The 72,089-nt window shown below is 42.7% G+C and overlaps 4 protein-coding genes across 6 annotated transcripts in view; 3 read left to right on the top strand and 1 right to left on the bottom strand.

The window, feature by feature from the left end:
- Nucleotides 1-23,377: 23,377 nt before the first annotated feature.
- On the top strand, nt 23,378-26,773 carry LOC139388293 (ADP ribosylation factor like GTPase 3, like 1). 2 transcript variants are annotated; one of them, XM_071134882.1, is made up of 6 exons: nt 23,378-23,575; nt 23,802-23,945; nt 24,669-24,785; nt 25,051-25,101; nt 25,291-25,476; nt 26,182-26,773. In XM_071134882.1, the coding sequence occupies exons 1-6, from the start codon at nt 23,558-23,560 to the stop codon at nt 26,233-26,235; spliced, it is 570 nt and encodes a 189-aa protein (XP_070990983.1). In that variant the 5' UTR covers nt 23,378-23,557; the 3' UTR covers nt 26,236-26,773. The 2 variants fall into 2 exon arrangements, with proteins under 2 accessions (XP_070990983.1, XP_070990984.1); XM_071134883.1 differs by lacking the exon at nt 26,182-26,773 and adding an exon at nt 25,586-26,009.
- Nucleotides 26,774-28,700: 1,927 nt separating this feature from the next.
- Nucleotides 28,701-34,048, top strand: LOC139387840 (myozenin-3). Of its 2 annotated transcripts, XM_071134119.1 has the most exons (5): nt 28,701-28,967; nt 31,054-31,134; nt 31,894-32,229; nt 32,321-32,510; nt 33,400-34,048. In XM_071134119.1, the coding sequence occupies exons 2-5, from the start codon at nt 31,059-31,061 to the stop codon at nt 33,587-33,589; spliced, it is 792 nt and encodes a 263-aa protein (XP_070990220.1). In that variant the 5' UTR covers nt 28,701-28,967; nt 31,054-31,058; the 3' UTR covers nt 33,590-34,048. The 2 variants fall into 2 exon arrangements, with proteins under 2 accessions (XP_070990220.1, XP_070990221.1); XM_071134120.1 differs by lacking the exons at nt 28,701-28,967; nt 31,054-31,134 and adding an exon at nt 31,610-31,738 and having other exon boundaries at nt 33,400-33,827.
- LOC139387839 (pre-mRNA-splicing factor RBM22) lies at nt 33,966-43,712 on the bottom strand. Its single transcript, XM_071134118.1, has 11 exons — nt 43,621-43,712; nt 43,175-43,228; nt 42,358-42,387; nt 42,043-42,175; nt 41,790-41,890; nt 40,827-40,999; nt 40,411-40,611; nt 40,108-40,272; nt 39,802-39,911; nt 35,286-35,414; nt 33,966-35,118 (listed from the first exon to the last, which is right to left on the bottom strand). The coding sequence occupies exons 1-11, from the start codon at nt 43,672-43,674 to the stop codon at nt 34,976-34,978; spliced, it is 1,293 nt and encodes a 430-aa protein (XP_070990219.1). The 5' UTR covers nt 43,675-43,712; the 3' UTR covers nt 33,966-34,975.
- A 6,105-nt stretch (nt 43,713-49,817) lies between these two features.
- Nucleotides 49,818-72,089, top strand: part of LOC139388353 (bifunctional heparan sulfate N-deacetylase/N-sulfotransferase 1-like) — a 144,038-nt gene continuing 121,766 nt past the window's right edge. Inside the window, exon 1 of the mRNA XM_071134968.1 lies at nt 49,818-49,995. The gene's annotated coding sequence lies outside the window, so the exon portion shown is untranslated. The remainder of the gene's footprint in view (nt 49,996-72,089) is intronic.

Below are 72,089 nucleotides of genomic sequence, written 5' to 3'. Positions count from 1 at the left end.
CAAGGAGAACTCGGACGAAAACTTCAAAAAGATATATTCCAGGTCGAATAAACTGGTCAAACTAAGTAGAGAATCAATCTTCAGGATGTTATTTTCATATATATCCAATAACGTTCCAACCGGATCATACGTTTTCATTTGCAGCCAAATGGAACGATGGTGACATCAACAGACAAATGTGTCACAGGGAAATTGCATTCTGCCAAGACAGTGACTATTTCCCCTCCCATTCGGTCAAAGTTCACACCAGAGGCTCCATTCCACGTTCTACTGAATGAGGACATCTAGTGTAAGGCGTAGGAAGTGCTAACATATCCATATCTTATTTGGAAGGGAAGGGGCGATGACGTCAAATTTGACCCACTTTCAGAATTTCACTTCCTGTTTGGAAGATTGCCTGCCCTATGAGTTCTGTTATACTCACAGACATAATTCAAACAGTTTTAGAAACTTCAGAGTGTTTTTTTATCCAATAGTAATACTAATATGCATATATTAGCAATCTAGGACAGAGTAGGATGCAGTTCACTATGGGCACGCAATTCATCCAAAGTGAAAATACTGCCCCCCATCCCCAACAAGTTTGAACCTTTCTTTAGACAGATGTAAAATTATCTCAAAAAGACTAACCTGGTTGAATAAAGGTACAACAATAAAATAAAATAATGTTAGGCTCATGCCATAAACTAATTGCTAGATACCAGCTGATCATAGCACTAATGTCCAGTAGGTTCCCAAACCACTACCTTACCATCCATGTTATAGGTTTTTCTAACAGCAGGGTTTCTCAGCCTGGCGTTGGTGGGGACTATACCAACACTACAGAGGGAGCTAGTGTCCACCTCTACAACAGCTGATCTTCTCATCTAAACAACACACAGTCAGACCAAGCAGACCAAGCAGACAGGCATACAATCAGACAGTCATACCAAGCAGACCAAGAAGACAGACATACAATCAGACAGTCAGACCAAGCAGACCAAGCAGACAAACATACAGTCAGACAGTCAGACCAAGCAGACAGACATACAGTCAGATAGTCAGACCAAGCAGACCAAGCAGACAGACATACAGTCAGACAGTCAAACCAAGCTGACCAAGCAGACAGGCCGACAGTCAGACCAAGCAGACCAAGCAGACAGGCAGACAGTCAGACCAAGCAGACAGACAGACAGACAGACAGACAGACAGTCAGACCAAGTAAACAGACAGACAGACAGAGTAGACAGTCAGACAGAGTAGACAGACAGACAGACAGACAGACAGACAGACAGACAGACAGACCAAGTAGACAGACAGACAGTCAGACCAAGCAGACAGACAGACAGACAGACAGACAGACAGTCAGACCAAGTAAACAGACAGACAGACAGAGTAGACAGTCAGACAGAGTAGACAGACAGACAGACAGACAGACAGACAGACAGACAGACAGACAGACAGACAGAGTAGACAGACAGGCAGACAGAGTAGACAGACAGTCAGACAGAGTAGACAGACAGTCAGACAGAGTAGACAGACAGTCAGACAGAGCAGACAGACAGACAGACAGACAGACAGACAGACAGACAGACAGACAGACAGACAGACCAAGTAGACAGACAGAGCAGTGCTCCAGTACCACTCACCCTTGTGCCGCTGCTCTGCTTGGTACCTGGGAGGAATATTATGATCAAATATTCTCAAACTCAACAATGAAACTATACAGAACAATTTAGAGGTTTAGACTAAATATAAGAACAGCACAGCGAAATGTGTTGATGGACTTCAACATAGACAAACTAGAGAAGTTCCTGCTCTTTAAAACTAAAAGAGAAGTTGTCAAAAGCATTATTCTCTATTTGTTATACATTATAAATTAATTCCTTGGTCAGTAATGGTTGTGATACAGTCAGTTCAGTAGATGCAAAGTGATGGAAGAGCTACACTGGGGAGGGGTTGCACAGTCCACAACAACATAAATGTGACGAGACATTTGCTCAGGAGGAAACACTGTTTTGCTCACTGATGCACATAAGCAGAAGATAAAGAGAGTGTACATGAGAGTGTACATGAAACAAGTACAATGACATCTACAGTACTAGATGTAGAATCTTCATCAGAAGATGTATTTTACTTCTGAGAAAATATATTTCACTTATAAGAGAATTACATTTTAAAGTTGGCTATTTATCTGGTGTTTACATTGAAATCACATGGTAAAATGGTAATTACTAGCTTTGTTCCGGATATGTTTGTGCTCTTGCCAGCTCCATTGTTGTCAGTGTCAAGCCAAACATGACAATTAGTGACAGTGTGTTTGCTAGGTAATTACAGTGCCTTCAGAAAGTATTCATACCCCTTTCCCGTTTCCACATCTTGTTGTGTTACTGCCTGAATTTAAAATGTATTAAATTGAGATGTCGTGTCATTGATCAACACACAACACCCCATAATGTCAAAGTGGAATTACAGTACCAGTCATAAGTTTGGACACACCTACTCATTCACTGGTTTTTCTTTATTTGGACTATTTTCTACATTGGAGAACAATAGTGAAGACATCAAAACTATGAAATAACACATATGAAATCATGTAGTAACCAAAAAGCTGTTAAGCAAATGTGATTCGTCAAAGTAGCCAGCTTATTGCCTTGATGACAGCTTTGCACACTCTTGGCATTCTCTCAACCAGCTTCACCTGGAATGCTTTTCCAACAGTCTTGAAGGAGTTCCCACATATGCTAAGCACTTGTTGGCTGCTTTTCCTTCACTCTGCGGTCCAACTCATCCCATACCATCTCAATTGGGTTGAAGTCGGGTGATTGTGGAGGCCAGGATATCTGATGCAGCACTCCATCACTCTCCTTCTTGGTCAAATAGCCCTTACACAGCCTGAAGGTGTGTTGGGTCATTGTCCCGTTAAAAAACAAATGATAAGCGCAAACCAGATGGGAGGATGTATCGCTGCAGAATGCTGTGGTAGCCATGCAAATGAAGTGTTCCTTGAATTCTAAATAAATCACTGACAGTGTCACCAGCAAATCACCGCCACACCATCACACCTCCTCCTCCATGCTTCATGGTGGGAACCACACATGATCATCCGTTCACATACTCTGCGTCTCACAAAGATGCGGCGGCTGGAACTAAAAATCTCCAATTTGGACTCATCAGACCAAAGAACAGATTTCCACTGATCTTATGTTCATTGCTCGTGTTTCTATGCAGCAATTCAACCATGAAGGCCTGAATAACACAGTCTCCTCTGAACAGTTGACGTTGAGATGTGTTCTTTACTTGAACTCTGTGAAGCATTTATTTTGGGTGCAGTCTGGTGCAGTTGACTCTAATGAACTTATCCTCTGCAGCAGAGTTACCTCTGCTGCAGAGGATCCTAGGATCCTAGACACTCCTAGACAATACAAAAACTAAACAAACCACCCTCGTCACACCTCACCAAAAATAATAAAGAAAACAAAGATAACTAAGGTCAGGGCGTGACAACGTCAGCCATCTTCTTCGGCGCCAGCAGAGTTACCTCTGCTGGCGCCGAAGAAGATGGCTGACGTTGTCACGTCAGTGAGGTGTGACGAGGGTGGTTTGTTTAGTTTTTGTATTGTCTAGGAGTTTTTGTATGTCTAGAGGTTTTTGTATAGTCGATGGTTGCCTAGATTGGTTTTCAATCAGAGGCAGCTGTTTATCGTTGTCTCCGATTGGGGACCATATTTAGGTAGCCATATTCCTTGGGTATTTTGTGGGTTCTTATTCTATGTTCAGTTGCCAGTCTGCACTACTCATATTTGCTTCTCGGTTTGTTTGTTTGTTAGTTTTGTTCAGTGTTCGTTCTTTAATAAAGAAGTATGTACGCTTACAATGCGGCGCCTTGGTCTCCTCCATATGACGACCGTGACAGACATTTTACGTTCTCCCAACCAATTGTGCTATTTTGTTTGTTTTTTTGCATTTTGTGTAACTTATTGTGTACATAATGTTGCTGCTACCGTCGCTTATGACCGAAAATAATTCTGGACATCAGAACAGCGATTACTCACCGCGGACTGGAAAAAAACGTTTCCTTTAACGAGTCCGACAAGAAGGATATCCTGCTTTCACTGGAACAGGCCCAGATCCCCACCTTTTGTGTGAAGAAAAGACGCAGGAAAATGGGCCGCAGGTCAGGCATCCTTCTGAAGATCCGTAGGCGAGCGAGTAAACTCCCACTGCCATCCGTTCTTCTTGCTAACGTGCAATCATTGGATAATAAAATTGATGACCTACGATTAAGATCACCCTACCAACATCTTATGTTTCAGACCTATATCTATCCTACTCTGCCTTTCTAAGGTCTTTGAAAGCCAAGTTAACAAACAGATTACCGACCATTTCGAATCCCACCGTACCTTCTACGCTATGCAATCTGGTTTCAGAGCTGGTCATGGGTGCACCTCAGCCACGCTCAAGGTCCTAAACGATATCATAACTGCCATCGATAAGAGACATTACTGTGCAGCCATATTCATCGACCTGGCCAAGGCTTTCGACTATGTCAATCACCACATTCTTATCGCCAGACTCAACAGCTGGGCCAGACGGATTACCAGGACGTGTACTCAAACCATGCGCATACCAACTGGCAAGTGTCTTCACTGACATTTTCAACCTTTCCCTGACCGAGACTCCTATACCTACATGTTTCAAGTAGAACACCATTGTCCCCATGCCCAAGGAAGCGAAGATAACCTGCATAAATGATTACCGCCCCGTGGGACTCGCGTCAGTAGCCATGAAGTGCTTTGAAAGGCTGGTCATGGCTCACATCAACAGCATCCTCCCGGACACCCTAGACCCACTCCAATTCGCATACCGCCTCAACAGATCCACAGATGACGCTGTCTCAATTGTCCAAGTTCAACTTTTCCCCTGATGCCTTGAGATGGATGAAATCATACCTTGAAGGCAGAACTCAGTGTGTCAGAGTGAGCAATGAGCTGTCGCCCACTCGTAGCTATGATGTGGGCGTGCCCCAAGGGTCAATACTGGGGCCCCTCCTGTTCAGCCTGTACATTAATGATCTGCCTTCTGTCTGTACTGGGTCTGAAGTGACAAATGTATGCAGATGATACAGTGATATATGTGCATGCAAAGAGCAAACAACAAGCTGCACAAGAACTCACTACTGTAATGGTCCAGGTTACAAAGTGGCTCAGTGACTCGTGTTTGCATCTCAATGTGAAAAAAACTGTTTGCATGTTCTTCACAAAGAGGGCAACAGATGCTACTGAGCCAGATGTCTATGTGTCAGGGGAGAAGCTCCAGGTGGTATCCGATTTTAAGTACCTTGGCATCATACTTGATTCCAACCTCTCTTTTAAAAAGCATGGGAAAAAAGTAATTCAAATAACCAAATTCAACCTAGCTAATTTCCGATTTATACGAAATTGTTTGACTACAGAGGTAGCAAAACTGTACTTCGAAACTATGATACTCCCCCACTTAACATACTGCTTGACTAGTTGGGCCCAAGCTTGCTGTACAACATTAAAACCTATTCAGTCTGTCTACAAACAGGCTCTCAAAGTGCTTGACAGGAAGCCCAATAGCCATCATCATTGTCACATTCTTAGAAAGCATGAGCTCTTGAGTTGGGAAAATCTTGTGCAATACACCGACGCATGTCTTGTATTCAAGATCCTTAATGGCCTGGCTCCCCCTCCACTCAATATTTTTGTTAAACAGAAAACCCAGACATATGGCAGCAGATCCACAAGGTCTGCCATGAGAGGTGACTGTATAGTTCCCCTAAGGAAAAGCACCTTTAGTAAATCTGCATTCTCTGTGAGAGCTTCCCATGTCTGGAATACACTGCCATCAGACACACATAACTGCACCACATATCACACTTTCACAAAATGCTTGAAGACATGGCTAAAGGTCAATCAGATTTGTGAACATGGTCCCTAGCTGTGTGTTGCCGCTTTCCATGTTGTCTGTAGCTTGTGAGGTGTGGAAACACTTTGTTGCTTTTATGAATTTTGTCTTGTTGCTTTTTGTTTTATGTTGCTCTGTCTGTATGCTACGTCTTGCTTGTCCTATGTTGCTCTGTATGCTATGTCTTGCTTGTCCTATGTTGCTATGTCTTGCTTGTTCTATGCTGCTATTGTCTATATTGTAATTGTTTTTAATAATAACCTGCCCAGGGACTGCGGTTGAAAATTAGCCGGCTGGCTAAAACCGGCACTTTTACTGAAACGTTGATTAATGTGCACTGTCCCTGTAAAAATAAAAATAAACTCAAACTCAATCACACACCACACTGCCCTTTCTCACCTGGAAAAAAGGAACACCTATATGAGAATTCTGTTCATTGTCTGCAGCTCCAGCGTTCAACACCATAGCGCCCACGAAGCTCATCACTAAGCTAAGGACTCTGGGACTAAACACCTCCCTCTGCAACTGGATCATGGACTTCCTGACGGGCTGCCCCCAGATGGTAAGAGTAGGCAACAACACATCTGCACGCTGATCCTTAACACTGTGGCCCCTCAGTGGTGTGGACTTAGTCCCCCACTGTGTTCCCTGTTCACCCACGACTGCATGTCCAAACACGACTCCAACACCATCATTAAGTTTGCTGATGACACAACAGTGGTAGGCCTGGTCACTGACAACAATGAGACAGCCTATAGGGAGGAGATCAGACAACTGGCAGTGTGGTACCAGGACAACAACCTCTCCCTCAATGTGAGCAAGACTAAGGAGCTGATCTTGGACTACAGGAAAAGGCGGGCTGAACAGGCCCCCATTAACATTGACAGTGAAGCGGTTCGATAGTGTCAAGTTCCTTAGTGTCCACATCACCAACGAACTATCATGGTCCAAACACACCAAGACAGTTGTAAAGAGAGCACTACAAAACCTTTTCCCCTCAGGAGACTGAAAAGATTTGGCATGGGTCCCCAGATCCTCAAAAGGTTCTACAGCTGCACCATCGAGAGCATCCTGACCGGTTGCATCACTGCCTGGTATGGCAACTGCTCGGCATCTGACCGCAAGGCGCTACAGAGGGTAATGGGAACGGCGCAGTACATCACTGGGGCCAAGCTTCCTGCCATCCAGGACCTATATAATAGTCGGTGTCAGAGGAAAGCCCATAAAATTGTCAGACTCCAGTCACCCAAGTTATAGACTGTTTTCTCTGCTACCCCAAGGCAGTCCCGCGCCGCACAAACAGACACGGGAAACAATCACCCACAAAATACCCAAAGAACATGGCTGCCTAAATATGGTTCCCAATCAGAGACAACGATAAACACCTGCCTCTAATTGAGAACCAATCTAGGCAACCATAGACTAGAAAACACCTAGACCTAAACACCTAGACTAGAAAACACCCCATAAACATACAAAACCCCTAGACCAGACAAAACACATAAATCCCAAATGTCACACCCTGACCTAACCAAATTAATAAAGAAAACAAAGATAACTAAGGCCAGGGTGTGACACACTGTTGGTTAAGGGCTTGTAAGTAAGCATTTAAGTCTGTTGTATTTGGCGCATGTGACAAATAACATTTGATTTGATTTGAACTCTGGGTCTTCCTATCCTGTGGCGATCCTCATGAGAGACAGTTTCATCATTGATGGTTTTTGCAACTGCACTTGACGAAACGCTCCAAGTTCTTGAAATGTTCCGTATTGACTGACCTTCATGCCTTAAAGTAATGATGGACTGTCATTTCTCCTTGATTAGTTTAGCTGTTCTTGCCATAATATGGACTTGTTCTTTTACCAAATAGTGTTATCTTCAGTATAAAACCCCTACCTTGTCACAACACAACTGATTGACTCAAACGCATTAAGAAGGAAATAAATTCCACAAATTAGCTTTTAACAAGGCACACCTGTTAATTTAAATGCATTTCAGGTGACTACCTCATAAAGCTGGTTGAGAGAATACAACGTTTGTGCAAAGCTACTATCAAGGGTGGCTACTTTGAAGAATCTCAAATATAAAATATATTTTGATTTGTTTAACACTTGTTTGGTTACTTTCATAATTTTGATGTCTTCACTATTATTCAACAATGTAGAAATAGTAAAAAATAAAGTAAAACCCTTGAATGAGTATGTGTGTCCAAACTTTTGACTGGTACTGTATGTTTATAGAAGAAATGCTTACTAATTAATAAAACATGTAAAGCTAAAATGTCTTGAGTCAAGCAGTATTTAAGCCCATTGTTATGGCAAGCCTAAGTAAGTCCTGCAGTAAAGAATAGCTTAACAAGTCACATAATACGTTGGACTCTGTGCAATAATAGTGTTTAACATTATTATTATTTTTTTTTAATGACTACCTCATCTCTGTACCACACACATACAATTATCGACAAGGTCCATTAGTCGAGTAGTGAATTTCAAACACATATTCAACCACAAACACCAGGGAGGTTTTCCAATGCCTCGCAGAGAAGGGCACCGATTGGTAGATGGGTAAAAATAAAATAAAAAATGGACACTGAATATCCCTTTGAGCATGGTGAAGGAAATTACACTTTGGATGGTGTATCAATACACCCAGTCACTACAAAGATACATGAGTCCTTCCTAAATACTGTATGTTTCCGGAGAGGAAAGAAACCACTCAGGGATTTCACCAAGAGGTCAATGGTGACATTAAAACAGTTACAGAGTTTAATGGCTGTGATAGGAGAAGACTGAGGATGGATCAACAACATTGTAGTTACTTTACAACACTAACCTAAACGAAAGAGTGAAAAGAAGGGAGCTTGAACAGAATAAAAATATTCCACAAAATGCATCCTGTTTGCAAGAAGGTACTCAAGTAAAACTGCATAAAATGGGGAAAGAAATTAACTTTATGTCCTGAATAACAAGTGATGGAGTTTTTTTATGAAAAAAATTAATGGATTAGAGTTAAGCACAGACAAAATGCTAGAGGGAAACCTGGTTCAGTCTGCTTTCCAACAGACACTGGAAGACAAATTCCCCTTTTCAGCAGGACAATAACCTAAAACACAAGGCCGAATATACAGTGCAGTTGCTTACTGAGATGACATTGAATGTTCTTGAGTGGTATATTTACAGTTCTGGCTTAAATCAGCTTGAAAATCTATGGCAGTCTAGCAATGATCGACAAACAACTTGACAAAGCTTGAATCATTTTTTAAAGAATAATGTGCAAACATTGAGCAAAGCTCTTACAGATTCACCCATAAAGACTCACAGCTAATTACCACGAAGAACCCATTACCACAACAAAACACTAGCTGATTGAGCACCGTAAAGGATCAAGCCTTACAGAAAATTGTCATGGGAAATCATAGTGTTTTGGCATAATAGGAAAACGTGTATTGCAAAATATTGCACAAACTCCTTTGGGAAATAAATGCATAAGCTTGGTTGATTCAGCGTTAGTGTTACTTTTGAGCACAGGCAATCTCACTGTCTAAGTCTCTCTCCTAAAAATAAATACACACAAAAAAACACAACTTTGCAGCATACTAGCCTTTTACTCAGTCCAGTGTTAGCTTTTTCTTGTCCAGTGAGGTTAAGGCCGTGCTCATGCTCAGTGACTCTATGCTCCTACTCTGAAATAAAATGGAGCATGGAGAGAAAGCATCAGAGGGTAAACAGGTTATACAACGTCACAGTCCCCCAGAATGACTTACCATGACGTCCTGTGGTAGCAGATGTTGCTTCTGGAGCACCGGGGTCATTGCTTCCTGTAGAGTTCCATTGGACGTCATCACAACACCCACTGTCTTCCCTGTGGACACTATCTCCACCCTGAGAAATACTTTTTGTCTGGCTGTATTATTTATTTAATTACACGATAATAAAATTGTCTTCCCTATGACATGCCTTATGAGCTAACTCCCTCTGTGTCATTTTTCTAATTGATGAAGGCCATTGATGAAGGCCCAAAATGTCCAGCTTTTAATAGTGACAGGTTTTTTAATGTTGAGCAAGCATGGAGCCTTTTCCTTTTCAAGGATAAATAAAAGTCATGGAATATCAGGATGTGGTCACCCATGCAAAAGACACGCTGAGCTCCAGAAAAACCTGCTTTTCCTTCAGAGCTGAGCTGTCCTGGTCCAGAGAGAGGGGTTTCTGTGGAGGGACCAGAGAACAGAGAGAGAACAAACAGGACAGGTACATCAACAATAGAAACTCTTTTCCACCTAGGATGTTGCTAAGTGACAGATAGACACCATTTTGGGTTAAACCAATCGTTTCATACCAGGAGCTATTATGAACAATTCCATGTAGCGTTCATGTGTGTGTCATGTGTATGTAATGTGTGAGCTATGCCAAGATTTTCCTCTTGCAGGGCAATAAACGTGATTCTGATTCTTAGGTCGTCATTGTAAATAAGAATTTGTTCTTAACTGACTTGCCTGGTAAATAAAGGTTAAATAAAATATAAAACAATTCTGCTTGGGAGGTACATGCTTATTACACAGTTGGCCTCTGCCCTGCATGTAGGAGCCAACTCTGACTGAGGCTCAACTTGTCCTTGCCCTGCAGGTAGATGATGACATCCAAGAGGGGGAAGCCTTTCTTCTCATAGAACCCAGTCAGCATGGTGTGGATGGAATGTCCAGCACGGGCTGGAGCCAGGGAGGCAGTACCGTCAGGTAGGAACACACAGCAGTTCTCAGCCTGGCCCGCACGCCAACGCTCTCTCTCCAACTGCTGTGGGGAAAGGGGGCAAAAGTCACAAGTTAATTCAAAGGGAAATGTTGTCGGAACATATTTTATAATATAGTTAGAGCTTGGTGTGTGGTGTGCTTACCTCTACTGCATTGAGGAGAGACCCCGGCATTGCTCTGTAAGACTGCAGCATGGTCAGCAAGCTCCTCTAAGGGAATGGGGTGCATTATATTCAGCTGCAGGTACACTCTTAGAAAAAAAGGAGCTATTTGAATGCTAAAAGGGTTTTTCAGCTGTCCCCATAGGAGAACCCTTTGAAGAACCCTTTTTGGTTCCAGGTCAAACACTTTTGGATTCCATGTAGAACCCTTTCCACAGAGGGTTCTACCTGGAACCAAAAAGGGCTCTAAATAGAACCAAAAAGAGTTATCCTGTGGGGACAGCCGAATAACCCTTTTTTCAAATAATGTACAGTAGGTCACCGTACCAGAAACGTCATATACTGTACCATAAACTCTGAACCAATGCTATCCCCATTGTATTATACTGTACCTCCCCACGAGCACCTCTTTTCCTGAAGTTTGTCTCTGGTCAACTTGTTCTGTAGAGCTTTCATCTTCTTCTCTGCTCCCTCGTCCACATCCAAAGGAAGAGACTTTCCTGGTTTGACCTTTGGTTTCTAAGAACAATACGCAGTCATGAGTTGGTTTATGCACAAACATTATAGCCAAGCTTCACAATACTGTACAGTACCTTTTTGGGGTTTCTGGTCAGCCTTGTTCCTGTCACTGAGTGAGGCGCTGTCAGTCCCAGCAGTTTTCCTGGTTGCTGTGCTCTTCGAGCAGGGTCCCAGCTCAGGTAGAGGCCTGCCCTCCACATTGGTCAACATGCAGCTCTGGTAGAGCTGGGAGCGAACAAAGCGCGTGTAGCTGTCAAACTTCATCAGCTTGAAGGCCTGAAGTGAGAGAGAGACAGAGGAAAAGCCTCGTCAAGTCAGGCAGCACAACCATCTTTACTAAACTCAGTTTTCCATGACATTTCTTATTTGTACGACTGTGTTTCCCACAGCAATACATGGGCATGCTACTGTATGGGGAATAGAGGAATATTTCATGATTTTCTAGTGAGCCTTGGTACAGTAGATTATAGTGTCCTGAATGACTCAGTTGGTAGAGTAAGGCCCTTGCAACACCAGGATTGTGGGTTCGCTTCCCAGGGCCACCCATATGTAAAAACTGTATGCACGCATCACTGTAAGTCACTTTGGATAATCTGCTAAATGGAATTGTATTTTAATATACTTTATAATAATAAATAATAATATAAATGGTGGTGTACCTGTTTTGGGGTCTTGTGATACATGTCAAGGTGAGGGTTTCTCATGTCCCGCTCCTCAATGCGGACTGCGTCATCAATGTTGATGGGATGGGAAGCACTGCCTGAGAGGTAGGTGTTGTAGACAGAGCGAGCCTCCTGGTTTAACTGGACAGGACAGAAACATGGTCAGTCCCTGACTCATAGACCCTCTTAGACTATCAAACTTTCCAAATCCCTTTTCATCTGTGAAGTACCTTCTCTTTCTAATTGGCTAGGATCTGTCGGGAACTTCTCACATGCCTTCCAAAATAAGATGTTCTCAGCACTGACCTCCGACTTCAGGAAAGTCTGTCGGTTTAAACAGAAAAACATTTCTGTCACCAATTTCTAGCCAGCAGCCACAATACATTATCAGCCTGATTTGACGCTGTATGAGAACTATTATTAGTCCTTAGCACTACTTTATATTTGACTTATATTGTTGACACTGATATTTCTGTCATGCACACACACATCCCTCTATTCTCCACATGCCTCATAATCCAGACTGGAGAATGTCATCTCTTTTCCCATAAGTCCTCCAGCCCAAAGGAGAAAATCGGACACCCACATGGTTCGTACTATTTAAGTGACTCATGCGTGGGCCTCATTCTCATTCTAATTTCTTGGGCAATTTGACAATCAACCCTTGTAGCGGAGCTTTGTTTTGTGTCCTGGTCAGTAAAATGCTTTAAAATAGGAGCCATCACTTCAGATAACAATTTGTCATCTAAAGTGGTGTAAACTAAACGGTTGGGCTGACAATGTAATTGTTCTAAATTACTTCATTTATCGCTTCAAAACAATGGGCCCTCCTTGAAACAAACACACGAGACCAAGTGTTACACAGACTAGCACAAAAACTCTGTATACAACAGATCATCACGACATAAGCTTGAAAGATTGTATACGGTCAGCTTGAGCCCTCACCGTGAAGTATAGGACACTGCAGGAGCCTCTCGAAGCTGACAGCCCAGCTGGTCAACTTTCCCACACCACTGGCTTCCTCACTGGGCACTGTGGGGAGATTGGAGTTACTGCTGGAACACAGGCCAACACTGGCCCCTTGCGCCTCTGACACCCCATTCAACTCTGGAGACATTAACAACAGGGCTGTATTGGATGTAATACAGAAACTACAATGTATGCTTCACTTTGAAATGTGTGGTTTTGAATAGAGAAAACTTGATTGTTATTACTGTCTAAATTGGAGAATTGTGAAAATGTATAGGACATTTAAAAGATGAATGTAACAAGAGAAAAAGTCCTGAGAAACTCCTTCAAGTGACTTTCTCTCACATACAGCTGTTAGCTTTCGAGGAGGAAGTCATTGTGGTAACCCCTGAACCTCAAAGCCAGAAAGGCCGGTGTGCCTTGTTAAAAGTAAATTTGTGGAATTGTTTTCCTTCTTAATGTGTTTGAGCCAATCAGTTGTGTTATGAAAAGGTAGGGGTGGTATCCAGAAGATAGCCCTATTTGGTTAGGGCTATCTAACATAAAAATGTGTTATTTCATAGTTGTGTTGTTTTCACTATTATTCTACAATGTAAGTGTAGGTGTGTCAAATATATCAAATCAAATGTATTTATAAACCCCTTCTTACATCAGCTGATATCTCAAAGTGCTGTACCGAAACACAGCCTAAAACCCCAAACAGCAAGCAATGCAGGTGTAGAAGTACGGTGGCTAGGAAAAACTCCCTAGAAAGGCCAGAACCTAGGAAGAAACCTAGAGAGGAACCAGGCTATGAGGGGTGGCCAGTCCTCTTCTGGCGGTGCCAGGTGGAGATTATAACAGAACATGGCCAAGATGTTGAAATGTTCATAGATGATCAGCAGGGTCAAATAATAATAATCACAGTGGTTGTCGAGGGTGCCACAGGTCAGCACCTCGGGAGAAAATGTCAGTTGGCTTTTCATAGCCGATCATTCAGAGTATCTCTACCGCTCCTGCTGTCTCTAGAGAGTTTAAAACAGCAGATCTGGGACAGGTTGCACGTCTGATGAACAGGTCAGGGTTCCATAGCCGCAGGCAGAACAGCTGAAACTGGAGCAGCAGCACAGCCAGGTGGACTGGGGACAGCAAGGTGTCATCAGGCCAGGTAGTCCTGAGGCATGGTCCTAGGGCTCAGGTCCTCAGAGAGAGACAAAGAGAGAAAGAAAGAAAGAAAGAAAGAAAGAAAGAAAGAAAGAAAGAAAGAAAGAAAGAAAGAAAGAATGAATGAATGAATGAATGAATGAAAGAAAGAAAGAAAGAAAGAGAGAGAATTAGAGAGAGCATACTTAAATTCACACAGGACACCGGATAAGACAGGAGAAATACTCCAGATATAACAGACTGACCCTAGCCCCCCGACACATAAACTACTGCAGCATAAATACTGGAGGCTGAGACAGGAGGGGTCGGGAGACACTGTGGCCCCATCCAACAATACCCCCGGACAGGGCCAAACAGGCAGGATATAACCCCACCCACTTTTCCAAACCACAGCACCCACACCACTAGAGGGATACCTTCGGCCACCAACTTACCATCCTGAGACAAGGCTGAGTATAGCCCACAAAGATCTCCGCCACGGCACAACCCAAGGGGGCGCGCCAAACCAGACAGGAAGATCACATCATTGACTCAACCCACTCAAGAGACGCAACCCTCCTAGGGATGGCATGGAAGAGTGTGTCCAAACTTTTGCCTTGTTCTGTATGTCTCCATGTTTCAGCTCACCTCCATCAGATACTGCCAGACCCTGTAAGCACAGACATAAACCAGTGAATACATCTGCTTTGGATTAGGGAAACAACAATCAGAAACACAATTATTTAATATATGACGTACCATTTTGGGGGGGGGGCATAAATCCTGTGATCTTTAGCAGACTTAGAGCTGAGACTGTGAGATAGACAGACACAGAGAGAAATAGACAGAGACAGGCAGACAAAGAGAGCGACAGACAGACAGACAGACAGACAGACAGACAGACAGACAGACAGACAGAGACAGACAGACAGACAGACAGACAGACAGACAGACAGACAGACAGACAGACAGACAGAAAAAAACATCATAAATCATGAACACACTGATAAATCCAATTTACTGCACATATATTGTGTATTCCAATAGTAGGAACATTGCCCTATTGCTTCAGTTCATTGAAATATTCCAAGTGATAGATCACTGAAGAAGGGTTCCGGTAGTGTTCTTATCTGAACATACTTGCTTGGCACCGATTGCCACTTCCTAACTGCACAGAAAGTCTTGCCATAGAAACATGGCCAGGAAGTGTTGCTATAGCAACAACACCACAAGCTGATGTGTGTGCACTGAACACAAACCTATGTCCCCTTTTGCCGCCTTGTCTGAAGCAATATTATTCTCTTTCATGCAGACGCAATAGTATACACCAAAACATGAAATCAATACACTGAACAACACACAGCTTGGAAATAGTTTGTGGTATCTGAGTTTCCTGGGTGTTGGTCATACAGTATTTCAAACTGTCCAATATTTCTATGAAATATAACCAATAATTAATTACAATATGGGTTAAATAGCTTTCCTTCCAAAAATGTTTTTATGAAGTATGTTAAAAAGCAGCTTTTCTGTGTTGGATTGGTGTGGATGTACCCCAACAACAGAATGGTGTGGATGTACCCCAACAACAGAATGGTGTGGATGTACCCCAACAACAGAATGGTGTGGATGTACCCCAACAACAGAATGGTGTTGTTGTACCCCAACAACAGAATGGTGTTGTTGTACCCCAACAACAGAATGGTGTTGTTGTACCCCAACAACAGAATGGTGTGGAAGTACCCCAACAACAGAATGGTGTGGATGTACCCCAACAACAGAATGGTGTGGATGTACACCAACAACAGAGTGCTGTGGATGTACCCTAACAACAGAATGCTGTGGATGTACCCCAACAACAGAATGCTGTGGATGTACCCCAACAACAGAATGGTGTTGTTGTACCCCAACAACAGAATGGTGTGGATGTACCCCAACAACATAATGGTGTTGTTGTACCCCAACAACAGAATTGTGTGGATGTACCCCAACAACAGAATGGTGTTGTTGTACCCCAATAACAGAATGGTGTTGTTGTACCCCAACAACAGAATGGTGTGGATGTACTCCAACAACAGAATGGTGTTGGTGTACCCTAACAACAGAATGGCGTGGATGTACCCCAACAACAGAATGGTGTGGATGTACCCCAACAGCAGAATGGTGTTGGTGTACCCCAGCAACAGAATGGTGCGGATGTACCCCAACAACAGAATGGTGTGGATGTACCCCAATAACAGAATGGTGTGGATGTACCCCAACAACAGAATGGTGTGGATGTACCCCAACAACAGAATGCTGTGGATGTACCCCAACATCAGAATGGTGTGGATGTACCCCAACAACAGAATGGTGTGGATGTACCCCAACAACAGAATGCTGTGGATGTAGCCCAACAACAGAATGGTGTGGATGTACCCCAAAAACAGAATGGTGTGGATGTACCCCAACAACAGATTGGTGTGGATGTACCCCAACAACAGAATGGTGTGGATGTACCCCAACAACAGAATGGTGTGGATGTACCCCAACAACAGAATGGTGTGGATGTACCCCAACAACAGAATGGTGTGGATGTACCCCAACAACAGAATGCTGTGGATGTACCCCAACAACAGAATGCTGTGGATGTACCCCAACAACAGAACTGTGTGGATGTACCCCAACAACAGAATGCTGTGGATGTACCCCAACAACAGAATGGTGTGGATGTACCCCAATAACAGAATGGTGTGGATGTACCCCAACAACAGAATGGTGTGGATGTACCCCAACAACAGATTGGTGTGGATGTACCCCAACAACAGAATGGTGTGGATGTACCCCAACAACAGAATGGTGTGGATGTACCCCAACAACAGAATGCTGTGGGTGTAGCCCAACAACAGAATGGTGTGGATGTACCCCAAAAACAGAATGGTGTGGATGTACCCCAACAACAGAATGCTGTGGATGTACCCCAACAACATAATGCTGTGGATGTACCCCAACAACAGAATGCTGTGGATGTACCCCAACAACAGAATGCTGTGGATGTAGCCCAACAACAGAGTGCTATGGATGTACCCCAACAACAGAATGCTGTGGATGTACCCCAACAACAGAATGCTGTGGCTGTATACCAGTCTTAAAAGGTATTCAAACAGTATGAGCAGACCACTGACTGGCCAGCTCATCCTTCTCAGAGGAGGACATTATCCTCTATCAGGAAATAAGCAAGCATTTTTTAAACTGTCTGTTTTAGATACAAGTTTGAGGTGGGGTTTTTGAAGTGTGGTTTCTCCTATTTATGCTCTAGTCACAAATACTAGAATAGGATGAGTCAACAACATTAATGTGGGTATAAGTTAACAGAATAAGAACTTTTAAAAGTGAGATTTTCCCTGGACAGTATACCATGAGAAACTGCCAGCCACTGTGAGTGACTAAACAATTGTTGTCACTACCATGAACCATGTCTCAGATTAAGTCTAATATTAGTTCATAATTAGTTCATCAATGATTTTTCTACATGTGAATTTTATTATAGGTTTACCCTTGTGATATTCAGCAGTTTGATGCTGGTCCCAGTATTGTATCTTCCAAGTCTCTGTCTGAGAGAAGTTCTCAGGGCAAAGTGAGAGAAACCTTCGATTTAACTCTTTAAACATTATTATTTTCTGTAAAATATCATTTCAAAACAATCCATCATTCATCAGATATGGAACAATTGGAAAAATCACGTCACACTTGGCAAAACTCATATTACTTTTTTGAGCATGTTTCATACTATCTGAAAACTATAAACTTCCATAACAACCCAAGGCTAGCTGGCAAATTTGATCAGAGATAGCCCTAAGGATTAGAGTTAGGGTTAGGAGCTCCAAGGGGATCTGATCAGAGATAGCTCTAATGGTCACAATAGCTACAAGGCACACAAGGAAATTCCCCCCAAAACCCACAATCCTTACAAGGGGCAGAATATCCACTACACGTGTTAAAATTAACATAAAAGTAATGTACCTTCTCTCTGGTTCTCCCTCCTGTTTTTCTAAAAGGACAGTGACAGGACTCAGAGGTCTCCATGGCCGTGGTGGAGCCTACTGGAGTAGACAGAGGAAGAAATTACAGAAAAGGAGAGGTAAACAGCTTTGGGCCGCTGATGCCAGGGTACTGGTCTGGGGCACACAGTGATGATGGCCTATCACTGAACAAAGACCATCACTGCCATAAACCAACAGCAATAATGGATATAAAACTCAGACACACACAGTAACCGCTCAGGGGAAAGTCTCAGGTAGTCTCCTCCTTCTACATTCCAGTTTCACAGTGACTGTTCCTTAACCTGTGTGAACCAGCCTACATGTAATCCACTATAAGCCATTTTAAAATAAACCAGCCTACATGTAATCCACTATAAGCCATTTTAAAATAAACCAGCCTACATGTAATCCACCATAACCCATTTTAACATACACCAGCCTACATGTAATCCACTATAACCCATTTTAACATAAACCAGCCTACATGTAATCCACTATAACCCATTTTAACATAAACCAGCCTACATGTAATCCACCATAACCCATTTTAACATAAACCAGCCTACATGTAATCCACTATAACCCATTTTAACATAAACCAGCCTACATGTAATCCACCATAACCCATTTTAACATAAACCAGCCTACATGCCCATATGGTCATTTAGATGTACACTGTATAGACCTGTGAGTACTGTGTTTTTATTCCTTAATTCAAGAAAATAATATTGACATCCATCCTTGTGTAATATACTCTATATGACACCATTCACTGTAACATTGAATTATTTGCAGTTACCTAAACGTTAGATCTGCCTGTGTCCTACTGAGGGGACCTGAGGAGAAAAAATGAGTGTCAGCTTGTAGGGCTGGCATCATGCGTACAGAATAAAACTGGTGGATAAGTGTGGGAATGTGAGTCAGACGAATATGACTCATGGCAAGACGATGCATGGGTGGACGAGGACCAAATACTAAAACCAAACACAGATACAATTTGCTTAGAAATGTGTGTCCAGAGAAATGTTTTTGTTTTGGGATAGAATAGAGTTTTTCGGCAATAGAAAAGCAAAGAGATTCCAGGGTGCAAATGGAAGTTTAAAACACAAATGGAGTTTACGACATCATCAGAATAAGCTCCCAACCCCTTTTGTCTCCTTGTATGGCGTTCTCCTCTCGCTCAACGCATCAGCAGCAGTGCAGCACACTATTCCCTAGATAGTGCACTACTTTTGACCAGCACTGGTTAAAGGGAATATAGGGAATAGGGTGTCATTTGAGACAGAGCCTAGAAGCATCAGGTCACGAGACTGAGAGGTAGTCACCACTAGGATTACCTTGGCAACACCCTCTCCTCTTAGCAGTCCAGGTGTTTGTATTGCAGTGAGTAAGTAAAGAGGCTAAACAGAGCACATGGTAGGGCTGCTATAGTTGTCATATAGTTTTAGTCAGGGTTGCTTTCTCTAAAGTCTGATAATATTCCAAAATAACGTACAATCTTTTTTTTTACTGTCGATCATAAAATTTACAGGCATTTAACAGGCATTTGTGCCGGACTGCATTGTGTAAACTGTAGCAATCCGCCAGGATTGTGGGTTTGACTCCCATGGGGGACAAGTACAAAAAAGTAATAAAATGTATTCACTCACTACTGTAAGTCGCTCTGGATAAGAGCGTCCACTAAATGACTAAAATGTAAATGTAAAACGCAATACCTCTTTGTTTTTTGTCCCTCTGACAGTCTGGTTCAGCTGTTGCTCAGGGTTGGCTCATTAATAATTGAGGATTGAGACTGAAGACTGGAGACTGTCTCCCTCTGCAGCTACACAGGAGGGGAGGATGTCACTCTGACAGTCTGGTTCAGCTGTTGCTCAGGGTTGGCTCATTAATAATTGAGGATTGAGACTGAAGACTGGAGACTGTCTCCCTCTGCAGCTATACAGGAGGGGAGGATGTCACTCTGACAGTCTGGTTCAGCTGTTGCTCAGGGTTGGCTCATTAATAATTGAGGATTGAGACTGAAGACTGGAGACTGTCTCCCTCTGCAGCTATACAGGAGGGGAGGATGTCACTCTGACAGTCTGGTTCAGCTGTTGCTCAGGGTTGGCTCATTAATAATTGAGGATTGAGACTGAAGACTGGAGACTGTCTCCCTCTGCAGCTATACAGGAGGGGAGGATGTCACTCTGACAGTCTGGTTCAGCTGTTGCTCAGGGTTGGCTCATTAATAATTGAGGATTGAGACTGAAGACTGGAGACTGTCTCCCTCTGCAGCTATACAGGAGGGGAGGATGTCACTCTGACAGTCTGGTTCAGCTGTTGCTCAGGGTTGGCTCATTAATAATTGAGGATTGAGACTGAAGACTGGAGACTGTCTCCCTCTGCAGCTATACAGGAGGGGAGGATGTCACTCTGACAGTCTGGTTCAGCTGTTGCTCAGGGTTGGCTCATTAATAATTGAGGATTGAGACTGGAGCCTGGAGACTGTCTCCCTCTGCAGCTATACAGGAGGGGAGGATGTCACTCTGACAGTCTGGTTCAGCTGTTGCTCAGGGTTGGCTCATTAATAATTGAGGATTGAGACTGAAGACTGGAGACTGTCTCCCTCTGCAGCTACACAGGAGGGGAGGATGTCACTCTGACAGTCTGGTTCAGCTGTTGCTCAGGGTTGGCTCATTAATAATTGAGGATTGAGACTGAAGACTGGAGACTGTCTCCCTCTGCAGCTATACAGGAGGGGAGGATGTCACTCTGACAGTCTGGTTCAGCTGTTGCTCAGGGTTGGCTCATTAATAATTGAGGATTGAGACTGAAGACTGGAGACTGTCTCCCTCTGCAGCTACACAGGAGGGGAGGATGTCACTCTGACAGTCTGGTTCAGCTGTTGCTCAGGGTTGGCTCATTAATAATTGAGGATTGAGACTGAAGACTGGAGACTGTCTCCCTCTGCAGCTACACAGGAGGGGAGGATGTCACTCTGACAGTCTGGTTCAGCTGTTGCTCAGGGTTGGCTCATTAATAATTGAGGATTGAGACTGGAGCCTGGAGACTGTCTCCCTCTGCAGCTATACAGGAGGGGAGGATGTCACTCACGACAATCACTGCAGGAGCAAAGTCAATTTAAGAAAGATTACTGTGACATAACTAAGGGGGACAGCCCAGACTGGCTCTATTGTGGCTCTGTCCCCTTTTAGAGGACAGTGAACAAAGACTCCCCTACTTGGTTTATAATAGACCCAGACCAGGGAACCAAGCTTCTAATTCTTGAGTAAAGGTCCTTTGATGGTAAAATTAAGTTGTGTTTCCTTCAAATTTGAAACACTTTTAGAAAGCAATTTTTTACTTCACACACGAAACACAATGGAGAGACAAAAAAGACTTGAAGATTGGTTGGGCCTATGTTCTATTTTCCTCACACAAACATCCATGAGGTCGAATATAACCATCTGATGGTGATCAATGAACCCCAGCTTGACTCTGTCTGGATTTCCCTTGGTATTATTCACAAACAATCACTGAGTATTTCATCGATTCTGACATATCCTGGAGTGCATTGTACACATGAGGTAAATCAATGTGTCTGAGTGGCAAAGGTTGATCGCCCCCGGGGCCCTTCACCATTCAATCTAAAATTAAACATGACCATGTGTCCCACAGCTTCCAACAGGTGGTCCTATTGTAAATGAGGTAACCTTTACACAGGTCGTGACTACCTGACCAAGTTGAGAAGTCGGAAGATCCTCCTATTTCTACAATTTCTCTTCTTAAAAGCTGATTACAGATTTTAAACCTGACCATGACCCTGACCTTAACCTTAACCCTAAACATTAAACACTGTTAACCTTATGCCTATAACTTTTAATTAAGACCAAAAAGCTCATTTTAGTTTTCATACATTTTTACAATATTGTTGACTTGACTTTGCAGTTTGGCCGTCTAGTGAGAACCCTTTCCCCATGAATGTGTCCACATACGTCAGTGTCCAAGATGGACAGCATTAATGTAGAGCTCAATGTCAAGACTCATGTTCACAGTACACACGTTTCTTTAAGTGTTGATAAATGTTGATAAAACACTTTCTAATTCTTCACCTTATTTTTCTGCCTTCCTCTACAAATGAATTATGTATCTCTTTCTAAATGTATTTTTCCTCTCCTCAGCAGCCTCCACTGTTCTCCAGCTGTCTGAGCACGACTCAGAGGAATCAAAGGTTTTGGTCACCAAAGAATGAATGGTCGTACAGTATGTCATTCTGACTCAACATGTTTTGTTTTATTGTCTTACGTAAGGAAAACACAGAAACAATGTTTGAAACACTGAAACAGTAAACCAAGATTTTTGAGGAAAGCAAACTATGGAGAAGGATCACTGCTTGGAGGATATTGGGCAGAGACAAGAATAAAGCAAAAATAGGGCTGACATTTTCCTTCTTCCAGCAGAGTGATGGAGAACCGTGGGTGTCCTGTAACATGTGGTGGTTCAGAGTGATGGAGAACCTTGGGTGTCCTGTAACATGTGGTGGTTCAGAGTGATGGAGAACCCTGGGTGTCCTGTAACATGTGGTGGTTCAGAGTGATGGAGAACCCTGGGTGTCCTGTAACATGTGGTGGTTCAGAGTGATGGAGAACCCTGGGTGTCCTGTAACATGTGGTGGTTCAGAGTGATGGAGAACCCTGGGTGTCCTGTAACATGTGGTGGTTCAGAGTGATGGAGAACCCTGGGTGTCCTGTAACATGTGGTGGTTCAGAGTGATGGAGAACCCTGGGTGTCCTGTAACATGTGGTGGTTCAGAGTGATGGAGAACCCTGGGTGTCCTGTAACATGTGGTGGTTCAGAGTGATGGAGAACCCTGGGTGTCCTGTAACATGTGGTGGTTCAGAGTGATGGAGAACCCTGGGTGTCCTGTAACATGTGGTGGTTCAGAGTGATGGAGAACCCTGGGTGTCCTGTAACATGTGGTGGTTCAGAGTGATGGAGAACCCTGGGTGTCCTGTAACATGTGGTGGTTCAGAGTGATGGAGAACCCTGGGTGTCCTGTAACAGGTGGTGGTTCAGAGTGATAGAGAACCCCGGGTGTCCTGTAACAGGTGGTGGGGAGGATAATCCAGGTAAAGTCTTTAATGCATGGAAGGGAGGAACTGGAAGAGCAAGGGAGGGGCGGAAGCCAATGGAGGCGGAGGAAAGGCGTGCACAACAGGGAGGGCTAATCGGGCCCCCTAATCCCTCCCTGGCCCCCACCTCCTCCTCATGAGGGAGGCCAAGCAGGAGATGACTCCACCCGGCTCTGGACGCTTCAAACGGACATAAGGGGGACCAGGGATCTATCTGTAGGCCTATTTACAGGGTACCTGCTGAACAACACTGTGCTCAACTCTGAAGATTCATCATAGAATGAGGCTTTGTCTCTTCCCTGTCCTCTTTCCTGCCTTCTGAAGCACATCATTCAACATGGGAGAAGTTGAAAAGGTAATCCCGCTTGCTACCTTCTGCTGATCTTTGAGTTTGATGGGAATGTACATGTTGATGAGTCCTAGAGCGTGATTCAGGGACTGATTGTTTCCCCTTTTTAATAAGAAGCTAACTGATGAGTTGACACTTTCTCTGCAAATAAACTACATAGTAGTCCCTTACAAGCTTCCTAATTGCTTTCTGTGTCTGTTTGTAATATCCTATTCTATCTCATTTCGCTCAGGGGTTCTTTTCAGTCCTACAGAAATTAAAAGGAACCACAGAACAGGAACTTCGGATAGTCCTCCTGGGTCTAGACAACGCTGGCAAAACAACGCTGCTAAAACAGCTATCATCCGAGGATGTCAACACCATTACTCCCACACAGGTCAGATCCGATCCTGGCGTGCTCTGAACTTACATAAGCAGGCCATGTAGTTTTGTAATGACAACCATGTGACACTTCCTCCCTCAGGTTGTTGCCCAAGGCAACGTACCACGTAATGGCACTTACTCAATGGAAGCATTTGTTTTACCTGCTGATTCAAAATCTGATCTCTGATCATATCAATGTCTTAGATGACTGTACCAGGGTCAGGTCACTCCAGGTCAAACGCTTCGCGGCTCTGGAAGTAGACAAGTAGTATCCTCCAATGTTGACTTCAACACATCAAATAAGATGTTCATATGTCTCTGAAATACCACACTAGTGATGCTTGACTTGGTTCTTCTTCATACCATGTTATCTGGTAGCAAAGCATCACAGTCGGTTGGTTTGTGCAGTCCCTCTGTCGCAGAAAATAGCACATTGGCAATGATACATTTAGCTAGACTAAGAATAGAGACTAGGCTGAGACTTTAATCCGGGGGTTGAAGATTACTTAACCATAAAGTCAGAGAGGGTGCAACACACATTTTGTAAGCTCCAGGTAACAAATCGAGGTTCAAGTTTTGTATCATTGTACCTGTCTTTCTGGTCATGTCAGGATTTGGTTCTAATAAAATTATGTTAAAAATAAATGCTTATTTAGAGCCACTTGTAACAGAATAAAGCTGTGTTTTGCTAAACTGTGTTAGATCAATGAATTCTGCTTCTCCATTGATGCCAAAGGGCTTCAACATTAAGAGTCTCACGTCTCACGGAATGAAACTGAACGTGTGGGACATTGGAGGACAGAGGAAGATCCGACCCTTCTGGAAGAAATATCTGGAAAACACAGATTTGTTGGTGTGTAAATTATGTTAGCACTTTTGTCATTTTATTTTGTCTTATTATATCTGTAATCTGTTTCAGAGAGTAAAATAGTTTCCATTAACTACAGTTTAGATTTAGACTACAGCCTGTTCTATTGGTTGGGGGAAAAAACTGGGCATTAGTTTATTTCAGAATCTTCAATCTCAATAAAAACTAGAAACTGAATAGAGAATCAATCTTCTTTGTGTTACAAGATAATACATGTCTCAGTTTGATTCAATATTCTTCTTTCCTCCAGATATATGTCATAGACAGTACAGACAAGAAGCGGTTTGAAGAAACAGGACTGGTGAGGCCAACTGAAATAGCTGTTATACCCTATTCCACAAGGGTTGTCTTGTAAAACGTTAATGTTAACAGTAAGCTTTGCATATTAACAGCGGACATGCAAACCTTTAAGTGCTGGCAACACAGAGATGTAGTCTCCAAGACTTTGTTCAGCTCTGAGTCGGATAACACTGGTCCTTTGGTCCCTCAGGAGCTATCAGAGCTGATTGATGAGGAGAACCTGAAGGGTGTTCCGGTGCTCATCTTCGCTAACAAGCAGGACCTGGCCACAGCCTCGCCCGCCAGCGAGATCGCAGAGGGCCTGAACCTGCACACATACCGCGACCGGGCGTGGCAGATCCAGGCCTGCTCAGCTGTCTCTGGAGAGGGTGTACAGGTAGGCCACAATATCTCTCTCAAAATAGGACAAATCATATCAGTTTTATGAAGTTAGATGGACACCGTATCATGATATAAAATAACAACAGTACTGTATCATCCTCTAGGATTTACAAGACAGATATTGAAGACATCATTCAATGTTAGTTCATGTTCTATCTATTCCTCTTCATGTGGTACAGCCTGTCTGCACTGTCGAAAGTATCCAGTTCTCACTCTGTTCATGTAGTTTCTATTCCTCTTCATGTGGTACAGCCTGTCTGCACTGTCGAAAGTATCCAGTTCTCACTCTGTTCATGTAGTAAAATAATTGAGAGCCCAAAGGAGAATCAGAGGTTATTCTCTGCTGGCCACCATGTCATTAGTAGGATCTTTTCAGAACATAGTAGTCTTAGTAGAATCTTTTTCTAATATTTTCTGATCGTTTCACATACTGTGCAGGAGATTCTGTCATTACAGTTTACAGTAGGGTTGTCGGGGCAACATCTCAGTAAGGGGGAAATTAAGAGCGAAAACAAACTAGTGGGGGGTCGACAAATGCTTTGCCCCTGAGTACTGTGCTGGAGGATCAGGTCAGGAGGTCAGGCATGATGCCCTATGACCATATGTAACACAGTACAGTATACATTTATGCTTTGATTGCTTTGGAAATTCTGTAGCTTGGAATATTTAATGTGTATATGTGATGTACTTGTTCTCACAGGACGGCATGAACTGGATTTCCAACAACATTGTAAATAAGAAGAGAGATGACTAACCCCTGAATATCCAACGTGATGCTTTTTAAACACACTTTTGAGTGTTTCACGTACATATGTTGACACCCAATGCAATGGTGACAGGTTTTATAGATGAAGCCTTCTCTCTGAAGATGTCCCCAAAACATTTGAGAGCTTGCTGGCTTTTCAAATCCAGCCACAAGAAAATGGATGGAAGGTTTTGGGTTCACCACAGAGACCATCAACAAGAGAAAAATCACAACTCCCATTAAGGGTTATTGCCACACTGCTCTGGAATGATACTTTCTTTGATTTAGTCGATGGAAGAAAAAAACTATCCTTGAAGAGCACAAGTAAAAACAAGGGACAGAGCATGTAATGGGCGAATAGCCCAACAACGTTTTGAGTAGAACATCTCTCTTTAGTTGAAGGCACGTGAGTAAGGCTTCATTCATACTCACTAAAAAGGGTTAGATTTGGTAGTTTGTGTGGTTTCACTGTTTGTAAAAAAAAAAAAAAATGACAAAGAATCTATATTGTGTGAATTGAGACTGTGATATCAAATAAATATTGAATTGGAAGAATCTCTTCATACTTGATGTGATATGCTTGCTTTGTACCATCAATGTAGACAAGCACCATTCCATCCCCTGTCACTGGTTGCCTTGTTGTCAGACAGTAAGTCAGTGCTGCCGCACAGTGGGCACTTGAGGCAGGAATGGTAAACACACAAAAAAAACTATTTGGTCTGTGTCAAATTCATTGTACATTAATGTACTGTATATTCCTGAAGACTATTCAGTAAAACGTAGGTCACACACACGATGAGGGCACAGTGAACTACTGAGAGAATAGTATCTGTAACTTCGTACACTGCTCAAAAAAATAAAGGGAACACTAAAATAAAATCCTAGATCTGAATGAATGAAACATTTTTATTAAATAATTTTTTCTTTACATAGTTGAATGTGCTGACAACAAAATCACACAACAATTATCAATGGAAATCAATTTATCAACCCATGGAGGTCTGGATTTGGAGTCACACTCAAAATTAAAGTGGAAAACCACACTACAGGCTGATCCAACTTTGATGTAATGTCCTTAAAACAAGTCAAAATGAGGCTCAGTAGTGTGTGTGGCCTCCACGTGCCTGTATGACCACCCTACAACGCCTGGGCATGCTCCTGATGAGGTGGCGGATGGTCTCCTGAGGGATCTCCTCCCAGACCTGGACTAAAGCATCCGCCAACTCCTGGACGGTCTGTGGTGCAACGTGGCGTTGGTGGATGGAGCGAGACATGTTGTCCCAGATGTGCTCAATTGGATTCAGGTCTGGGGAACGGGCGGGCCAGTCCATAGCATCAATGCCTTCCTCTTGCAGGAACTGCTGACACACTCCAGCCACGTGAGGTCTAGCATTGTCTTGCATTAGGAGGAACCCAGGGCCAACCGCACCAGCATATGGTCTCACAAGGGGTCTGAGGATCTCATCTCGGTACCTAATGGCAGTCAGGCTACCTCTGGCGAGCACATGGAGGGCTGTGCGGCCCCCCAAAGAAATGCCACCCCACACCATGACTGACCCACCGCCAAACCGGTCATGCTGGAGGATGTTGCAGGCAGAAGAACGTTCTCCACGGCGTCTCCAGACTGTCACGTCTGTCACATGAGCTCAGTGTGAACCTGCTTTCATCTGTGATGAGCACAGGGAACCAGTGGCGAATTTGCCAATCTTGGTGTTCTCTGGCAAATGCCAAACGTTCTGCACGGTGTTGGGCTGTAAGCACAACCCCCACCTGTGGACGTCAGGCCCTCATACCACCCTCATGGAGTCTGTTTCTGACCATTTGAGCAGACACATGCACATTTGTGGCCTGCTGGAGGTCATTTTGCAGGGCTCTGGCAGTGTTCCTCCTGCTCCTCCTTGCACAAAGGCGGAGGTAGCGGTCCTGCTGCTGGGTTGTTGCCCTCCTACGACCTCTTCCACGTATCCTGATGTACTGGCCTGTCTCCTGGTAGCGCCTCCATGCTCTGGACACTACGCTGACAGACACAGCAAACCTTCTCGCCACAGCTCGCATTGATGTGCCATTCTGGATGAGCTGCAGTACCTAAGCCACTTGCGTGGGTTGTAGACTCCGTCTTATGCTACCACTAAAGTGAAAGCACCACCAGCATTCAAAAGTGACCAAAACATCAGCCAGGAAGCATAGGAACTGAGAAGTGGTCTGTAGTCACCACCTGCAGAACCACTCCTTTATTGGGGGTGTCTTGCTAATTGCCTATAATTTCCACCTGTTGTCTATTCCATTTGCACAACAGCATGTGAAATGTATTGTCAGTCAGTGTTGCTTCCTAAGTGGACAGTTTGATTTTACAGAAGTGTGATTGACTTGGAGTTACATTGTGTTGTTTAAGTGTTCCCTTTATTTTTTTTTGAGCAGTGTAGATTATGGCCCTCAAATTCTATTTACCTTGAAGCCAGTTCCACTGGACCATGGTGTCCATTCAGGGTCTGTGTCAGCTAGATCATGTTTTTATTATCGGGGATAATGTGAGGAGCACACTCTGACTAGTGACCACCACTCACTAAAATAAGCCTGTGATCTAAGGTGGGTGGTCCGACCGTCAGAACCCAGTCTTCCACTAGCAAAGGAAGCTCTGCCTTGAATAAAGAGACATAAGAAATTATTAAGCAGTTTCTTACAGCCTCATTCGGGAGTGAGTTTGCTGATATCTGGAGGTAGTTCTGGAATTTCAATAGCAGGTAAGACATCATGAGGACACAAGGATCTGTTCTGTCGGTTAGTCTCACTTTATTACTGTATAACTCCGGTATAACTCATGTTCTATATACATTGTACGCTGGGTGACATTCGACAGAATGGCTTGGCTGTGACCAGTTTACTTGTAATATCTCTGGATGTTTACTTGTTACTATGCTGGATTGTTATGTAGTAACAAGATTAGGGGAAAGGGAGATACCTAGTCAGTTGTACAACTGAATGCCATCAACTGAAATGTGTCTTCCTTATTTAACCCAACCCCTCTGAATCAGACAGGTACAAGGGGCTGCCATAATCGACATCCACGTCTTCAGTGCCTGAGGAACGCTGGGTTAATGCTCAGTGACAGAAAGACAGATTTTTACCTTGTCAGCTCGGGGATTCGCTCGGTTACTGGTCTCAAAGCTCTCACCACTAGGCTGTCTGCCGCACCCTTATAACATAAGAACAACACATGCTTACATAGGCTGTTTCTATCTGCCATACTCTCTGATGGCAGGGTGTAATCACAGTAGTCTCTGATGGCAGGGTGTAATCACAGTAGTCTCTGATGGCAGGGTGTAATCCCACTACTCTCTGATGGCAGGGTGTAATCACACTAGTCTCTGATGGCAGGGTGTAATCCCACTACTCTCTGATGGCAGGGTGTAATCCCACTACTCTCTGATGGCAGGGTGTAATCACAGTAGTCTCTGATGGCAGGGTGTAATCACAGTAGTCTCTGATGGCAGGGTGTAATCCCACTACTCTCTGATGGCAGGGTGTAATCACACTAGTCTCTGATGGCAGGGTGTAATCCCACTACTCTCTGATGGCAGGGTGTAATCCCACTACTCTCTGATGGCAGGGTGTAATCCCACTACTCTCTGATGGCAGGGTGTAATCACAATAGTCTCTGATGGCAGGATGTAATCACAGTAGTCTCTGATGGCAGGGTGTAATCACAGTAGTCTCTGATGGCAGGGTGTAATCACAGTAGGCTCTGATGGCAGGGTGTAATCATACTAGTTTCTGATGGCAGGGTGTAATCCCACTAGTCTCTGATGGCAGGGTGTAATCCCACTAGTCTCTGATGGCAGGGTGTAATCACACTAGTCTCTGATGGCAGGGTGTAATCACACTAATCTTTGATGGCAGGGTGTAATCATACTAGTCTCTGATTGCAGGGTGTAATCCCACTAGTCTCTGATGGCAGGGTATATCCCACTAGTCTCTGATGGCAGGGTGTAATCATACTGCTCTCTGATGGCAGGGTGTAATCATACTGCTCTATGGTAGCAGGGTGTAATCACACTAGTCTCTGATGGCAGGGTGTAATCACACTAGTTTCTGATGGCAGGGTGTAATCCTACTAGTATCTGATGGCAGGATATAATCATACTAGTCTCTGTTTGGCAGTGTGTAATCATACTAGTCTCTGATGGCAGGGTGTAATCATACTAGTCTCTGATGGCTGGGTGTAATCACACTAGTATCTGATGGCAGGATATAATCATACTAGTCTCTGGTGGCAGGGTGTAATCACACGAGTCTATGATGGCAGGGTGTAATCACACAAGTCTATGATGGCAGGGTGTAATCCCACTAGTCTCTGATGGCAGGGTGTAATCACACTAGTCTCTGATGGCAGTGTGTAATCCCACTAGTCTCTGATGGCAGTGTGTAATCCCACTAGTCTCTGATGGCAGGGTGTAATCACACTAGTCTCTGACGGCAGTGTGTAATCATATTGTAATTATACTAGTCTCTGTTTGGCAGGGTGTAATCACACTAGTCTCTGATGGCAAGGTGTAATCATACTAGTCTCTGATGGCAGGGTGTAATCACGCTACTCTCTGATGGCAGGGTGTAATCCTATTGCTCTCTGATGGCAGGGTGTAATCATATTGCTCTCTGATGGCAGGGTGTAATCATACTGTTCTCTGATGGCAGGGTGTAATCCCACTAGTCTCTGATGGCAGGGTGTAATCACACTAGTCTCTGATGGCAGGGTGTAATCACACTAGTCTCTGATGGCAGGGTGTAATCATACTAGTCTCTGATGGCAGGGTGTAATCCTATTGACAGGGACGATGCAGGAACCAGACTGTGACCTGGCCAAGCAGAGGAAACAGTTGGTCCAGGAACTGTGCATGGAAAGACAAGGAGGTATGGCAACCACCACAGTCCACAGAGGGAGTCAAGACTAAGGACGAGCTATTGGAAAAGAATGCCACATTGCATTGCATTTCATAGGAGAATTCCATTATCTTTTGTTTCCCTTTCAATCCTATTTTATCCAGAAAAGTTCATATATTCTAGCTCAACAGGGCAAACGGCATTCCCTCTGAGCTCAACTGTGAGAGTTGTGAATTATGAGGGAGTGAAGGGAGCGAGAACCCAGTAATGTATATCACTCCAGGGGAGGAATATCATTATGCTGAGACGAGGTGTGACTCATAGTAGCAGGGTGGTGCAGAGCCATGAATCTAACATACATGACCTAATAACAAGAACAGCATGTCCCATACTCCTCCAAGTGTCATGTTTAATGATTAAACATCCCCAGCAATCAAACACCTTCCTGAAGTAACCATCCTCATTCAGAGTCTGAAAACAGAACCCAATGTGCCAGAATCAGATAGCTGTATGATGTGTCTGCAATTAAGTCATGTACTGTTAGAGTCAGTTAGCTATATTCTATTGAACACCGAAGACATAGAGAACATTGAATCATTCCAGCTCCGGCTTGGGCAGTGGCTTTGCTTGTAAGGTAAAGAGGTCACTACAATCAAGTCAAAAGACTGTGGAGGATATTGATACGTTAGTCTGTGTTTACCTCTCTACTTATTTGATTGTTCATCTGTCTACACTATCCACGTGTCTGCCTTTGTATGTTCTCTTGTCTCTGTGTTGCTGACACCTCAGAGCACTTTGACCTGGGGAAGAAGATCAGCGTTCCTCAGGATGTGATGATGGAAGAGCTTAACCTGCGGTCTAACAGAGGTTCCAGAATGTACCAGGAGAGACAGAAGAGGGTGGAGAGGTTCACCTTGGAGAACGTAGCACCAGACACTCACAGGGTGGTGCCCCACGACCCCCAGCAGCCAGACCATAGCAGTACACACAACCAGGGAGCCTTACAAAGGGGGAAGAATAATTACCACACAGAGGTCTATATTGGACAACCAGGAAGAAACAGCCTAGTGAGATCCCTGAAGAACACAATAGCCAGTAAGGGAAACCCAAGTGTCCTGGCCCCAGGTAACTGAGTGTGAGAGAGTGTATGTCTGTCTGTCTGATGGAAGGGGACAGGGTATTACCCCTACAATAACAATCCACCTCTCCCTCAAAGGTTACAATGGGCCTCTGAAAGAAGTTCCTCATGAGAGGTTCAACGTCACTGTGATTCCCAAGTCCTACTGCTCCCCATGGCAGATTCAGCACCATAACGGTAACAGTGACAAGCTGCTGTCTGCCATCTCTGCCCATCTCCCTGAGCTGCCACAGAAGCTCACCCCAAACAACTACAGGTGCTTCAACAGGTGAGCCCAAGTGACTGGCTCTATAGCCTGCCCTTGACCACTCCCTACACCCCCACACAGCTTGTGGTTGACTAACCAAAGTGTGTGTTTTGAGAAATACTCAAGAGTCAATCTTTCAGTAGTCAAAGAAAGTTCTAGGCCTCTGGTTTCCTCCTCTGGTTTGCTCCTTGGCTGGCTTCTGAAACCTCTTTCTAAAAGGCTGTCGTCTGCTTGTGAAACCAGAATCTGGCGCTGGCTCACACCAGCCTGGGCCACTGAGTAAAGCGTCTATTTTAAAACACAGCGTCTGTAAGCTGATCCCCACACAACTCTAGAAAACACTCAAGACAGATTTATATTAAGATACAAAGGTAAATTACTAATCAGAACCAGTCATTAAACTTTGAGAATCTACTCACCATGCTACTATGACCCACACCAGAGGCCTTATGATCAGATACATTTGATTTCATCTGTGGTTTAGGGAAAAGGGGATACCTAGTCAGATGTCCAACAATTTATTCAACAGAAATATGTCTTCCGCATTTAACCCAACCCCTCTGAATCAGAGGTGCAGGAGGCCGCCTTCATCGACATCCATGTCTTTGGCGCCCGGGGAACGGTGGGTTAACTGCCTTGCTCAAGGGCAGAACGACAGATTTTTACTTTTTTTATGTACCTTTAGTTAACTAGGCAAGTCAGTTAAGAACAAATTCTTATTTTCAATGATGACCTAGGAACAGGGGGTTAACTGCCTGTTCAGGGGCAGAACGATAGATTTGTACCTTGTCAGCTCGGGGATTTGAACTTGCAGCCTTCCGGTTACGCTCTAACCACTAGGCTACCCTGCCGACAAGGGGATTCGTTACACTTACTAACTGTAGATCCTGACACCCATTTATTTCTGTAGGGCCCCGATGCCATTTGGGGGGACAGCAGGTAGTGTGAGGATGTTCCCCCTGCCAGGGTTTGAGCTCCTGCAAGCCCATACTGAACCGAGTCGGACCTGGGAGAGCATATGTGACCGGCCCAACTTCAACCGCACCCCAAGGGGCTGGGCTGCCCACTACACTGCTGAAACTGAGACTTCAGACCTCTGAGCCCATGGCTGTGACGGAGAGCATCATGGGTAACTTGTGACTGACTGATCTACAAATAATATTTAGTTATATATGATGGAAGGTGATTTGTTGATCAGTCTTGACTCTCCTGTAAAGTCGGCTTCAATGTCGAACGTGCTCCATGACAGCTTTAGATGACCTCGCTACACTCTTACAGACATGAACTGCAAGTCCAAACAGTGGATACTAATGTGCAATTTCAGCATGTGCAATTTTCTAGCATGTAATCACTTTAGAAAAATAATGTTCTCTCCTTGTCTTGTTCTGCCGCAGCTAATGATGTCCACAATGTCTTGAAGTATGACCAGGTCACAACTTGTTAAATTATGCTATTACAAACAACAACAAAAAACACTTTAAAAGAAAGGATATGTTTAATGAAGCAAAAATGTTAACCATACACTTTTCACAGTTATAATAAAAGACGTTGACAATGCTGTGGAGTCATGGACACCTTCAATCTTTAGATAATAGTGCCACCACATGGAAGTAAAATGGTCTTAACAATTGGTTGTTCTGAAGAACGTTAACGTCGGACAATTCTGCATAAAATGCATTATAAGGAAAAATAATTGTAGAAATGGAGACATTCTCTATAAGAAAGGTTCAGTACAATATGCACAACTTGCAAACGTAACCCTCCCTCCCCCTTTCAAATATACAAGTCAGAGATAGAACATGCCAAAATAAAGGCAACACTTTAGAAAATGAGGGATACAAAGTGTATTGAAAGCAGGTGTTTCCACACAGGTGTGGTTCCTGAGTTAATTAAGCAATAAAATGACCAGTTGCCCATTATTTTGGCTACCATGGTTAGAAGAGATCAGTGACTTTGGGGGAAAAAAAGGGGTCTCATAAGAGCATAGGTGGTTTAAAATGTGTGTCTCTTAGTCACCAGGTCTCAACCCAATTGAACACTTACGGGAGATTCTGATGCGTCTGAGACAGCGTTTTCCACCACCATCAACAAAACACCAAATTAATATATTTATTGTGGAAGAATGGGTGTCGCATCCCTCCAATTGAGTTCCAGACACTTGTAGAGTTCTATGTCCAAGGCGCATTGAAGCCGTTTTGGCCCAACACCCTATTAAGACACTTTATGTTTCCTTTATTTTGGCAGTTACTTGTAGGTTCGATGGAGGAAGGTATAAGAATCATTTAAAACTATACTGTTCAGCACTCCAGTTTCCTAACGAGCAAGACCTTGCTGATGCACAAAACAGAGGTTCTTCTCCATTACACAAATATAAAAGAAGCATCTCACATCTGTGAACTGTGACTATAGTCACTGTGTCGGTTATTAATAGGGCGAAATTGGTCAAATTATCACGATGTTAATCATAAACAGTGAGGTACGAGGGTCTAGGAGCCTCCGTGACGGCTGGCGTGTGCACCCATGCGCTGTGGATCCTGGGAGGGGTAGTGGACATGGCCAGGTGGCCTCATGCCCATGGGAGGGGGCATCCCCATAGGGTCCATGGAGTGGAACATGGGTGGCCCAAAGCCTGTAGGGATAGAAACACCACAGGTTATAAAATCTTAGTTGAGGGGGATAAAAACATTTTTTTGAACTTGTCCTCTGAAGTACAGATAGAGTAAATTAGGACAACACAATGAAAACACTTTGAAAATGTTTTATTTGTGGTCCACTTCAGGGGGGTTCTTGTTTTACCTGGAGGGGGGGGCATAGCCACACCGGGGGGTGGGGGTAGACTGATGTTCATGACAGGAGGAGCTGAGTTGGGGCCCAGGTTGAAGTAGTTGGTAGGGGTGTCTTCATCCACAGGCGGTGGAGGTAGCGCTGCAGGACAGAGACAGAGGGTCAGTATTGACAAGTCACATTACTGGAAGAGTACGGTAAAATGTGTGTGAGGGTTTTACTCAGGGGTTGAAACCGAAATTATTTTCAAATTGGTTCATTGTGAGCAGAACAATTATATTTTTTATTCCGTTCCACTGCTCCTACCAGCAACCGGTTCGAACCCCCAAAAAGATACTGGTTGATATTCCTTTTTAAACCTCTAAACCATTAAAATACTTCACCAATTAGTGGGGATAGAGTAGCTTGCTATGGAGGCAATTTAATCTGTATAGGAAATAAATTGTATTTTCCATAACAGCATGATTTCTGTTATTCAGCCAGGTTTAAATCATGACAAACCCACACACACTGTGCTGCCAGTGACAGTGTAGGCCGCGAGATGCAACTGAAATGTTGAGAGGAGATGGAGGAAGATTACCTTGAAGCGCTGGGTATCTTTTTATGACATGCATTATCTGAATTAGTCCCACAGAATTACCCCTACGGAGGGGTTTCTACGGAGGAACTTTGAATGTCTGAACTTCCGAGTTGGTTTAACGTTGGACCAGAGCAAACATTAGCAAGCTTGTGTGTACAGAGGAGCACAAGAATTAGAAACAACTTTTTGTAATAAATCCAATGTGAAACTTAACTATAATATCCTTAACTAGCATTGAAAAAGTTAATGCATTCTTTTAAAACCTCTCCCTCATTTCTGAATCATGCTTGTAACGTTGTGAGTAGGCTACAGTAACCTAGGCTTCAGAGGGGAGGAGCAGATTGCTAGTAGGTGTGTATGTAGGCTAAGACTTCCAGCTGGCAGGCGGAAGCTGGAACACGTTTGAGTGACAGAGTGAGGGTTTTGCATAGGCGCTTTGTTTTGGAACGTAATAGAGCGTTATTAACTGGTTACCCATGCATAAACATGTTTAGCATCCCCAGGCCTCCACACATACAAATCGCTGATGCGTACCTTTGGAACGTCGACAAGTCAAATAAATCAATTGCATATAGGCCATCACAATAAATCCATTATTTTAGTCAGGTCTAAAGAAACATGATATGAAGAAAATGGATTTCAGAAGAACATAATGAGTTGGCCTACTGTATGTTGTCTGGCTATGCATCACGCTGTAGGCTGGTTCGTTTAGCTGAAAATATATGCTTATAAGTGCCATTATTTTATTGTAACAAGAATATAATTGAACTTAGCTGAATTATAAAGGTTATTTTACCCCATTCTGGTGCGAGAATGTGTGCATATGAAGTGGCTATGTTGAGCGTAAAAGTTATCATTTGAAACAGGTCCGAAACGGTAGATTTAGAGTTATTTGCCAACTTTAGTTGTGAATGATACAAACCTTAGAATGTCTTAGAAAGCAAAACAAATATGGCTGCATGATGGGCCTATAGGCTATTAAGAAAGTAGTAGTAAAATAAAAAAAAAGGTGTGCTCTGTTCCTTGCCTCAGACTGCACTCTGTATGCCATGGGCTATCCAAACATGTTCCTGTAGCTACCCAATGCTTCATTCGGGAAAACAAGTGAAATCTGCTCAGGAACACAAATAGTAATGTGTTTTCACAAAAAAACCATTTCATTAAACTGTTGACAGCCCTACTCTCTGCACGCTGGTGGAAGAAACGCAGGAAGAGAACAGGAAATGGAAACTCAGTAATGAGATTCTGTAGCTATAAAGGTAAATGTTTCAACCTGTTAATTATGAAAACATAAAAACATGCCCTATTACTAGGCTATTCAAATACAAATTAAATATAGGCTGAAATTAATTTATGCTAGACCAATAATATTCCAAAGATATCTCAAATCAGTATTTTTTATGCCGTGTGTAATATGCAGTTGGCTAGGGCTGGGCGACATGGCCAAAATCTATATTTCCCGATATAGGTAATTTCTGTAAATTAAATGAAGAAATAGTTTATATAAAATGACCACACGTACAGGCCTATTTCTTTTTACATTTTGAATTATACTCAACAAATAAAAGGTATTTGCATGTGGCAACTTGGGTCGAGTGTTGGCACCAACTCACGAAACCCCCGTTTCCCGACCGTGTAAATTGGGGCCATGTCTTTGCAGATGTAAGTTGTAAAGGCAGCTGTTATCTCCTTACATCTTCGTGATTCTTTGCCATATGGTGTGTCGCGGGGCAAAAGCCTCTTGCAACGTCTGAATCAGGGGTTTGTTTTGAGCACTCAACTACATTTTTGGGTCATCCGTAGACTCTCCGTACTGTTTCACGTGATTCTTACGTAGGTGGTAAAGGAATTTAGTGGTGTTTGAGCCGGTTGTCGGGACCGGCCTGTGGCATATGTTGCAGAGGATGGATTTCTGGTCGGTGTCAGACTGTTCATACCCAAACCACGTCCATGCGACCGAAGTAGCCCCTCTGTTAGGTACGAGCTCAGTGTCTCCGTGCTCTGTCACGTTCACTCTCCTTCATGTTTGTTTGCGTTGCAAATTTCCTTCCACGCAAAGCGATGTCCAATTGACTAAAATAGTGCCGTATCGTGTGATTTGCGACAACTAAATAAACTATAGACATTTTTCTATCATTTCATATTATGCTCTATCGTCACACAATATACTGTTGAAGTCGGAAGTACACTTAGGTTGGAGTCATTAAAACTTGTTTTTCAACCACTCCACAAATTTCTTGTTAACAAAGTATAGTTTTGGCAAGTCGGTTAGGACATCTACTTTGTGCATGACAAGTAATTTTTCCAACAATTGTTGACAGATTATTTCACAGATAATTCACTGTTTCACAATTCCAGTGGGTCAGAAGTTTACATACACTAAGTTGACTGTGCCTTTAAACAGCTTGGAAAATTCCAGAAAATTATGTCATTGCTTTAGAAGCTTCTGATAGGCTAATTGACATAATTTGAGTCAATTGGAGGTGTACCTGAGGATGTATTTCACGGCCAACCTTCAAGATCAGTGCCTCTTTGCTTGACATCATGGGAAAATCAAAAGAAATCAGCCAAGACCTCAGAAAAATAGTATCTATATCCACATAACCTGAAAGGTCGCTCAGAAAGAGGTGTATCACTGCTCCATAACCACCATAAAAAACTACAGTTTGCAACTGCACATGGGGACAAAGACTGTACTTTTTGGAGAAGTGTCCTCTGGTCTGATGATACAAAATAGAACTGTTTGGCCATAATGACCATCATTATGTTTGGAGGAAAAAGGGGGAGGCTTGCAAGCCGAAGAACACCATCCCAACCGTGAAGCACGGGGGTGGCAGCATCATGTTGTGGTGGTGCTTTGATGCAGGAGGGACTGGTGCACTTCACAAAATAGATGGCATCATGAGGTAGGAGAATTATGTGGATATATTGAAGCAGCATCTCAAGACATCAGACAGGAAGTTAAAGCTTGGTCGCAAATGGGTCTTCCAAATGGACAATGACCCCAAGCATACTTCCAAAGTTGTGGCAAAATGGCTTAAAGACAACAAAGTCAAGGTATTGAAGTGGCCATCAAAAAGCCCTGACCTCAATCCTATAGAAAATCTGTGGGCAGAACTAAAAAAGTGTCTGCGAGCAAGGAGGCCTACAAACCTGACTCAGTTACATCAGCTCTGTTAGGAGGAATGAGCCAAAATTCACCCAACTTATTGTGGGAAGCTTGTGGAAGGCTACCCGAAACTTTTGACCCAAGTTAAACAATTTAAAGGCAATTCTACCAAATACTTCAACTGTATATCATCATTTCACCCAGCCCTACAGTAGGCTATCATTATTTTAATTCTGTTTTTTGGGGGGGGGCTTGGGCTCATATACAGGCCTATGCATAAGCGAATCATCACCTTGGAAATGGACAGCGCTTTCTTTGTGTTAGAATTTGAAACAAAATCTACAATGACCACGTTACCCACTCAGTTACAACATGTTGTTGAACTTCTTTCTTTAAATGAAACAATCACAGTGAGGTGAGTTTTAAAAGCACGTACTGATTTTATGATAAGTGTTTGATGTGTTTCGATTGCATTGATGTCAGAGTGGTTAGAGGGGCAATACAGCCCTGAGTACCAGACCCTTAGTGACCTTATGAGTGTTAGCGAGTTGGGTACTACTAATGCATGTCCTGAGTGCACAAGAGGAGATTATCGCGACCGAGTCACATAGAATTTTGCTGTGGTCATGACTCATGAATACCGGTGTGGCGATAATACGGTCACTGCGACAACCCTGGTTCCTATCTTCTAGCCTCCTTCTCAAACCCCATTGGAAGAGGTCTGAGGTCCCTCATCATCTGACCTTCTCATCTAATGAGTTTTGAGGATGAGGTGATAGACAGAGGTAGCTAGGAATCAAGGAAATTAAATTGAGATTCTCCCTGTGTATAGCTCTCACCTCCAGGCAGTCCAGGTACCGGCTCCAGCTTCAGCCCCATCTCAGTCAGCCCTTCTCCCCTTCCGTCCTTCCCCCCTCTCCCGTCCCTCCTTCCCCCCTCTCCCTGGGACCTGGAACAGAACAACACAGTCAGTCCATCACATCAACTCATGTCACACTGGAGGTGCTTTTACTTGCAATATCTGTGATAACAGAGCAATCAGTCAACAGAAACACAGGTACCTGCTGCCACAGCCATCTGTCACTAGTATTAGGAACCACAGGTGGAAGTGTATGAGACTGTCATATCATAGGATGGTACTTTACCTGCCCCATTTGACGTTGAGTCTGCGACCGTTGATAATGAGCTTGTTGAAGGATTTCTCAGCAGCTAACTCTGCAGCCTGACGGGTGGCAAACTGGATGAAGGCACACTGCTGCCTCTGAACGATGGTGGTGGTTCGGATCTCCCCAAACTGGTAGAAATGGTTCCTGTTGGGGGGCAAGCAGTTATATTGGCTCATTTATCCCGCCTCCTCTCCCCTGTAACTATTCCACAGGCCACTCCTGTAAATGAGTAAATTTTTACTCATTTGGAGTAAAAATGTATTATTCTGCGCAGGCACTCACCTGAGTTCAGAGTCTGTGATGGAGTCTCCGAGCCCCCCCACGTACAGTGTAGTGATGGACTTGTCCTCTGGAGTGTCCAGTCTCGGCATGGTGGAGGCTCTCTTCAGCAGCTTGTCAGCCACAGGGTCGTTGATACCATAGTAACGGTCCTTAATGTTCTGGTCTGCCAGGGGATCGTCTGGATCAGTTGGCTTCTCATGCCTGGAGTGCAGTAGTTCAGAGATAATGAGAGTTAAAGCAAAACGTCTGTCAACATCTTGGAAAAAATCTTCTAATCTTGGCCAAAGTCGAGAACCAGACCTGTGTCACTGCATTTACTTTTTCCCATTGGCTCATAAGTCAACAACTGCCCAATGTTTAACATGTGCCATGTATTTCTTTGCACCTATGGTTTCATGACGTTGACAGTTGCTCACCTGTAAGGACACTCCTCTCCTCTCTTACACTCTCCCTTCACCCAGAAGGAGCAGATATGTGGTCTGTTCCTCTTGTAGTAAGGTGTGGTGCGGGCTAGCTTCAGCAGCATGTCACTAGAGCTGGGGGCCTTACCCAGGAGACCCACGGGCCGGGTACCATCAGAGTTCCCTATCTGCAGTCAGAAGAAAGCGACTGTCAAGTGGATGCATTTCACCGAAATTTGAACCATTTAAATTTACCAGAGCTCATGAAGACTGAAATAATGACGAATGACCTGGCCACGGAAGGTACACAACTAAGACCAGAGGACCATAGACCAGATATTTCTGGGTGGTCCTCATGAATGAAATCAAATCAAATTTTATTTGTCACATACACATGGTTAGCAGATGTTAATGCGAGTGTAGCGAAATGCTTGTGCTTCTAGTTCCGACAATGCAGTAATAACCAACAAGTAATCTAACTAACAATTCCAAAACTACTGTCTTATACACAGTGTAAGGGGATAAAGAATATGTACATAAGGATATATGAATGAGTGATGGTACAGAGCAGCATAGGCAAGATACAGTAGATGATATCGAGTACAGTATATACATATGAGATGAGTATGTAAACAAAGTGGCATAGTTAAAGTGGCTAGTGATACATGTATTACATAAGGATGCAGTCGATGATATAGAGTACAGTATACTCTGGAATGAGTCATGTGACTTGGCGAGTAAACATTGTCTGGAATCTTCAAGGGAAAATGAGAAGGGTCAAAGGGTGCTACCTGAATCCTCTTGGCATGAACACACTGTTAGGATATTTACGAAGCAAGCAGACTTAGGCTAGACGACAGAATGTAAACATTGATCTGTCTGGTAACATTACTGCCGTCGCACAATTAGAAGATTACACACGGGACTCAGATCATGTTACCAACTACCTTTGATCTTGAATAAGGGAAAATACATCACCTCTCTTTCCATGTTCTGTGTGTAGTATTCCTTGTTCACATCTGATTTTGGCACATCGTCCTTGATTGACAGACCAGTGTCTCGGACCTGTATTGGCAAGCCTAGATGAAGGAGTAATGAAAATTAACATCCACTCTGAACTTGTCGGACATGCAACTTTTATTTTATACCTGTACAACTCTCTGTGTGCGTGTAGTCATTCTCTGGATGGTACAGATATAACCTGATCCAAACCCTGTCCTTGTTGACTCACCATACTCTAGATCCAGCAGGCAGGTCTGACAGACATTCTTTATCTTGCTGCACGTCTGGCACGCCTCTGTCTTCTTGAAGCGCATGCGGGTCCCAGGACACCATCGGAACACAGTGAATGGTCTAGCACATATCTAAGCAGGACATAGAGGAAGCAGGAGGTCAGTGAATGTTTAGATTGCAGTGGCATACTCTGTAGCAGGGTACTCTACTTATGTACAGGGTATCTCCTCAGAACCTATGTTGGAGAACTCTGCTATATGTGTAACTGACTGATTAATCCAGTTGAGCATTAATGCACTTGCGAATTTCTTACCTTGCACTCCTTGCCATACTTCTCCTTGGTCTAGCAAAAAAAAACAGATTGTGATACAGGATGAGTACCTGTTTTGAATTACCATATCTAGAAGGACATGTCAATTAAAGATTCAGCTACATGAACATACATTTAGCAAAAAGGTGGTTAGCTCCTAGCTCTCAAAAACTCTAGGCAGCCTTATGCCAACAATTCTAAGCCATTAGCTTTGCCCATTACTGCCTCGAGTGAGCTACAATCCCGACACTGTGTTTTAACGCTTAGATACGTCAATCAATGCTTGGGATACGGCTTTAGAACTATATGGCCCTTACCTTATATCAGAGAAAAACATAGTTATAACAAAAATAAGCACTTATTGTAGCGCGGTTTTGAACAGATCCATTCAGCTACGGGTGACTCCATCTGACAATCTACACTTCTGCTGCACTTCCCGAGTTACGCTTACACACTTGTCTTCCGTCTCCAAACATGGATATATGGCTGCACTAAACCTATGAAGGTGTGTATCAAGTTAACCTCTTTTTTTTCAATATATAACAGTCTATGTCCTTCCAAAAACGTACCGCAAGTGATACGTTTTAACGTTTTAATGTTTCAGACTGAGTGTCGGGGATCTTAATACAACTTCCCCCTACAGAAGACGTTCTTCGTCCAATGATGTTACTGATGTTACTGTTAATGACAGAAGACGTTCTTCGTCCAATGATGTTACTGATGTTACTGATGTTACTGAACGGATACTCATGATAATGGGCTAACGTTAGTTAGCTCCCAGAGAACATTAACCCGAAGTTAGAGAATTGATTAAACGTACCATTCGAATATAAGGATTCTCTCCAAGACATGTCTGGCAGAGAATGGGAAAATCCTGTGGAAGTGAAGATGACAAAAAACAAAACAATTAACGTTAGCTAGCTAACATACAGTAGCTACTAGTAACGTGGTTAGCTAACGGATAGCTATAATCTGATATTTTACAAATTAACTAGCTAGCTACTTTGAATAATCGATTAAATAGTTAAAGAACATTACATTTTTAGCTACGCAGCTGTGAATGTTTATTTAGCTAACTATTAAAAGGGCAACGACTTAGCTAGCTAGAAACCATTTGCCATTAGCTAGTTAGCTAAGCGAGCTCCCAGGAAAACACTAAACGTATCTCTAGTACCACTGCTTATTGACGCAATCAATATCGCAGAATAACAATTACACATGACATTTTCCTTTCAGATTAACTGAAAAATATCACTTAAAACATACCGCGTCTTCCCAATTTTGTCTATTGTAGGTGTTAGCTCCTAAAGACGTCGCCATTTTAGAAATCCTCTGTCAGTGTCTTCCCGGTAATCACTAGTTACCACAGCCACAAAGTCCCAAACCACGCCTATTTCTAAAATGTATATTTATTTTAAAACTATGATCTTAAACCTAACCTTAACCACACTGCTAACCTTGTGCTTAACCCTAACTTTAAACTAAGCCCGAAAAGCACATTTTTGTTTGCCTGAATTTTTACGATAGCCAATTTTGACTTTGTGGCTATAGTAACTAATGGAAATCAATGCTTTGCACTAGATGACCAATGGGGGCGCTGTGTTGAAGCCAGAGTGCCTCCATCTTGGCACTCCTCCCCCATTGTAAACAAATATTTTGGACGCTATAGAAATTGGTTAATGTCTACATTTGTTTTTGCCACATTTATTCTATTACTGACACCTTAATACATACTTTTAAATGATATTATGTGAGCTAAAAAAAACATAAACATATAAAAAATGTAAACATAAAACATTTGTAAAACATTAAACAATTATAAAATTTCTTCAAGTATAATTTTTAGAGATTTCTGTTACTGTCCCCACTACAAAAAAAAAAACTTAAATATATTTAATTTTGTCCTTGAAACATTTTAATCAAAATACTGTAGAATTAAATGTATTCCTCTGGAGTGCTTTGAATCAGCTTAAAGGCTGGTCATGGCTCACATAAACAGCATCCTCCCGGATACCCTAGACCCACTCCAATTCGGTTATCAGGCCTACCACTGACGACACAACAGTGATGAAACAGCCTATAGGGAGGAGGTCAGAGAACTGGCAGTGTGGTGCCAGGACAACAACCTCTCCCTCAATGTGAGCAAGACAAAGGAGCTGATCTTGAACTACAGGAAAAGGCGGGCCGAACAGGCCCCCATTAACATCAACGGGGCTGTAGTGGAGCATGACGAGCGTTTCAAGTTCCTTGGTGTCCACAACACCAACAAACTATCATGGTCCAAACACACCAAGACAGTCGTTAAGAGGGCACGACAACACCTTTACCCCCTCAGGAAACTGAAAAGATTTGGAATGGGTCCCCAGATCCTCAAAAAGTTATTTTGCTGCACCATCGAGAGCATCGTGACCGGTTGCATCACCGCCTGCTGATTCAAATAATCAACTCATCATCAAGCTTTGATTATTTGAATCGGCTTTGTAGACAGTTCTAGGGCAAAAACAGAGTTTGGGAAAACCTGCCCTACACCCATTAAAACCGCACTACTATTCCACTACTTTGGCCCTGTCTGATCCTACACAAGGTCGGCAGCCTGGGAGAACAGACGCTGTCGTTCTACACACCTTGTAATTCTTCTTCAATAAAATCTTGTACACCCAAGAACTTCTCTGCAGCTGCCACCACAACATCTATTATCGGTGACTTATGTTTAATACAGTAGAGTTGATAACCATGGCTATGACCACTAAGAAGCCAACCTTACTGAAGCACATGGTATTCCTATCGGTCTCTATTGGCCTCGGCCTACTAACAATGTCATCTTCAACCTAGCTCACGGACCCATCTTCCTTTACTACTGTCTTCACTGCCTCAGCATATGACACCTTCTGTACTACTCTGACCCTGGCTCAGCGTCTTCCCAGCATACACTGCAGCAAAAAGCATTCTCAGGTGATCAGACCAGAACACACACACGCACCTTCATACATTGTATACAGTCATTGACACACACACACACACACACACACACACACACACACACACACACACACACACACACACACACACACACACACACACACACACACACACACACACACACACACACACACACACACACACACACACACACACACACACACACACAGTTTTATAAAAGTGTATAACTATTATTTCAGAGTGGAAACAACATCTTCAACATTCATCTGTGGATAATTTTCTTGTGTATGGTGAATAATTCTACCCGCATGGTTGTGTGTATATATGGGTGGTTCATTGAGGAAAGGGGAAAGTCATTTACCCCCAGTCTCTCACGTGATGATAAGGATCCTGAGCTGAGGTTAAATATAACCTACTATTATTATTTTTAAATCACTTTCTTGCAATTTCACAAGTATTTTGTACATTTTCGCAACTCTAAGCGCAACAATCTAAACAGATTTTCACAACAGCTCATGTTTCATAACTCTAAGCACAACAATCTAAACAGATTATCACAACAGCTCATGTTTCATAACTAAGCACAACAATCTAAACAGATTATCACAACAGCTCATGTTTCATAACTCTAAGCACATTTTCAATTCACTGAGTACAACAAAATTATTCACAATGTCACTTGTCCACTGCACCAAATCTCTCTTTCAATTTGGTAACATATTCAATCTAAGTATCTGCTTTTCAAAATGCAATATTCACTTTACTTTTGATATGATTTTCTTGTCATCACTTAGTCACACTTCTCAAAACTGTTAACTACTGAACCAAAATGATGTAGTGCCTATTTAAATTATATAGTTTGATAACTGTTGAACACTGTAAATGTCTATATTTTTACCTTATAAATGCATCAATTTGACATCAATTTATGTTGGAAGGTAAAACCAAATCATATATGGATGTGGCTGTAAATACCACATCATCATTCTCCATCAGCCAGTATGCTTCAATAGGACATAGTTGAAGTGTACATTGCACTGCTGAAATACCTGGGTTGTATATAACAATATATTCCACTCATTATCTGAATTTCATTGATACACTGTAAGCTGATGAATTTTGCCAAGCAGAGAGACAGGCGATACTGTATCAGTTGACAAGTCACATGGAAAAGGTGATCTTGTACAATGTTGCATGGGACAGAAATGGCAGACAACACCGTAATACGTTTTCACATTAGCCAACTGCTATACAGCACCCCTATTTCTGATGTTTTGTACAAGGTTAATGAAACTGTAAAACTAACATTTCTCAAAATGCTCACAACCTGCCATTGAATACAAATTGTAAAAAAAAGAATAATTTGCATGTCAAATACTGTATGGAAAATAACATTTATTATTCACTATTCTTTCTATTCAACACTTCAAAAATAACAGTTTTGAATTGTGTATCTTGTATTTTTGATATTGGATTAAAATATGTTTTATTGTCGCATTCACCGGATAGGTGCAGTGAAATGTGTTGTTTCCTAAAGAAAATGTACTTATTATATTTCACTGAACTTTACTCAGGGACAGTGGCGGTTCTTTTATGGCTCCCTGGGTGAACCCCCCTGCACTAACTGTACCATTCTGCACTAACTGTACCATTCTGCACTAACTGTACCATTCTGCACTAACTGTACCATTCTGCACTAACTGTACCATTCTGCACTAACTGTACCATTCTGCACTAACTGTACCATTCTGCACTAACTGTACCATTCTGCACTAACTGTACCATTCTGCACTAACTGTACCATTCTGCACTAACTGTAATTTTTATTCAGACATTTGGAACAACACAAATAAATAATCATAACATTTAAAACTATATGAATATAAAGATATAGACAAAAGTAAGACTCATATCAAAAATAAGTAACAAAGACAAATAGAAACAAATTTGTGTTGATTTGGCACTGAGCATCAATCAATTACCCATCCCCCAACACTGTTAACCAAGAGTCAAGACTAAACCAATTCACCTTATTCTTAATGATTTCACACAAACCAGAAAAAAAAATCTAAAATATGTCTGTGAAACTATATTTTCACAGTATTATGAATGAATTGTGATTTATTTGGTAGCATTTCGTAGTGTGACTGATTTTACTAATTGCATTAGTACTGTACAAAGTTAGAGGTGCGCTATTTGATAGATTCCCCCGCTCCCCCTAACTCGTGCTTCAAGTGGGGAGACCTGAGGTCAACCTACCCCTGCCCTTCTCCCCATCTCGTACTTCTGTTAGGGATACCTTCCCAGGCAGTAGCCTGCATAGCTCACAAACTAGAATCAGGACGCCCATTCCGACAAGGTTCACTGACCCACAGTCCCACACGGTGACATGATATCATTGCCGTGACGTGCAAATGAGCGATAGAAAACCGATCGCGCAAATGTCACCAGTCCGATTTTTTTTGTGCGGGTGTAGGTGTGAAAGTTGCGTGAAACCCCAATGAATACACAATCAAAGGTTCTGAACATAAGATAGGGGGCATTGCAAGTGTTATTAGTTTAGTGTTTTAATAAAATATACCACTTACATCTGAACTAGCGACTCCTTGTGAGGGCTGGGCGCCTGCAGGATGACTTCGGTCATCAGTTGAATGGTGTTTTCTCTGACACATTGGTGCAGCTGGCTTCTGGGTTAAGCGGGTGGGAGGACGCATGACTCTACCTTCACCTCTCTCTATCGTAATTGGAGCAAAAGGGGGAAAAAAATACATATATATATTTATACCACAGAAATACCTTATTTACATAAGTATTCAGATCCTTTTCTATGAGACTTCAAATTGATCTCAGGTACATCCTGTTTCCATTGATCATCCTTGAGATGTTTCTACAACTTGATTGGAGAGTCCACCTGTGGTAAATTCAATTGATTGGACATGATTTGGAAAGAAACATACCTGTCTATATAAGGTCCCATAGTTGATAATGCATGTCAGAGCAAAAAATCAAGCCATGAGGTCGAAGGAACTGTCCGTAGAGCTCCAAGACAGGATTGTGTTGAGGCACAGATCTGTGGAAGGGTACCAAAACATTTCTGCAGCATTGAAGGTCCCCAAGAACACAGTGGCCTCAATCATTCTTAAATGCAATAAATTTGTATCCACCAAGACTCTCCCTAGAGCTGGCCACCCGGCCAAACTGAGCAATCGGGGGAGAATCAGGCCTTTATGGTAGAATGGCCAGACTGAAGCCACTACTGAGTAAAAGGCACATGACAGCCCACTTGGAGTTTGCCAAAAGGCACCTAAAGGACTCTCAGACCATGAGAAACAAGATTCTTTGGTCTGATGAAACCAAGATTGAATTATTTGGCCTGAATGCCAAACGTCACATCTGGAGGCAACCTGGCACCATCCCTATGGTGTAGCATGGTGGTGGGGATGTTTTTCAGCGGCAAGGAGACTAGTCAGGATCGAGTGAAAGATCAACTGCGTAAATTACAGAGATCCTTGATGAAAACCTGCTCCAGAGCGCTCAGGACCTCAGACTGGGGAGAAGGTTCACCTTCCAACAGGACAACGACCCTAAGCACGCAGCCAAGACACTGCAGGAGTGGATTCGGGACAAGTCTCAATGTCCAGAGCCCAGACTTGAACCTGATCGAACATCTCTGGATAGACCTGAAAATAGCTGTGCAGTGACGCTCCCCATCCAACCTGACAGAGTTTGAGAAGACTCGAGGCTGTAATCGCTGCCAAAGGTGCTTTACGGAAAATGGGTTTCATACTAGATGCCTTCTGACGCTTATGGGGCAGGGACCTGAAAGTCCTCTGAGTTGGTCCATTGCTTTTCAACCGATACATATGTCTTTAGATCTGTGGATGCCATAATGCACTTATTAAAATCAGTCAAACATAGGCCGACAGTGCATTCGGGAAAGTATTCAGACCCCTTGACTTTTCCCACATTTTGTTACGTTACAGCCTTATTCTAAAGTTGATCAAATTGCCCCCCTCCCCCCAATCTACACACAATATCCTATAATGACAACGCAAAAACAATTTTGACATTTTTGAAAATTAACAAAAAATATTATTAAAATATTACTCAGTACATTGTTAAAAGTGGGAGATTGAGGGAGCTAGAGAGAGATTATTCTTATCACATCAAGAATATTAAGTGGAATGCCATACAAGCATCATTGACCATAGTCCTTTTTCAAAAGTATATATTTTTTAAACAATAGAAAATTACAATGAGCCCTATCAGCTTGTTTTCAACATGCATTGCTTTATAAAACAAGACACGTTTGTTTTGTTTTAGTGGGAGGGCAAGGAGGGAGGGAGGGCAGGGAGGGAGGGAGGGAGGGAGGGGGGACAGGGAGGGAGGGAGGGAGGGGGGCAGGGAGGGAGGGAGGGAGGGAGGAGGGGAGGGAGGGCAGGGAGGGAGGGAGGAGGGCGGGAGGGAGGGAGGGGGGGCAGGGCACTGGAGGTGTTATTGCGCCCTCTAGTGAGCAGTCGCTTATCCGAGAAGGCGACGAGGTGAAGGAGGGTAGCGAGTCCTCATGTTTCTCTCCACCAGTAACAAACCACATCTAAACCGGGACGCCCCAATACTGGTAAAGCTAGCTACTGCTAATGTCAAACTCTAGATCCAGATTGTATACACCAAGCTGGTCGTGTCGGCGAAACAATCAAGTGGGTAAGTTGCTATTTTGTTAAATGTGTTTGTCTAGTAAGCGTGCAGCTGGATTTATGGGTTATGGGAACGCTGGCCTCTGAAAGTCCCCCTTTCTCCGAATTCGACTCAAGAGTGAGTGGCAGCTAGCTAGGTAAGCTACAAAGCAACGAGGACATGGCTAACGTCAGTTAGCTAGATGTGTAAAGGTTCGTGTCTAAAATCTTAACCACTGTTCCTTGTGAGCGGTCTTTATAACAAAACAAAAAGTTTACAGTGATTTATAATTCTGGAAAACTGCCATGCTGTTGCATGATAGCTAGTTTGCTAGCCTTATCAGGTGGTGATGTTAGTTTTTACACTGATTCAATTAGCCAGCTAGTTCTGTTAGCCAGCTAATCATGATTTGGAAAAACCCCGAAACTAGCTGGCTGGCTGTGTTATTAAATTGACTAGCTAGTTAACATTGGGTAGGATAGCGTTTACGTTCATTGTAGCTAGAACATTTGTTTTCATGCACAGTTGCTGAGTAATGATTGATGGCTAGATCTACTATAATGCGTGCTCGTTTAACGTTACTTAGATTTCAGAAGACTCACGCTTTGCTTTGGGCTGATGAATATAAAACAACATAGTAACAAGGATATGTTGACTGCATCTTATTATGCCTATGTTTAAGTGTAACCATACCGGTTTCCAATGCACACTTTATACTATAACGTGAGAACTCCAGTGATGGAGCCTGCCGCAATGTAATTCGCACGTAAACCTTAACATTCGTTTTGTTTGTACTTGGCCATGGCTACTAAATTGGTAAATGATGCTCCCAGTTTGAGTGTAATAACTGAAGTGTAGCTCACTAAAAATGCAATAATGCCAATTTTTTGGGTTGTCACTTGTGTGTTGAAGTAGGCTACCTTTGTTGAGTTCACTGGTCTGTTGTACAATGCCATTTCAAATCGACTCAGTTTGCCATGGATATATAGTGCTTTCAGAAAGTACTCATGCCCTTTCACTTTCCACATTCTATTACAGTCTGAATTCAAAATGGCTAAAACAAAATCTTACCATCTACACAATACCTTATCTTGACAAAGTGAAAATGTTTTTTAGAAATGTTTACAGATATCTCATGTACACGAGTATTCACACCCCAGAGCCAATACCTTACATTTGGCAGCGATTACAGAGTCTTTCTGGATTGGTACAGTATTTGCACATTCTACTTTAAAAAAAAAAAATCTTCCAGCTCTGTCAAGTTGATTGTTAACCATTGCTAGACAGGAACTCAGCTGAAATGTGAATTAATCTCCCAGTGTCTGTTGGAAAGCAGACTGAACCAGGTTTTTCTCTAGGATTTTGAGTGTGCTTAGCGATGTTCCATTTATTTTTGTTTAAAAAATACTCCATAGTCCTTGCCTATGACAGGCATACCCACCATCATGCTTGAACATATTAAGTTGTTGCAGTGTTGTTAGATATGCCCCAAACAGCCGTTCAACTCTATCTGTTTTAAAGTCACCATTGGGCTCATGGTGAAATCCCTGAGTGGTTTCCTTCCATTCCTGCAACTGAGTTTGGAATGATGCCTGTATCTTTGTGGTGCCTGGATATATTGATACACGATCCAAAGTGTAATTAATAACTTCATGCTTAAAGGGATATTCAACGTCTGCTTCCCCCATCTGCCAATAGGGGCCCATCTTTGCGAGGCATTGGAAAGTCTCCCTGGTCTTTGTGTTTGAAATTGGAGGGACCTTACAATTATCTGTATGTGTGGGGTACAGAGACATGGTAGTCATTCAAAAATTGTTAACCACTTATTGCACACAGTCCATGTACAGTTGAAGTCGGAAGTTTACAAACACTTAGGTTGGAGTCATTAAAAATCGTTTTTTAACCACACCACAAATTTCTTGTTAACGAACTATAGTTTTGGCAAGTCGGATAGGACATCCACTCTGTGTCTGACACAAGTAATTTTTCCAACAATTGTTTACAGACAGATTATTTCACTTATAATTCACTGTATCACAATTCCAGTGGGTCAGATGTTTACACACACTAAGTTGACAGTGCCTTTAAACAGCTTGAAAAATTCCACAAAATGTCATGGCTTTAGAAGCTTCTAATAGGCTAATTGACATTATTTGAGTCAATTGGAGATATACCTGTGGATGTATTTCAAGGCCTACCTTCAAACTCAGTTTCTCTTTGCTTGACATCATGGGAAAATCAAAAGAAATCAGCCAAGACCTCAGAAAAAAAATTGTAGACCTCCACAGGTTTGGTTCATCCTTGGGAGCAATTTCCATATGCTTGAAGATAACATGTTCATCTGTACAAACAATAGTATGCAAGTATAAACACCATGGGACCACGCAGCCATGATACCACTCATGAAGGAGATGCGTTCTGTCTCCTAGAGATGAACGTACTTTGGTGCGAAAAGCACAAATCAATTCCAGAACAACAGCAAAGGACCTTGTGAAGATGCTGGAGGAAACAGGTACAAAAGTATCTATACCCACAGTAAAACGAGTCCTATATCGACATAACCTGATTGGTCCCAAATGGGTCTTCCCAATGGACAATGACCCCAAGCATACTTCCAAAGTTGTCTACATGGCTTAAGGACAACTAAGTCATGGTATTGGAGTGGCCATCACAAAGCCCTGACCTCAATCCTGTAGAACATTTGTGGGCAGAACTGAAAAAGCTTGTGCGAGCAAGGAGGCCTACAAACCTGACTCAGTTACATCAGCTCTGTCAGGAGGAATGGGCCAAAATTCACTCAACTGATTGTGAGAAGCTTGTGGAAGGCTACCCAAAATGTTTGACCCAAGTTAAACAATTTAAAGGCAATGCTACCAAATACTAATTGAGTGTATGCAAACTTATGACCAATTAGGAATGTATTGAAAGAAATAAAAGCTGAAATAAATCATTCTCCTATTATTCTGACAATTCACGTTAAAATAAAGTGATCCTAACTCACCTAAGACAGGGAATTTTTACTCAGATTAAATGTTAGGAATTGTGAAACTGAGTTTAAATATATTTTGCTAAGGTGTATGTAAACTTCTGACTTCAACTGTAACTACTAAGTGCATTTTTACTCCTGAACTGATGTATACTTTCCATAGCAAAGGGGTTGAATACTTATTGACTCAAGACATTTCAGCTTTTAATTGAAGTAATTTGGAAAAATATTTAACACTTCCACTTTGCCATGATGGGATATTGTGTGTTGGACCGTGACCCACAATCTCAATTTAATCCTTTTAAAATTCAGGTTGTAACACAACAAAATGTGGATAAAGTCGAGGGGTGTGAATACTTTCTGAAGGCACTGTATGTTCAAAGTCTTGGCTGGCTTTTTTGTGTGTAAAGTAACGGCTCCTTACAGCCATAGCATAATCCATGCACACCAATATCCAATTCTCATTTCATGTAAAAGGACTCATGAGCACCAACGTGATGGGAGCATATCAAATTGGATGTCAAATGAAAGCTAAGAGTATATATTTTTGAGAAATTAAGGCATATAATAATTTTCCATCCTAAAAATTATGAGTAGGGGAATGTTTTTATTTCTGTTCAGAAAGATGGAAAAAGGGGTCTTTGAAAACATCTACCAGAATTTCTTTTTTAAGTATTAGAAATACATCAAAACACAATTTTGAAGACCCCCGCCAACTAATATGAGCATACACACTGAACAAAAATATAAACGCAACATGTAAATGTTGGTTTCTTGGGCTGAAATAAAACATTCCAGAAGTTTTTCATATGCTCAAATATTTTTCTCAATTTTTGTGCACAAATTTGTTTACATCCCTGTTAGTGAGCATTTCTCCTTTGCCAAGATAATCCATCCACCTGACAGGTGTAGCATATCAAGAAGCTGATTTAACAGCATGATAATTGCACAGGTGCACCTTGTGCAAATGACAACAAAAGCCCACTCTAAAATGAGCAGATTTATCACACAATGCCACAGATGTCTCAAGTTTTGCGGGAGCATGCAGTTGGTATGCTGACTGCAGGAATGTTCACCAGAGCTGTTGCCAGAGAATTTAATGCTAATTTCTCTATCGTAAACCAACTTATGTTTCAGCATGATAATGCAAAGATCTGTACACAATTCCTGGAAGCTGAAAATATCCCACATCTTCCATGGCCTGCATACTCACCAGACATATGCCACCCATTTGAGCATGATTGGCATGCTTTGGATTGACGTGTACGACAGCGTGTTCCAGTTCCTGCCACTATCCAACAACTTCGCACAGCCATTGAAGAGGAGTGGGACAACATTCCACAGACCACAATCAACAGCCTGATCAACTCTATGCGAAGGAGATGTTGCGCTGCATGAGGCAAATGGTGATTACACCAGATACTAACTGTTTTTCTGATCTATGCATCTACTTAAAAAAAAGAATGAAAAAAAAAAGCCATGTGACCAACAGATGCATGTCTGTATTCCCAGTCATGTGAAATCCATAGATTAGGGCCAAATGAATTATTTCAATTGACTGATTTCCTTATGAACTGTAACTCAGGAAAATCTTCATTGTTGCATGATGCATTTAATTTTGTTCATGGTATATATGACGTCAACGCTACGGCTGTCCGCTTTACAGCACTGTATGGGTTTCAACTGACGGCCCTTCTAATCGTGTGTACAACGCACACAAAAATGTCCCCATCCCTCCCGCTAATTGGAATTCTTTTGCAGTTTTTTTTTTTGCGAGGGTGAGGGGAATGCTGTATATCGAGCGGAGTCGATGTGCTCTGAAAGATGAGTTGAGGATTATAATAAATAGTTTTGATGTCATGTCAAGCAAGCCACACACACCCCGTGAGTACAATTGTGCACATTTCCATATATGAAAATTCATGTAATTTACAGAATGAACATTTTATGATCGCTCCGTTTGATGTACAGTTAAAAGGATGACATGCGCTATACCCTGGGTTGTCCTGATAGGAATGAGCCTATGTTTGTCGTATTGTGAAGAAAATTAGCCGTGCAACACGCACTTGAATGCACTCATGACTCCATTCTATGCACACCCAAATTCCTATCTGTTTAGGATTGCCCTATGAAATTGCCCTATGAAAGCCTAACACTGTAAGGTCGTATGTTGGCAATATAACAGGCTTTCAAATGATGCCCACCTGACCCAGATTGTGATTTATAATGGAACATTTTTGCGTTGCTTAAACAACAACAGTAATTGTGTGTATTCAGGGCTGTGTTCTAAACAAAAACTGTGTGGTTGCTTCAGTTCCTCAACGGCAAAGATGGGAGAGCTAAAAAAAACAACATATTTTATGTTTCCTTCAGTCAAAGTGCTTTGAAATTACTTAGGATCTGTGCTCAGTTTGGAGAGGTGTGTGTGTGGCCACTTGGAGACACCAGTTAGAGCTCTGATACCAAACCCTTGTAATCATTTTTTTCTAATGTTGCACCTACCCCAACATTTTCAGGAATGCTCTTTTCAGATTGTTATTGACAAATGCTGTGAGAAGTACAGTAAATGTCAAATGCACAATATCAACAGTGTAATGTTTTGGAGTCAGTTGTCTTGTTTTTTTTGTTGGTCTGATCATTTCCCCAAAGTTCTCTCTTTTTCAGTGCTACCATGGTCATCCATTTGCTTTTTATAGTTCTTCTGTAAGAAACATTTTAAATGTTGTCCTATCCATGTAGTGTTAAGCCTCATGCTTCTCCTATGTGATGGATTGTAGAGTAATAAAAACTAATACTCACTCTCCTTATTGCACCATTTAGTGTCATTTTGACCACAAGCAATGGCTTTTCAGCCCATCTTGTGCTGGTATAACCTGTCTAGTGGATTTTTTTTTTTTTTTTTTTTTTTGCAAAATGAAGACCAGCTGTTTTTACACAGTAATCTTTTTAATGTTTTATGGCCCCGGACTGTAGATTTTAGTGTACTTGAGAATTATCCCTCTGAGCATTGAAATGCTCTTTAAAAAGCTGCACTGTTTTTAGGTATTATCAAGATCATCCTAAAGTTGTGCAATATCCATTAGTGTATTCCATTTAAACCTTTACCAGAGATGCTTATCCAGTATTAGTGTGCCGCAGATTGATATGCTCCCCAGATTGGCTTCCCCCTGCTCCCATAACCGGCATTGTGTCGGTGTCCGGTTGCAATATTGGTCAATTGAGATGTAATGAATGGGGAGACAATCCTACTTAAATAACTATTTTGAGGCTGTGAAGCATGACCTGAGTTGCTCATCAAGCCATCTATTGTTTGTGCAATAATGTTCCCATTTGTAATATTTGCCGAAATAAAAGTTAAGTAGCTCATCTCCCATTCAGATAGCCTATCGGCTTGGTAGTTGTATCAGGAGGTTCTACTTGGTCCATGATTGCACAAAATAAGTAACTTAAGATGACAGACTTACTAAAATCAAAGTTTATTGGTCACGTGCACACGGTACAGTGAAATGCTTGCTTGCTAATTCTTCTCAATGCAGTAATATCAAGAATCAAATTTGTATTTTTATTTCACCTTTATTTAACCAGGTAGGCTAGTTGAGAACAAGTTCTCATTTACAACTGTGGCCTGGCCAAGAAAAAGCAAAGCAGTGTGACAGACAACAACACAGAGTTACACATGGAATAAACAAGCCAATAACACAATAAACAAGTCAATGACACAGTAGTAAAAAAAAATAGTCTATATACAGTGTGTGCAAAATGCATGAGGAGGTTGGCAATAAATAGGCTATAAGAGTGAATAATTACAATTTAGCAGACTAACACTGGAGTGATAAATGAGCAGATGATTATGTGCAAAAAGAGCGGAAAAGTAAATTAAAACAATATGGGGATGAGGTAGGTAGATTGGGTGGGCTATTTACAGATGGGCTATGTACAGCTGCAGTGATTGTTTAGCTGCTCAGATAGCTTATGTTTAAAGTTGGTGAGGGAAATAAGTCTCCAACTTTAGTGATTTTTGCAGTTCGTTCCAGTCATTGGCGGCAGAGAACTGGAAGGAAAGGCGGCCAAATGTGGTGTTGGCTTTGAGGATGATCAGTGAGATATCCCTGCAGGTGCGTGTGCTACGGGTGGGTGTTATCGTGAACTGAGATGAGGCGGAGCTTTACCTAGCAAAGACTTCTAGATGACCTGGAGCCAGTGGGTCTGGCGACGAATATGTAGCGAGGGCCAGCCGACTAGAGCATACAGGTCGCAGTGGTGGGTGGTATAAGGTGCTTTAGTAACAAAACGGATGGCACTGTGATAAACTGCATCCAGTTTTCTGAGTAGAGTATTGGAAACTATCTTGTAGATGACATCACCGAAGTCGAGGATCGGTAGGATAGTCAGTTTTACTAGGGTAAGTTTGGCGGCGTGAGTGAAGGAGGCTTTGTTGCGGAATAGAAAGCCGACTCTAGATTTGATTTTAGATTGGAGATGTTTAATATGAGTCTGGAAGGAGAGAGTACAGTCTAACCAGACACCTAGGTATTATAGTTGTCCACATTCTAGGTTGGAACCGTCCAGGGTGGTGATGTTGGGCGGGTGCGGGCAGGGAACGGTTGCAAAGCATGCATTTGGTTTTACTAGCGTTTAAGAGCAGTTGGAGGCCACGGAAGGAGTGTTGTGTGGCATTCTAGCTCGCTTGGAGGTTAGTTAGCACAGTGTCCAAGGAAGGGCCAGAAGTATACAGAATGGCGTCGTCTGCGTAGAAGTGGATCCGGGAATCTCCTGCAGCAAGAGCGACATCATTGATATATTCAGAGAAAAAAGTCGGCCCGAGAATTGAACCCTGTGGTACCCCCATAGACTGCCTTCTCAAAGTCCAAAAATAAGTAGTAGTAGTAATGGCAGTATGAACGATTAATCAAAATGAATGAAGACTAGGAAAGTGACTTTGTATAGCAGCTTAAATAAATAGTATTAATAAATAGTAACAGTAATAGTATCGACTCTCATCATGTCACGCCATTTGGCTCTGTAGTTTAAAATATACTCTACAAAAATATAAATGCAACAATTTAGACGATTTTACTGAGTTACAGTTCATTTAAGGAAATCAGTCAATTGAAATAAATTCATTAGGTCCTAATCAATGGATTTCACATGACTGGGAAGAGGCAAAGCCATGGGTGGGCCTGGGAGGGCATAGGTCCAGCAGAATGAGAATGAGTTTTCCCCCACAAACGGGCTTTATTACAGACACAAATACTCCTCAATTTCATCAGCTGGCCGGGTGGCTGATCTCAGATGATCCGGCAGGTGAAGAAACCGGATGTGGAGGTCCAGGGCTAGCGTGGTTACACATGGTTGTGAGGCTGGTTGGACGTACTGCCAATTTCTCTAAAAAGATGTGGTAGAGAAATTAACATGACATTCTCTGGAAACAGCTCTGGTGGACATCACTGCATTCAACATGCCAATTGCACGCTCCCCCAACTTGAGACATATATTCCCAAGCACAAGGTGCACCTGTATAATGATCATGCTGTTTAATCGGCTTCTTGATATGCCACACCTGTGTATGGATTATCTTGGCAAAGGAGAAATGAACAGTGATGTAAACACATGTGCACATTTCAGAAATAAGCTTTTTGCGTGTATGGAACATTTCTGGGATATTTAATTTAGGCTCATGAAACATGGGACCAACACTTGACATTTTGCCTTTTTAAATATTTTTGTTCAGTATATATTTGTCAGCACGCTGTCATTAAATATTGAGTGGCCTACTAACCGCTGCCTAACTTGATTCTATACATTCTGGCAGCACCTTTCCTACCAAAGCAAAACAACTCACCTTAATGCCACTAAATTAAATGGCTGCTAACTTAACTGCCTAACGTTACCCTTTACACTCGTACCTGTACGCGGGTTGAAAATGGCTCATTTGGACCCTGTTAAACACCTAAATTGGAACCCAGTGGCTGTTCAGTAACATGCTATACATGATGCCAGAGCTCAGGCTCTGAGCTGTATGAGTTTTGACTGACAGCCATTCTGAACTTGAGCGACAAGAACTTGCCCCAATACCCCCCCCCCCCCCCCCGCTAATTGGGAAACGTCGGCGAATTACTTTGAGGGTGGGGAAATACTGTATAAAGAAACACATTTACACGTTTTACCAGGTGTGTTGACTGAACACGTTCTCATTTATGACCTGGCGAATAGTTACGGGGAGATGAATGAGCCTATTGGAAGCTGGGGATGATTAGGTGGCCATGATGGTATGAGGGCCAGATTGGGAATTTAGCCAGGACACTGGGGTTAACACCCCTACTCTTACGATAAGTGCCAGGGCACCCATTTTTAACGGCACCCTACTAAGGGCAATGTCCCCAATCACTGTAAATTAAGAGGATGATGTATTTTGAAGGATGAGACGTTGAGTTATAATAAATACCTCTGTCATACAACCAATCCAAACACCCGTGAGTCCAAACGTGCACGTCACATTTCCATATCATAAAACTCGTCATATACAGCAGTGTCAAAGTTTATCATCACTATGATGTACATTTACCAGATGACATGGCGTGTTATTGTGAACATGTTTGACTATTGTGGAGGAAATTCGCTGTGGAACACGCACCTGAATACATGCAAAATTATTAGCCTAACACTGTAAGATCGTACGTTATAACGTATCTAGACATGTTGGCAGTAGAACAAGCTTTCAAATGATGCCCACCTGACCCAGATTGATTTATAATGGGCCGTTTTTGGATTGGGTAAACAACAACAGTAATTGTGTGATGGCGGGGATGCAGGGCTGAGTTCCAAACAAAATAACTGCAAGTGTGTTTGCTCTAGTTCCTCAACAGCACAGCTAGGAGAACTTAAAAAAACGCCTTATAGTTGAAGATTCTTCTTTGAGTCATAAAAGTGCATTGAAATTACTTGGGAACTGTGCACACTCTGGAGAGGTGTGGCCACTTGGAGACACCAGTTAGTCTTCTCACTCAAACCCTTGTCATGTTTTTGTCTTAAGGTGTACCTAACCCATATTTTCTCCAGAGTGTTTTCAGATTTCGTCGTCACCAAATGCGGCAAAGTACAGTAAATGGAAAATGCACATAAAATCAAGTGTAAAGTTTGGATTCAGTCCTGTCAGGTGAACTGTTTTGAACTCACCTTTTGATCTAATAATTTTCCCTTCATCTCAAAACTGTTCCTGCCTGTGGGTTGTTTGGTAGCCAGAAGTGAAGGGACCGAGCCACGTAATGCCTTTGACTGCCTGTCACTGGTCCTCGTCCTTGTTGTGCCAGTCAGCCAGCGTTTCTCTCCCCTTCAGCGCTCATTCTGTTCGACGTGGAGGAAAGAGTAATTCATCTCTGGGAGGAGCGTGCCAAATCTGGGGACTGCATAGCAATTTTTCTTCGCAAGGGGCACTGCCAAGTTCTGCCTAGCCGCCCAGTCACCCTCTCGGCTGGAACCAACACTGAGCAAGCTGTCACTTTGACTCTGTCAACACACTTTGCCTCTCTGTCAACACACTTTGCCTCTGTCAACATTTGTGTTAAACTCGCCCAAGTATCAACTCCTTCTCATTCACAGTGGGATACATCGGCAGCTGGTCTCTTATCTCTTGGCAGGACGAGCCGCTTGACTTCATTAATAAGGTGCATGTGACGTTCTGGAAATGTATGGGGTTTAAATTCATAAAGTGACAGATCATGATAGAAGAGATCTGTCAAACAGCTCTAAAGTAAGGCACAGTGACAGGCAAGTTTACCCTTTCATTAGATGTATTCCTAGGTCTCCATCCCTTGTAAAAACCCTCCAAGTCAGACATACTGTATTCAAAGTCCAGGGACCGGTTTTCCAAAAGCATCTTAAGGCTAAGTTCACCCATAGAACCTTCATAGAAGCATCGCTAAATCTCCGAGCTGTTTCCAGAAACCATCGTTATTAACTTTGCTCTTGAAAACACTCGTAATCGAACACCTGCCGTAGACCACTCGTAGAACAACTAAGTGCGTCATTCGATTATTTTGTTGCCCTCCTGCATCACTTTATACACAGAATCTCAGAAACATAGAAACACACGGTTTATCCATCTCTCTGTGACCACTGATAACTTCAGAATAAAGCTGACTACAAATACAAAGTTGCCAATGTCTTTGCAGTTGATACAAATAAGCAACCTGAGATGACTGCATTAAAATATAAATCATGGAAATACGTTATATAGTCAAGTATGCTGTCTGTAATTTGTCTCCGTATATTTAATGTGTAGCCTAACGTGCGCAATGACGTGGCAAATCTGTGATTTTGTGCATTTTTCTATGATAAGCCGCCTCAATATTTGCAGCCGTAGGTGGTAGGCCTAAAATATCTCTAGGAGCTGATCTGTCGTCAGTATTGTGAAATGATGTCAAGGGAAGATTTGAATGGAGAAGGGGAATTTGAGAGCAGTGCTCCCGTTCTTTCCATCCTGTCAGTATCGAAACAACATGCTCCACGATGCACTTAGTGATCGTTCTCTCTGCGTGCTGTTCTGGGAAACGCATGTTACATCTTCGGCCATTTTTAATAGGGAAGATGTATTTGTTAAAACACACGAAAGCCAAAGTTTTATCAGGAAACCGGCCCTGGTTCATTACGTGTTTTGTCTGCATGCGAGGAGACAACTAGCTGATTTTCTGTAATGACTGGGATTGCTCTGTTGATCTCTGGTCTTACGCTAATGATTATCCAGGTGTCCTTGCTACTATTGTAAACCACACTAATGTAATTTGTTTGGCGTGGCTCAGCTCCTTATGTTTATTCTACTGAATTATTTTGACTGGTTGAAATGGAATTAGGATTTACTGAGAGTAGTTAAGTGATAGAAAAATGCAGACTCGCTGTCTGCTCGCATGTTCGGAATGCAGTTTATTATATCATGACATAGACAGTGTCTAAATGCTATAGGAATGTGCCACTGTTTTGTACTAATGAGTCACTTATTGCTCTGTGGAGACCAGAGTTGAAGAAGTTTGTTGGCAGTAGGAGTCCTCCTTTAATGCAGCTTGTGCCCGTCTTCTGATTAGTCCGGTTTGACCCGACGACAGTGTCATCCACGTCCATATCGATTTCATTAGGAGAGATTCTCACCAACTAATCTACACCAGTTTAGATTTGGCTGATGTCCACGTTCTCACAATTGATGTGAACAGCATTGTTGACAGTAATGAGCCTCTGACGCGTGAGTCCCCATGTTTCAGTGCGTGTCAAATGAGCAAAACCCTACGGTTAGTGCCCTGAGCACCGTAGTTAGACTGTTTTACTCAATTGGCCATTGCCAGCTGACACTCAGGCTTGCAACAAGACTCCTCATAAACACACATGATTCAGTGCATACTCTCTCATTACCAGTGTACATTTGTCACGCTGTAAGGTTTATAAAATGCCAATCACAACGACAGGTATTTACCAGCATGTCAAATCCACTGATCTGACAAACCGGTGAAGTCTAAAATTCACCTGTTAGCATCATGATAAATGCCTGGCCAGGCCAGCAGCAAAAATGACTGGAATAATGCTGAGTAGGCTATAATGTTAATCTGTGTATGATCCCATAATCTGGTGGGAATGAGCCATGCAGCTCTACCACTGTAGGTGGCCTATACTGTTAGTGTTAGTATTAAGCCTGCATTTATAATCACATGGATCCAGAGAAGCAAATCTCCATTCAGCCAACGTGAATTAGTCGACATGCATACACACACACAGTGGTATACCATCCCGCAGGTATCAGACTGCCATACCTTTCATTTTCAGTCAGCCGTGATACAGTGGGAAGTCTGCTATGTGACCCCCCCCCCAGCTGAGATTGGCATGATGGTCCCAGTCTACAGTAGGCTTTAGTGATATGTTTACTGTGGAGATTTCACTATTTTATATCACAGTTTACATCAAGCTATCTATTCTACACACAAATATTGTGTGTGTGTGTCCGTCCGTCCAGTCCCATGTTCTATTGCTATCAACTGATTTCGCCCAGCCTTGAGCCTGCTCCAGGTTTCCTTTTGTTACAGTCCAGGTTTTCACTGATGTCATGTACCACAGTATGGACCTGTCACAATGACTGATGTAGATTTAGATTCCGGGGGGGGGGGGGTGTGACTTGCTTTTATGCTGGCTCTGGCTGTCTGATTCTGCACCATACATACCCTATAATGCACAGTAGGCAATAGGGTGCCATTTTGGATGCACTGTTCTTACTATTGTAAAGTGTATCATTGATCTACAGTCAGTGGGTGTTTTGAGTTCTTCAGTAAGTGTGCAACAAACTATACCATGGACTTTTTGGTCTTGGAGATGTGTTATTACATTACCATTTGCCAGAATACAGCTTCTAAAGATTACAATGTATACTGAAATTGATGGTGCCATGTCTTGTTCTGAATATGAAGAATTGATGAGAAGCGTTCACGTAAGTGTTTAGTCAGAGATTGTAGGCCAGGTCTCTCCCAGCAGGACTAGACAGTATTTCCTTATGGATGTGAAGCTGACTGCTGTCCATTTTGTGACTTTGGGTCTCAGGTGCAGTCAATCATTCTATTGATTTGCAGCCCTGTATCTGCACTTATAATATTTTGTATTTATTAAGGGCCCCCATTAGTTCCTGCAAAGACAGCAGCTCTTCTTCCTGGTGTTAATTTACCTCTCTGGTACAAGCTCGACAACAGCCAGTGAAATTGCAGGGCGTCAAATTCAAAACAACAGAAATCCCATAATTAAAATTCCTCAAACATACAAGTATGATACACCATTTTAAAGACAAACTTCTTGTAAATCCAACCACAGTGTCCGATTTCAAATGGGCTTTACGACGAAAGCACAGCAAACTATTTGTTAGGTCAGCGCCTAGTCACAGAAAACCGTACAGCCATTTTCCAGCCAAGGAGAGGGCTCACAAGTCAGAAATAGCGATTAAATGAATCGCTAACCTTTGATCTTCATCAGATGGCACTCACAGGACTTCATGTTACACAATAAATGTGTGTTTGTTCGATAAAGTTAATCTGTATGTCCGAAACCTCATTTGAAATTGTTGTGTTATGTTCAGAAATGCATTGCCTCAAACAAACATCCGGTGACAGTGCAGAGAGCCACATCAAATAACAGAGATCATAAACACTGATAAAAGATACAAGTGTTAAACATACGAATAAAGAAACTTCTCCTTAATGCAACCGCTGTGTCAGATTTCAAAAAGGCTTTACGGCGAAAGCACACTTTGAGATTATGTTAGGTCAGCGCCTAGCCACAGAAACCCATACAGCCATTTTCCAAACAAGGAGAAGTGTCACAAAAGTCAGAAATAGCATTTACCTTTAGATCTTCATCTGGTGGCACTCCCAGGTCTCCATGTTAGACAATACATTTTTGTTTTGTTTGATAGTGTCCCTCTTTATGACCAAAAACCTCCTTTTTGTTTGAGCGTTTTGTCCAGTAATCTGAATGCACAAGGCGCGGGCAGACTACGTTTTTTTTAAAGTACAATAAAAGTTTGTAGAAACATGCCAAACGATGTTTAAAATCAATCCTCCGGTTGTTTTTGTCATAAATAGTCAATAATATTTCAACCGGACAAAAGCTTCGTCAATAGAAAACGAGAAACAAGAAAGGCGCGTTCCCGATCAGGCGCATGGCTGATGTCTGGAAATTTCCACTGGCCACTGATTGAAAGTGGTATATCTCCCTCATCCTGCCATGGCAGCAGCTCTTCTTCCTGGGGATTATTAAGCATCCCCAGTAGTTCCTGCCATGGCAGCAGCTCTTCTTCCTGGGGTTTATTAAGCATCCCCAGTAGTTCCTGCCATGGCAGCAGCTCTTCTTTCTGGGGTTTATTACGCATCCCCAGTAGTTCCTGCCATGGCAGCAGCTCTTCTTCCTGGGGTTTATTAAGCATCCCCAGTAGTTCCTGCCATGGCAGCAGCTCTTCTTCCTGGGGTTTATTAAGCATCCCCAGTAGTTCCTGCCAAGGCAGCAGCTCTTCTTCCTGGGGTTTATTAACCTGTCTGGGATATTTGGGACGCCTGGCCAAAAGCCAGAGAAAATGCAGAGCGCCAAATTCAAATAAATTACTATAAAAATCAAACTTTCATTAAATCACACATGTAAGATACCAAATTAAAGCTACACTTGTTGTGAATCCAGCAAACATGTCAGATTTCAAAAAAGCTTTTTGGCGAAAGCAAACCATGAGGATAGCACCATAGTAAACAAAGATAGAAAAGCATATTTCAACCCTGCGGGTGCGACACGAAACGCAGAAATAAAAATATAATTCATGCATTACCTTTGACGAGCTTCTTTTGTTGGCACTCCAATATGTCCCAACATCACAAATGGTCCTTTTGTTCGATTAATTCTGTGTGTATACAGTATATTACAAAGTGAGTACACCCCTCACATTTTTGTAAATATTTGAGTATATCTTTTCATGTGACGACACTTTCCTACAATGTAAAGTAGTGAGTGTACAGCTTGGTTAAGTGTAAATTTGCTGTCCCCTCAAAATAACTCCACACACAGCCATTAATGTCTAAACCACTGGCAACAAAAGTGAGTACACCCATAAGTGAAAATCACATCCATAAGGAAAATGAAGAGCTGCAGGCAGTTGAATTTGGGCATGCATTTAATCCGGATGTGACAATACTGCCTGCTCCCTGTCACCAAGAAGTTAAGCATCCACAGTAGTTCCTGCCAAGGCAGAAGCTCTTCTTCCTGGGGTTTATTAAGGGCCCCCATTAGTTCCTGCCAAGGCAGCAGCTCTTCTTCCTGGTGATGTCAACACAAAAATAAACAATACATGATATAGGACATTATTACACCACTACATATCTACAATGCAGAATGTATAATACCACTATTACATTTTAATGTGTGTGTGTCTTCACAGTCTGCATTGTTCCATAAGGTGTAGTTTTTATGTTTCTTCAATATGATTTTACTGCCCGCTTGAGTTACTTGATGTGGAATAGAGTTCCAGGTAGTCATGGCTCTATATAGTACTCTGCATTTCTCAGAGTCTGTTTTGGACTTGGGGTCTGTGAAGAGACCCCTGGTGGTATGTCTTGTGTGGTATGCATTAGAGGTCGACCGATTATGATTTTTCAACGCCGATTATTGGCGGACCAAAAAAAGCCGATCGGTATCGGACAATTTTTATTTATTTGGAATAATGACCATTACAACAATACTGAATGAACACTTATTTTAACTTAATATAATACATCAATAAAATCAATTTAGCCTCAAATAAATAATGGAACATGTTCAATTTGGTTTAAATAATGCAAAAGTGCAATATGTGCCATGGAAGAAAGCTAGCGTTTAAGTTCCTTGTTCAGAACATGAGAACATATGAAAGCTGGTGGTTCCTTTTAACATGAGTCTTCAATATTCCCAGGTAAGAAGTTTTAGGTTGTAGTTATTATAGAAATTATAGAACTATTTTTCTCTCTACCATTTGTATTTCATTAACCTTTGACTATTGGATGTTCTTATAGGCACTTTAGTATCTCCAGTGTAACCGTATAGCTTCCGTCTCTCTCCTCGCTCCTACCTGGGCTCGTACCAGGAAAACATCGGCAACAGCCACCCTTGAAGCAGCGTTACCCATGCAGAGCAAGGGAAACAACCTCAGAGCGAGTGAAGTTCGAAACGCTATTAGCGCATGCTAACAGGCCAGCCATTTCACTTCGGTCATGTGTAGGTTCAGAGTTTTGTGTTGGCATGTCATGCCTAAGTGTTTTTCCTAATCTTGCCAGTAAATGGATTCTCCATGTAAAAGTTGTCATGTGTAGATGTCCAGTAGGTATGTTTCTTAACAAGCAGCTAAACTCCAGTGGCCGGGACACTGTTTTTACATCCCTAATGATGTCAGGCACCAGTGTCTTGATGGGTATTAGTTGCAGAAAGCAGATGCGGCTGAGCCCTGCACTCCAGAATTGTTCACTTTAAATGAAGCAAAAACTGAAGAGATTGTCATGCACTGTTTTACAATTATATAGCAACTGCTCCTTTTAGTGGAATTGAATGAAATCATTTGATTATGCAGCCTGTGTACTTGTTCCATTCCAGGTTGTGAGATTGTGTCAATGTGTTTACTGCGCAGTGTTTGCAGACAGAGAGAACAACAGCGGAAAGCGGAGAAGGGTCACTGCATCACACAGCCCAGGAAGAAATGCTCAATCCCAGACATGGTCAAGGCCAGAATTGGCATTTCGTCTCAGTTAAATTGTTTTTCAAAAATGGGTTTTTATAACTTGCTCAAACGGAATGATTGACTGATTTTGCTCATCTCAATGCATATGACGCACACTGCTATTTATTTCACTTGCTTCTTTTCCTTCTGTCAGCCGAAGTGTGATCTCTTCCAGGCAAGCAAGCTGTTTGAATTACATGGCTGCTGGAGGGAGAAAAAAAAATGGGTTCAAATGTCAAGAGCGGTGACAAAAATGACTGACTTGTTTTTGCTTCCCTGTCTGTGTTATTTCACTGGAGAGCTGACAAAGGTGGAGTTGTCATGGGGGGGAGGGGGAGGCTGATGAAACGTAGAGGAGAGATGTGGCAGGCAGCAGTTCAAGCCTCTCTGCTCCATGAACACTTCATTATGTAATTCCACTGCTCTGGCTGGCGTGGAGCCTGAGACCTTCGGTTGCACCAGAGTCCCTACACCCTGGAACACACCCATCTCACATGGACATCTGATTTATTTTCTTATTACATTGCACGCTGGAATGTTCTATCCAATCTTCCGATACATTTTCTTCTGAACTGCATGTATTTCTGTCTTCTGGGAAAGACTGATTTGAGCTTGCTGTTGCAGTAGATCTGTGTCAGTGCTCACATTCTGCTCACCCCCGTTCTCTCTCTGACACAGCCTACTGTAACATGAAAAACATACTGCTCCCCTCTTCTCTCCTACTGGAACATGAAGGGCATACTGCTCCCCCTTCTCTCTCCTACTGTAACATGAAGGGCATACTGCTCCCCCTTCTCTCTCCTACTGTAACATGAAGGGCATACTGCTCCCCCTTCTCTCTCCTACTGGAACATGAAGGGCATACTGCTCCCCCTTCACTCTCCTACTGTAACATGAAGGGCATACTGCTCCCCCTTCTCTCTCCTACTGTAACATGAAGGGCATACTGCTCCCCCTTCTCTCTCCTACTGGAACATGAAGGGCATACTGCTCCCCCTTCACTCTCCTACTGTAACATGAAGGGCATACTGCTCCCCTCTTCTCTCCTACTGGAACATTAAGGGCATACTGCTCCCCCTTCACTCTCCTACTGGAACATGAAGGGCATACTGCTCCCCCTTCTCTCTCCTACTGTAACATGAAGGGCATACTGCTCCCCCCTTCTCTCTCTGACATAGCCTACTGTAACATGAAGGGCATACTGCTCCCCCTTCACTCTCCTACTGGAACATGAAGGGCATACTGCTCCCCCTTCTCTCTCCTACTGTAACATGAAGGGCATACTGCTCCCCCCTTCTCTCCTACTGTAACATGAAGGGCATACTGCTCCCCCTTCACTCTCCTACTGGAACATGAAGAGCATACTGCTCCCCCCTTATTTCCTACTGGAACATGAAGGGCATACTGCTCCCCCTTCTCTCTCTGACATAGCCTACTGTAACACGAAGGGCATACTGCTCCCCCTTCTCTCTCTGACATAGCCTACTGTAACATGAAGGGCATACTGCCCCCCCCTTCTTTCCTACTGGAACATGAAGGGCATACTGCTCCCCCTTCTCTCTCTGACATAGCCTACTTTAACATGAAGGGCATACTGCTCCCCCTTCTCTCACCTACTGTAACATGAAGGGCATACTGCTCCCCCTTCTCTCTCCTACTGTAACATGAAGGGCATACTGCTCCCCCTTCTCTCACCTACTGTAACATGAAGGGCATACTGCTCCCCCCTTCACTCTACTACTGTAACATGAAGGGCATATTGCCCCCCCTTCTCTCACCTACTGTAACATGAAGGGCATACTGCTCCCCCCTTCACTCTACTACTGTAACATGAAGGGCATATTGCCCCCCCCCCCCTCCTTCTCTCCAGGCATGCAAACTAGCCACCTTTTGATGAAATTTGACATTTGAATCGAAAATAGGTAACATACGTGATTCATGTAGATCCGATTAAAAAAAGTTTAGTAAGGGGGGTTGGATCACTACTGTAAACAAACGAGTGATGGGCGTTTGGAGCAATACTGGCTGCTGTATCCAAGGCTCAGCCAATCGTTTACATAACATAATGCAGTGCAGCACCAGACTGAAGAAAGAAGTGACAACCAATTTACTAGTTACAGCATCAACGCGCGTTCTGGAAAGTCGGCTTCCCAGTTACAGCAGCGTGTCCACTGAACAATAAGGAAGAGGTAGGTGAGAAGCCTGACCACGGAGACAGGGGTGAGAAGGTGATGAAGCGTACTTCATGAGCTGTAACCAAACAACTATTGGCATTTGGAAAGTTTTTGAGGTGAGAGAAAGTGTGGTGGAACAAGTGTTAACAAGTGCATTGTATCTTGCTATCTGGATTGAATTGTCCGTTAGCTAGCCAGAAATGTTGAGCGACGTTAGTCAATTTATCTGATAAAATAATTGAGTTTATGGTGTTTATTAGCTTGCTTATAAAGTCAGACCGTGAACAATATGAGGTTGTAACACTAGCTAACGTTAGTAACTTAACCAATTTGCTATAGTATTAACTGGTATACGACTCCTTGCCGTTCCTCAAGTTAACGCGTTAGTTGCTTACTGGACCCTGGCAATCTGAAATGTGAACTAGCTAACGAACTAATCACTAGCTGTTAACTAATGTTTTCCCTCTACAGTATGTGGTTCATTTTCAGAATGAGAGAATTGGGTGAATTTATTTAATTATTTTTCCTTTCTTTAACTAGGCAAGTCCAGCTTGCCTCGTTGAACAAATTCTTATTTTCAATGACGGCCTAGGAACAGTGGGTTAACTGCCTTGTTCAGGGGCAGAACGACAGATTTTTACCTTGTCAGCTCGGGGATTCAATCTTGCAACCTTTCGGTTACTGGCCCAACGCTCTAACCACTAGGCTACCTGCCACCCCGTGTGACCACCAGAATTAGGTGAAAATTAGGCATTGCTTGTTGAACAAGTGGATTCAGGGATCAAGTGGAGCTGGACCTGGATTAAGCTGGATGCCACTATAGAGGTGAAAGGAACGCCCCACACTTTCCCTCTTTCTCACTTTTGCTGGCACATTGTAGAACAGATGTCCACAGGCAGAAAGTGTACAATGTAATAATGTGCAGTGTAGCAGCCCAAATATATTGGTAGCTGGAGCAACGCAATCACGCTTCACCGTTTGGCAGTCCGACAGACGGCTCTGGGTTTGGAGGATGCCAGGAGAATGCTCCAATGCATCGTGCCAACTGTAAAGTTTGGTGGATGAATAATGGTCTGCGGTGGTTTTTCATTGTTCGGGCTGGGCCCCTTACTTCCAGTGAAGGGAAATCTTAATGTTACAGTATACAATGACATTCTAGACAAACTCTGGTTGGCTACTTTTTCTATTAGGCTGGCTACTCTATTTGCTTGTGGAATAAACACTGTTTTTCCCTGGCAGCACAATATGATCAGCCTAAGCTTGTGTTTAGGTGCACTAGGCCTATATATGTCTAAGCAGGGGCTGGGCTTTTCTGCAGACTCGCATGCCTTCCTCTAGTCTATAAGATAATAAGGATCTTAGCCCTGATTTTGTTAACGCCTGAAGCCTGTTCTCTGCGCTGCAGAACTGCTGACGCGAGGACTGTTTTCTTTCCCCCCCAATCTGAACTTTTTAAGTGTCTGCCTTTGTTGCTCTAGTTTCCAGTGCCTTGCACCCACGTGCACATCCGATATGGCGCGACACTGGTGCTGTGTGTGTGTGTGTGTGTGTGTGTGTGTGTGTGTGTGTGTGTGTGTGTGATTTCTCCTGCTGTTTCCATCTGTTGTCTGGGACTGTATGGGGAAGAGATTGAATGTGCAACCTGGAAGGAAGGAAAAATGTATTTTCTTAATTTGCCTCAGGGCCCCTCAGGTGGGAAACTAGCTCCACTTATCAGGCACAAACACATGAGGCTGCTTTCTGGGATGTTGTTTTAATGTTTACTTTCGGATACAATCAGAGTTAACATTGCATTACTTACTACTTACAATATGATACATATGTTAAGAAGGCAGACTAGCTCTGTTGTGAGATAACGGGGCAATAACGGGGCGATCAAGGTTCTGTGAGAACTGTGCGATGGGCTGTGGCAAAGCCTATATTATGTTCAGCCGACATGGCATGGGGCACTAAATGTGAGCTGCAATCAATCTCTCATTTATAGGACACTGTTTTTTAGCAACTCTGAGCTGGTGAAGGTCATCTACATTTTCTGAGATTGTACTAGGACATGGCCCTTTGGCTCAGAGGAACACACACAGATTGCCTGGCTTAGAGCTTGTTGTTCGGGGACGTGAATGTAAACGATGAGCTGCACTCCTGTAAGCTTGGCTCTTTAATCTTGAGCATCTAGGCCAGTTGTCAGTGAACTCATCATACATGCATCTAACCTCCCTTCCAGAATCCACTTCATCCATGCGTTAGTTCTTGATCTAGGTCGCTTTATACCTCAGCTGCTGCCTCAGTCTTGACCTATTCAGGAGAAGCGAGCGCTAAAATGTTCTCTTTAACTAAAAGCGTCCATTCCCACAGCACAGGGATGTAGGTAGTGTTGTTTTAGAGGAGCCCTAAGGGGCTTCATGTAATATTTTTATACTGTTTTTTAAATGTATTTATATGGTAACTAGCTGTTTTATACTGGCCGTGATCTGGAGTCCCATAGGGCGGCGCACAATTGGCCTAGCGTCGTCGGGGTTAGGGGAGGGTTTGTCCCGGGGTAGGCAGTCAAAATAAGAATTTGTTCTTAACCGACCTGCCTAGTTAAATCAAATAAAAATATCTATGGGAGCTAGATGTTTTATGTTTTAAACAGTTTTATATGGTAGCTACTGTAGTTTTCTATTTTATATTGGAGCTAGCTGTTTTAAACTGTTTTGGTGAAGTTGCCAGTAGA

The sequence above is a fragment of the Oncorhynchus clarkii genome, chromosome 29, assembly GCF_045791955.1.
Source record: "Oncorhynchus clarkii lewisi isolate Uvic-CL-2024 chromosome 29, UVic_Ocla_1.0, whole genome shotgun sequence".
In the NCBI taxonomy this organism is placed as follows: domain Eukaryota; kingdom Metazoa; phylum Chordata; class Actinopteri; order Salmoniformes; family Salmonidae; genus Oncorhynchus; species Oncorhynchus clarkii.
This window is presented reverse-complemented; position numbering and strand designations above follow the sequence as displayed.

Excerpts from the sequence above, each read along its gene's own strand:
- LOC139388293 (XM_071134882.1), top strand. Across the intron at positions 24,786-25,050 it reads TGGAAAACACAGATTTGTTG|ATATATGTCATAGACAGTAC; the intron begins GTGTGTAAATTA and ends TCTTTCCTCCAG. Across the intron at positions 25,477-26,181 it reads TCTCTGGAGAGGGTGTACAG|GACGGCATGAACTGGATTTC; the intron begins GTAGGCCACAAT and ends TTGTTCTCACAG.
- LOC139387840 (XM_071134119.1), top strand. The coding sequence starts at position 31,059 with ATGCAGGAACCAGACTGTGACCTGGCCAAGCAGAGGAAACAGTTGGTC. Across the intron at positions 31,135-31,893 it reads GTGCATGGAAAGACAAGGAG|AGCACTTTGACCTGGGGAAG; the intron begins GTATGGCAACCA and ends CTGACACCTCAG. Across the intron at positions 32,230-32,320 it reads CCCAAGTGTCCTGGCCCCAG|GTTACAATGGGCCTCTGAAA; the intron begins GTAACTGAGTGT and ends TCTCCCTCAAAG.
- LOC139387839 (XM_071134118.1), bottom strand. The coding sequence starts at position 43,674 with ATGGCGACGTCTTTAGGAGCTAACACCTACAATAGACAAAATTGGGAA. Across the intron at positions 42,388-43,174 it reads AGAATCCTTATATTCGAATG|ACCAAGGAGAAGTATGGCAA; the intron begins GTACGTTTAATC and ends TTTTTTTGCTAG. Across the intron at positions 35,415-39,801 it reads GGTACCTGGACTGCCTGGAG|CGCTACCTCCACCGCCTGTG; the intron begins GTGAGAGCTATA and ends TCTGTCCTGCAG.